This window comes from Aegilops tauschii, chromosome 2 (genome assembly GCF_002575655.3).
Source record: "Aegilops tauschii subsp. strangulata cultivar AL8/78 chromosome 2, Aet v6.0, whole genome shotgun sequence".
NCBI lineage: Eukaryota > Viridiplantae > Streptophyta > Magnoliopsida > Poales > Poaceae > Aegilops > Aegilops tauschii.
Genome location: NC_053036.3, coordinates 549,023,302 through 549,095,230, shown reverse-complemented (window position 1 = coordinate 549,095,230; position 71,929 = coordinate 549,023,302). Strand labels below are relative to the sequence as shown.

Sequence of the window (71,929 nt, the reverse complement as noted above, 5' to 3'; positions counted from 1 at the left end):
CGCACTATGGTTCAACAACTCTTAGTAATCTTCTTTACGTACGAGTTTGTACCCGATCACAACATTCCTAGCCTATTTGGCTATATCATTGTCGTGATGATTTTAACTGTGCTACCTGGTCCTTATTCCGGGAGCACCACGTTCGACGATGAGCTAAGCTTACGTCGATCTTCCTCGTCATTTCATTTTGCCTTGAACAACAAGCTTGATTTCGAGTTGTGTCGCACCCTTGGTTCCAATAACCTTTCGCTCCACCATTCCTTTGACTTGATGTCATCGCCGATCGATTACATCTTAATGAAACCTCTCGATAAATGTGTCGTGATCATCGTCAACATTTTAACTTCTTCTGAGATGTACATTGAGTTCCTGATGAGAAATTCCATGCTTGCCCCCTCGATGGTTTGTGTTAACATCGACAACATTCTTGATTTCCCTCCCAACACAAAACTTGTTCTAGTTTTCCGTTGAACCTCGAGTTCCTTGCTATCTGACTTATGTTATGCTCTACCTTGGAGTATTACCATCGTTTATGTCAAGAAGGTCGTGTGAATTGCTCCGCCTCTTAAAAATTCTTGGTATTGTGATACTTCTCACCCTCACAATTCTTTCTTGGTCCCCTAACCGGGATACCAACACGTGAACCGTGCTGCTTGGATTCTGTACTTCTAGCAACCCTATTGCTTTGAAGTTAATGGTCGATAGTTTCATTCTAAGTCTATTGCTTATTGAATCATCATTCAAACATTGATCATGCTACCTAGTCCAGATTTCCGGGTGCCCCCTTCCATCATTGTTAAATTGTGTATGTTTTCCTCGAGCATACATCATTATATCATTTGATCTGACTAATGTTATCTCCCTCTTCACATAACTGTGGAAATCCGTTTTTTTGGAAATCTCAATGAATTGTCGCTGAGTCAATCAGCCACCTCCTCACCTCTCCTTTGTTTAATGATGAACTCTTATTTTGGAACTCGCTTCCATAGTTCATTTCCCGAGAACCTTAAAATGTTGTCTCGTCAATTGGTATCGCACCTTTTCTTCCCAGACATCCCGAGTCTGAGGTATGCTAACACCGATCAGATCTGAATCTCGGTCAGATATGATGGTTGGAACACTTTCCAAGAGTCACAACATTGGTCTTTATATGACCCGGTAAGGTGATGTCATGCCTAGCACACCTGGCCGGAGGACCTATTGTTATAGTTTCCATCTTAGCAAGGTTAACCATTCTTCCGTGAGGAAATTGTGAGACTTATTCTATAAGTTGTTCCTGATGAATCCTTTGTATATCCAAGTCCAACCTTGCTCGAAGACCATGTGAATGCTATCTCGAAGCATGTCTGTGGTACTCCGATCATCAATAATAACATTTGAAGCACAATGATAAATTTTCTTTATCAAATTTATCCAAACACCGTTGTTTGGGTAATGTCATGAAATTCCTCTCCCCTTACCTAAATGGTTTTCTACTTCATATCTTGCCATGGATATCATGCTCTGCTTGCCCTTGGAAAGGATATACCCTTGAAATATGTGTTTAAACACATTTTCCTTTCCATTGTTCTGTTTGATCTGATGATCACATTTTCCTTTCCATTTATCTGTTTAACCTTCCTTGTGATCCATATGATCTAAGCAGTAATATTCTTCTGCTTATGTAAACACCTTGGTGTACAACCGTGTCGCTAAGACCCTGTTGCATTTGTCGATAGCATTCCGGTAACCACCGATGGACGAGAACTTTGCCTATTGGCCCGCCTCGTTCAACGAGCAGGAAAATGTTCTCTTCGTCCCTCGCCCTTGGTACCGATGTTGTTGCCGACATAACTAACCGTCTATTCTCTGACATGCCTTGCTATCCTGATCGTGCATGATGAAAGCGCCCTCCCTACTTTGTAAACCATATGGTGGGCCCATAACCCACAGTTCCACAGGATCGAAACCTGACTCTCCTGTACACCCCCTGTTTCCAAGGTTGTTCCTCGCGCTTGACTTCGTATTTAATTCACGGACCACCTTCCTAGTGATCTAATCTGATAACAGACACAATACTTAATCTTGTTGCTCTGAAACCCTTTCACGCTCTGTTTCAAGCATCGAACGATTGTCTATCTGCTTGATACTTCTTATTGGGATTTCTTATTTTGCTCTCGATGTTTATCTTAATTTTAATTCGAGAAATACTTCCTACCATTTCCCCTGAGCTATCTACCAGATAATCAACCTTGATAGGTCTGTTCTTCTGAAGTTATCCTTTATTCTTTCGTAAGTACGATGGAGTTCCCGAAGAAAGGATGTCGACCTCATCATGATGACCTGAAGCAGAGAAATGAAGACATCAATGTAATGGATCGATCTCTTCGAGAAGAGCAACCAAGGCCGAGAAGATCCGTTAGAATTTCGTAACTAGACCTTCCCCCCTCTCTACCTCTTAAATCTCGGGACGAGATTTCTTGTAGTGGAGGAGAATTGTGACGCCCGGATAATTAGACTACAGTAATTCCCTGCTAATGATGCCACGTCACCTCGGTTACTGTTGATAAACCCGCGTTAGTTCGAAACCGGTTCGAATTCAAATTCAAAATCAAGCAAACAATAAAAGTTTTTAAATGTTAAAACTAAAATGTTCGGAGTGAACCAAATAATGCATAGGTAATCATGGTGGAGAAACCGCACTTTTATAAAATGTTTAAATGCTCTAAGATAAGTAAAACAGTAGCTGAAACAATTATTTAAACGTCTCTTAAATGATTAATTTATAAACTACTTTTTATAACTACAAAAATAATTGTGGCAGTGGTATAATTACTATTACTAATTTAGGTGCTAACTATATGTTTTACAAAACTAAAACAATTTGAAAGATTATATAAACAGAAAGGAAATTGAAAAATAAAAGAAAACAGAAATAAAACAAAGCCCCCTCCCTTGGGCCACTCGGCCCATCTATCTAGCAGGCCTGCACAGCCCAGCCCAACACCCCCTGTTTTCCCCTTCCTCCCGCTACAGAAGCAGACGATGCCGTGGCGGCCATCCACGGCGCCATGGCTGCGGTGGCGACCATCGGCGCCCCATCCCGCCTATTTAGCCGACCCCGGCGCCCCCTTCTCCCCCTTGGAACCCTAACCCCTATCCCCTCGCGCCCCCTCTCCCTCTGCCACTCTCGTGCCCGACGCCTCTCGCCGTCATCATCGCGGCCACCGTCGTCTCCGGCGTGCGGGAGCACGTCCAGGAGGTCCGCCGCGGTCGGCTTCGTCCGTCCCGGGGACTAGCTCAAGCCGGGACGCCCTCGAGCTGACGTTGTCTTCGTCCCTTTCGTCCGGCCGTCACCAACTCGCCGTCGTTGCGGTGGCTCCGGTCCACCCCGACCCTCCCTGAGCACGCCAAGGATGCACTGTGAGCTCCTCCCCCATTCCCCCTGCTTGCCCTCTCGATCCGATGCCGTAGCCGTCGTCCCCGAGTTCGTCCGAGATCCCGCGTACGCGTACGCGTACATGGGTGCATCCTGCCACTGCTCTCTGTCCTTGCTGCTGCCTTCGCTTTGCTGCCGCCGCCGCTAGCGCTAATGCTTTGCGTTGCCGCTGCTAGCAGCCGCTCCTGCTACCTGATGCTACTGCTGCTGCTACTTGCCCTGCCTATTGCTGTTGCCGCTGCCGCAAGCAGCTGCTCTACTGGCTGCCGCTGTCGCCGACGCTTCCTGCGCGCGCCCGCCGGAGCACCCCGACCGCGCCTGCGCGTACGCGCGCCCGTCCACCTCGCGCACAGCCTTGACTCCCCTGCTGCAGCGCCCTCGCCCGCTTGCTCCTGGTCTACTGTACCGCTGCTTGCTACTGTAGATGGTTCTAGCTTTTCTAAATCTACAATGAGTAACCCCCTAGACAGCCCTTAAACTGTGGTTAAACAGTTGTTAACATGACTGAAAATAATATGTGTAGAAAGTATACATGACAAGCTTCAATATACCCCACTGGACCAAGTCCATTTGATGCGCGGATTAAATCCTACAAAAATCACAAATTACTACGTTCTGTTAACTGAAAAGCAGAAACAGAAATGTTGCAGTAGCACTTTTCCAACAAAGTTTTGATCAAGCAAATGGATGCTAACATAGCTGCACTTGATACTGTCATTTAGATCACAGCAAAGTGCTCAGATTTGATATAAGGCACTAATTCACAGGATGGACAGAACAATAGCTGTAGCCTTTTGAAAACAGCTAAGTGATGTTAAAAACTGACGAATTCTCGGACTTGGCAAAATTTCAGGATTTTTCCGGGTATTGTTAAATCGTTGAAAAATCTTAGAAAATAATCCGTAACTCGGATGAAAAAGTTTTATACATGAAAGTTGCTCAGAACGACGAGACGAACTCAAATACGCTCTCCGTTCATCTGTCACGTGCCCCTAGCATAGCGAACATGCAACCTTTCCTCTCCGTTTCATCTGTCCGATAATGACAAACTTCAGGAAAACTTTCCCGGATGTTATCCCCCTTCGCCGGTACCGCGTAGTGCTACGTTGGAACACGCCTAGTGCTGCTTATTGTCATGTCATGCATCTGTGTGCCTTATAATTACTGTTTCTTCCCCCTCTTCTTCTCCGGTAGACCCCGAGACCGCTGCTGATGTCCCTGTGATCGACTACGTCGACGACGACGCTTCTTCCCTTTCAGCGGAGCTTCCAGGCAAGCCCCCCTGATCACCAGATATCGCCTATTCTTCTCTATACTGCTTGCATTAGAAGAGTGTAGCATGTTACTGCTTTTGGTTAATCCTATTCTGCTGCATAGCCTATCATTGTTGCTACAGTTGTTACCCTTACCTGCTATCCTATTGCTTAATATAGGATGCTAGTGTTCCATCAGTGGCCCTACACTCTTGTCCGTCTGCCATGCTATACTACTGGGCCGTGATCACTTCGGGAGGTGATCACGGGTATATACTATATACTTTATATACATGAGACATGTGGTGACTAAAGTCGGGTCAGCTCGTTGAGTACCCGCAAGTGATTCTGATGAGGGGGCTGAAAGGACAGGTGGCTCCATCCCGGTAGAGGTGGGCCGGGGTTCCTGACGGTCCCCGACTGTTACTTTGTGGCGGAGCGACAGGGCAGGATGAGACCACCTAGGAGAGAGGTGGGCCTGGCCCTGGTCGGCGTTCACGGATACTTAACACGCTTAACGAGATCTTGGTATTTGATCTGAGTTTGGCCATTTGGTCTATACGCATTAACCAACTACGCAGGAATAGTTATGGGCACTCGGCGTCGTGGTATCAGCCGAAGCTCTTTTTGGCCTCAGCGACTGAGTGGCGCGCGCCGCATTGGACCGTAAGCTCGCGCTTGTATTAAGGGGGCTAGGTCTGCTTCCGGCCGCGTACGCAACGTGGAGGTGTGCAATGGCCGAGGGGCCCAGACCCCTGCGCGCATAGGATTTAGACCGGCGTGCTGACCTCTCTGTTGAGCCTAGGTGGGGCTGCGACGTGTTGATCTTCCGAGGCCGGGCATGACCCAGGAAAGTGTGTCCTGCGAAATGGGATCGAGCATGTTGGGAAATATGGTGCACCCCTGCAGGGAAGTTTATCTTTTCGAATAGCCGTGTCCCTCGGTAAAAGGACGACCCGGAGTTGTACCTTGACCTTATGATAACTAGAACCGGATTCTTAATAAAACACACCCTTCCAAGTGCCAGATACAACCCGGTGATCGCTCTCTAACAGGGCGACGAGGAGGGGATCGCCGGGTAGGATTATGCTATACGATGCTAATTTGTGAACTTACCATCTACACTCTTCTACATGCTGCAAGATGGAGGTGGCCAGAAGCGTAGTCTTCGACAGGATTAGCGTCCCCCTCTTATTCTGGCATTCTGCAGTTCAGTCCATCGATATGGCCCTTTACACATATACCCATGCATATGTAGTGTAGCTCCTTGCTTGCGAGTACTTTGGATGAGTACTCACGGTTGCTTTTCTCCCTCTTTTCCCCTTTCTATACCTGGTTGTCGCCACCAGATGCTGGAGTCCAGGAGCTAGAGATCCCGAGGATGATTCTACGTGGAGTTCGGCTTCGAGTAGTAGTTAGGAGGTCCCAGGCAGGAGGCCTTGCCTTTTCGATCGTTGCTACTTTTGTGCTAGCCTTCTTAAGGCAATCTTGTTTAACTTATGTCTGTACTCAGATATTATTGCTTCCGCTGACTCTTGTGTTTTCGAGCTTATGTATTCGAGCTTATGTATTCGAGCCTTCGAGGCCACTGGCTTGTAATATAAAGCTTGTTTTATTTTAATTTGTGTCTAGAGTTGTGTTGTGATATCTTCCCGTGAGTCCTCGATCTTGATCGTACACATTTGCGTGTATGATTAGTGTACGATTGAATCGGGGGTGTCACATTTGGTGTGTCTTCTCCACCTGTCACCCCTCCTGGAGCCGTCCACTTCTCAGCATGGCGACGTGTTGTGTCCTTTTGGTTACCTGGAAGACCCGGAACCATATGGTTTTTGATAACATCCGGACCTCGAATGTTGACTTACGACATTTGATCCAGGAGCATCTCCGATTATGGGTGGTCCAGACCCCCTTCCACGTAGATTGTACCCCGTTGCTACACTGGTGTGAGGCTATCTGTAGTTGATACCCGCCCCACTCTCTTTCTCTGCTCTGCGGAGCTATGTAATAATCGAACCGATGCCATATTATTAATAGAAAAATGAGTTCGGGTGGGCGATCGCCCCCCTCCCCTCCCCCGTTAACTGCTAAAATGCGTTGATGTTGCAACGGATGAACAACAAAGACTTTGATCGATCACCTACTTGCTGACATTGGAGGAATTAAAGGATTCTTAAAGCAAAACTCTGAAGTTGCTTTACATTGGCTAGGGAGAACAGTAATAAAGTGTCCCATAGTTTACACAATTAGGGGAGCACTCTGAACTTGTACGCGCCCTTGCAGAGTGATCATGTAACTTCTGTTGTATTGAACTTAGTGTGTGAACCTAAGTTAGTACGATCACTTGATTGAGGGAGTGATGCTGAAACATACATGGATGCCCATGTGCCCATTGTGGAAGTACTGAACTTGAAGAAAGTATCCATTCCATCGTTGTTGAAACACACAATGTTCTTATTTAAGCGTGAGATCAGAGATGGAATCATAGTTCACAAACAAACCATACTGGCCAGCTGAGCCAACCAAGGAGTAGAGCCCAGTCATTCTTAGGTTCATACATCCATAAAATTTTGTGTTCAATTGGAATTGCTCTGTCAGTGTCATTGACGCCCATAGATATGCTAGGACATTGCATGGAGTAACAACATCATCGTGGTCAACTGGAGATGGACTCGTTCAGGAATACCGAAAGCACTAAAGCACTGGAGAAGGTAGCATAAGGCCGCATAAGGGCAGGCGGAAGGGGCTTGGTGCTGCACACTTTCAGGTGTTGCCCGATGGAGGGGAGGTGGATAGTAATGAAGAAAATTCTAAGGAAACTGGTGCTACTGCTGTGAACCAAAACCAGAGTTAGGGGGTGAAGAAGAATAGTGAAAGCACTGGAGAAGTCAGCAAAAGACCAAAGTACATCGGCATGCGGAAGAGGCTTGGAGCTGGAGGTGAGGCAGATAGCAATGATGGCTATGAGCTGAAATTGACAAGCATGGGAAACTTCAATGTACTGGCGGACGAAAATTGTGAATAATCAAACTCTAATGATGGATATCAGACGCAAAGTTGTGGGTTTGATCTACTTCCTGAAGAAGACTGAAGAGAACTCAAGAAGCAAACGAGGGTAGTCATGGTGCAGTGATCCGGATGAAGGCAATCCTTGACTGAATTTTCTTAGGGACTTTTTTTTCCGATAAAGGGCGCTTTTATTATCTCAAAATGTAGCATCAAGCGGATACAAAACATTATGAGTAACACCTGGCCTCTGCATAACTAGGATGCACGCAGCCGAACAACAAAAGTCTGACAAATGGAAAAGTAACAAAAACGGCAAGTCGGCAACAATAGAGTCCTCCTATAGACCGACATTGCCTATGTCAAAAATGAAGGTAGAGTTTTTAGGGACTAATGTTGCAAATTTTGTAGTCCAATTTTTAGTAACTAACTAAAATTGACATGTAGTAATCTCTGTACCACTCGAATTCCCTACTCGTATTGCCTGCATTTTATGGACGTGTGAACTACACCTATGGTGATCTGCAATTGATGTTTATGTCTCATGCAGTCTTGTGGAGTGTTCTTCACCTTCACCTCTACTGCTTATTGTCTTTTGTTATTGGGGTGCATGACCTGCCATTTTTTGTTTGTTTATGTTTCCTTTGATGATTTTCATGAGAAAGAGAAGGGTCATGGTTCTAACGTCCATGGTACAACGGGATGTTCTGATGTCCATGACAGAACGGGATCATTTCATTTCGATCATCATCCTGCGTCTTTATTGCGAGTGCTAAGTGCTAACTCTACTACACCGCATTGGACGTAGTCTTTAAGGGACGCGTTGGACACAATCTTAATCCTGTTAGATTTGGTTTTCCCTCGTATTAACGATTCTCTCGAGGTTGTTAGTTTCTATCCTTTTTTCTGGCTCCCTATGCAGCGTTTGAGATTTGTTTCCTCTAATTTCACCTTTTAGTACTCCTTGATGCAATTACTATTTGAATACGTTAGTATAATCTGATCTGTGAAAATGAGCTTCTATGCAAACCGTTTGGTTTCTTGGAACAAACACAAATCAGGATAGAGTAGGGCCGAGCAGATCAGACTGCGGGGAGAAAGGTCGTTCAGAGTTCCTGGTGGGAAAATAATCGTGTGCGAGGGAAGTCGAAAACTAGTCACTCCTCTGCTACTTGGTTTACGCGATAGCACTATCAGATTCAGCTACCAATAACATTTCAGTATAGTGGGATAAGGTGGTTTACAGTACGGGTGAACTGAACAAAACCAAAGTAACAGACAGCTTCAGTCACAGGGTAATCCGAATTTCCCATTACTTGACCAAAAAACGAAGGACCAAACGCCTTATTTCTCATCATATATTAGTTGGCCACATCTTTCCTGACGTAGCTTCCGTATGGACGTCGACGTACTCAGTATGGCGGGTCGGCGAAGTTGCCGCCAGGGGAGTAGCTGCAAACAGCCACGGTGTCGTTGCTGCCGCGGCAGGTGCGGCAGGCGCAGCCGAGCTCTCGCGTGGTGTTCCGCACCACCAACTTGTAGGACCCGCATTCCTTGCCGGGCGCGCACGCGTTGGCGCCGTGGTCGTACCACCGCCGCTCGTACACCCACGAGCCGGTGGCGGCGGCGCCGTCTTGTTTCCCGCTGCCCCAGTACCTGTTCCGCGCGTAGATCGGCGGGATGTACTTTGGCGGCTCCAGCTTGCAGCGGACGACGAGCTGGGCCGCGTACCGCTTGGCGTCCTGCCCCAGCGTCCAGTTCCACTCCAGGGGTGCCACGCCGACCTCGCGGCGCGCGTCGTTGTGCCCCTGCAGGAACTGGAACGCCACGGGCACTCTAGGGGCCGCGACGGCGACGCCATTGTTGTTGGTAATGCTGGCTGATGCCGGTGACGGCGAGACCAGTGCAAGCAACAAGATGGCGAGGCAGATGGAAGGAGACATGGTCACCTGCTGCATCGGTGAATGTGTGCTCAGTTGATTTGGTGAAGTTTTAGAGGAATTGACGTGCTTATATAGGACAACAAGAGGGGTTAACTTCCACAAGCGTATGCGTCAGTTTCGAATTCGGAGAATTAACATGAAGCGCTCATCTGCGAGTAATTAATGGCATTCACTGCTAGTACCGATAATTAACAGGTTAGCCGTTTTGCATGTACATACGACTTCCTTCTTCCCTACTAAAAAAATGTAAGGACACTTCTTATCAGACCTTCTTCCTTTCGTACACAAAAAAAATGATAGGACAAATGAAATAAATTTGTTAGCGTGTTCAATATTTCTTAAATATTCCATTTCTCGCAATATGCTTTTGCCGAGTAGGGAATTTTGGAAACCGCGCTTCATGGAGGCCTTAATTTTGAAAAATTCAAAATTTTCTGTTTCAAAAAAATCTAAAAAAATACACATGTATACAAGGATGTAATGTGTACGTGTGCAAAATTTCAAACTAAGGTCTCCATGGAGCTCGGCCTCCATTTGGCATTTTCGGCTTTCGCCTCATTTATAGATGCGTTTATACAATAAGTTCAAATGCCGTAAAATAAAATAGCCTGTTGGGACATTAACACAAACACGCCTAAAAAATCATGAAAGAAAAACGGAAAAAAGACCGCCAAGTGGCCAAAGTCTCATGGGGCCTGCTACGGGGCAAGTTGGCGAGCCAGAGCAGTTATCTCATCCATCATAACGCTCAGGCAATCGCAATCTCGCTGTCCATACAACGGGTGCTACTGCTGCACAAATGGAAATAATTTGAAGATAATGTCAGAGGCCCGCCTACCAGAGACCCACTCAATCACCATATTATTGTGCGTCATCCACAAAGTCTAAGCTAACGCCGCAAACACCAATTAGAAGAGGTCTCTCCTCCTTCTGGTCTGGATGGCATGACTTTTAAAGGAACGCGACCAGTTCGAGGGCCTCTAGTTAGGCCCCAGAGCCTCACAGACAAAACTCCACAGAACTCTTGAGGCCGTGCAAGAGAAGAGGATGTGAGTCCCCACCCCCGGGGAGTAAATTGCTCAAAAAATCACCATATTTGTGGCTAGGGTGCTCCAAAACCACCTCTTTTGCCAAAAAACACAAAAGATCACCACTTCTATGCCAAGTGAATAATGTAATGCACTCGAAACTGAGCCGCATTAATAGAAAAACTGACGGGTGGGACCCACATGTCTAGGTTGATGTGGCGAAGAGTAGTCCTAGTCAATGTTTGACATGCTGACATGGATGGGGGTCCCACTTGTCTGTATCACACCTTCTTCTTCCTCCTCAATTTCCTCTCGTCTTCCCCCTCCCTTTCTCACCACCTCTACCGGCGACTGGAGGCCGAGCTTGCAGCGCCACCGCCTCGCGCTCTTCGGCAAGCCCACCACGCCCCGCACCCGCAACGCCGCTGCCACACGCGCCCTGCCATCCCGCGACCGCGCCTGCTTGCACCGCCATCCCGTGTCTGCGCATGGTAGTGCCGCCATCCACGACCTAGGCCGCTGGCGAGAGCCCCATGTCGCTGCCTCTGCCCAGGCCCACCTGCAGCGCCTCCTGTTGTCGGCCATCGCGAGGGGCGCCACACCGGTGTGGTCGCCGTTGCAAGCACGTGCGTGGCTAGGGCACTCCACCATGGCACGCGCGGGCCGGCGCGAGGCGACGGGTAGGCGAGGGGAGCCACCCGGTGTGTCCGCCACCGCGAGCACGAGCCCAACTATGGGCTCCACCACGGCGCGCGCGGGAAGGGGGCGGCGGGCGTAGATGGCCTCAGATTGACCGGCGCTAGGCGGCGAGGAGATGTGTTGGGAAGGGGCGGCCGGAGGCAGAAAATCGATGGCCTGAGATTCAGCCGACGCCAGGCGGCGGGGAGGCGTGCAGGGAGGGGGCGGCGGACGCAGATGGCTGCGACGGACCAGATTCGGCTAGCGATAGGCGGCGAGAAGGTGTGCTCGGAGGGACGGTGCCAGGCGGTAGGCAGGGGCGGCACTGTTGGGTGACCAATGGGGAGGGAGAGAGATGTGTGGGGAGGAAGGAGAGGCGAGACGAGATAAGAGGTGTGGCTGACGGGTGGGACCCCCGTTCACCTCGGCAGGTCAAACATGACTAGGACTAGTTTTCGCCACAACCCAATAGATGGTCCCACCCGTCAGTTCTACAGTTAGACACCCTCAGTTTTGAATTAGTGTGATCTGTTACTCATTTGCCGCATAATCGGTGGTGATTTGCTATTTTTTGGCAAAAGCGATGGTTTTGGAGTACCCTAGCCGCATATGCCATGGTTTTCAACAATTTACTCACCTCCAAGACACCACACAGAGGGCACAACCCATTTGCAGGGTCATTCTCTTGATCACCTCCCTCCCAGATGGGAGGAGATGCCTTAACAATTGCCAAACAAAAATCTTTATCTTCAAGGGCAATGGTGCTTTCTAGAGCAGAGAAGCCCACACACTAAAGCAAACATCAACATAGGACATGTTATGCCCGGCTGATAGAGAGGACGCCTGAAGGGGACAGCGGTTAGGATAAGGTGTCCGGATAATCCACGAGCACCAGTGGGAGGGCAGCCCGCAAGTTAGCCCACTCTATGATCTCCATTGGCCCAAATTATCATGGAACAAAGACGTTCCAATGGCTACTGTGGGGAGTCGTGGAGACCAACACCATTTGAACTGAGTAGATGCCAAATAAGTTTGGAAACCCCATACATAATGGGGCTCTATTCACCCACGGTCAAGCCGGAATAGTGTTCCCTCACTATTGCCAATGGAGAAGGACATCCCCTGGCCGATCTCTTGCTTGATCTGCTGGACCGACTGCCAAAACTAGGATCCATCAGTACGGGAACAAGCAAGCAGTGACTGGCCCTGAAAGTACTTTGCTCAAATAAGCTGCAACCATAAGCCCCCTCCCCTCGAATGATCCGCTAGACCCATCGTAGCATAAGGGCCACATTCATGCACTGTGACACTAGGATGCCTATCCTCCCAAATCCTTTGGCATGCAGATGTCAGTCCATTTCACCATACGGTATTTTTGTGGGCCATCCATCGCCTGCCAGAAGAATCGGAAGAGGTCTTTAGCAAACAAGCTATGTACCAAGTATCAACCAAATCATTATAGCGGTTAGTTAGTATGTGCAAGGTAAAGCTCCTTAGTTTCCTTATCTAGGTTTGCATCTCGTTAATTTGGTATTGCTTCTTGTGTGGCTCTGTCAGCACATCATCTAGCTTCTCTCTCACCGATCGATACTAGTAGTATATCATCTGGTTTACGTAGATCTTTACATCTCTCTCGAAATAGGCTTTCGCCCTGTTTTATAAATAAAACAACGGTCCAAACAACCAACATCTCAAGAATGACGGCCGGGGTGATAGCACATGCAAGCCAAAGAAAACACGAGAGAAATAGAAAAAAGCCACCTAGTGGCAGCCGCTAAGGGGCACTACGAGGATGAAAGCCGACACGCTGAAGCCAAGAGCGCATCCATCATGCAGCCGAGCCGGTCGCGATCACGCTGCCTCAAGAGTGGGTGCCAGTGCTGTAGAAAAGCAAGGAATTTGAAGGAGTCAGACGCCTTCCTCGGAAAGACCTTCTCAATCACCATCTTATTACGAGTGTCCAAAGTGTCCAGGTCATCGCAGCGAATATAAGCCAAAATAGGCGGCAATGCCTCGACTGTTGCAGATCCCTGTACTGGAGGAACTCGGCCATATCTATGTAAATCTTTACATGATCGATCCATATCTATGTGTTGCAAGAGAATCATCTGTATGAGTAATATTCAGAGCGACGGGGTTTGTATACTGAATTGGAAACATAGAGGGGTTTGTGTTATACCTTCTTTCACGTGCATCGGCAAGCAAAGATGTATTATTTGCGATCGAGGTTTTTTGAACAACGGTTGAAAGTGAGGTTTTTTGAGAAATGGAGTACTTGCAGCTACAAAAGGAGAACAGGGGCTCGGATTTGGGGCGGGATAACCGCCGGCGGTGTACAATTTGCAGGCGGATTCAATGGACAAGCTACTGCTGGGCGATGATTCACCGGAATGCATAGGCCACGACGGGGAGCTCATGGCCAAGCTGACGAGAGTGGCGGGGAGCTCATCCATCGAGTGCCGTTAGCCCGCGTGGGCTCGCACACAGGGCTCCTAGCTACCACTGTCCCCAAGCTCATGTGGCTTTGTTTTCGGCCACATCAAGGGGCGCTGGTGACATGTTGAAGCTTTGAGACACCAGAAGTGATGAATCCGGCAGGTTGCAGCACTGGCGACAAAAGGGAAGGGAAGGAGGCGAGGCTATGGGAGGGGGGTTGTGCGGACTGATTCTGGTGTCGGGGGCTCTATGTGATGATGTGGGCGGCGGCTCAAGACCAAGAGGGGCAGTGTGGTCTGCTAAATTTCACCGAGAGTTGCCCCTCTTGGAGCAAAAATGTGCTAGAGGGTGGCTTCTGGGGATAACAAACTATAATTTTGAGGGATATGCTAGCTAAGGATTAATCTCCCAAACCAGAAAGTATATATTTTTTGGGATTAGGAAAATGATAAGATCAAGGTGGTTGTGCTCTTACGAAAATGGTGGAATGAGAAGAATAGAGTCAAGGAGAAGGTAAAAAATGGAGATAATGATGTGATGTGTCTTATTGCTAAAATCAAACTGCTAAATAGTTCAGGTTGTACAAAGCATATCACTACAAAAAAATACACTTCCGTGATGATACGTGTTTGTCACAGTAGGTCGCGTTTTTTGTCATGCATGTACATCCATGACAAATTTATGACAGAATCAAGATAGTCATACCTGTGCTGTCGTAGAAGTGTTCCATGACATTACCAAAATTATCATCACGGAAGTGTCCACTTCCATGACGATAAATCGGGCGTCACAGAAGTGCTTTCGTCAAGGGTGACCGACACGTGGCATCCACCGTAACGGAACGCCGTTAAGCTATCGGGTCGGGTTTTGGATCCGATAACCCGTTAACAGCCCCGACCAATGGGGATTTTCCACGTGTAAAATCATCATTGGCTGGAGGAAACACGGGTCGGCTCACCGTTGGGACAGATGTCATCCGCTCATTGGACCGAAGGCGCCTATGATACGGCGACACGTGGCACGGCCCAACAGAGGCCCATTCCTATGAAAAGGCCGGCCCGTTTGACTTGGTCAAAAGGTGGCGGGCCGGCCCACGTGAAGCCTGTTAACGGCCTATTCGTATATAGCCCATTTACAGCCCGCTAACACAGGGCCCGTTATGCCCTATCCGAATTAGGCCCAGTAGCGTCATCTGGGCCGTCTAATATGATTCAGCCCGTTTTAACTTCCGGCCCATGTGTGGCCCATGACTTCTTTCGGCCCATATGAGGACCTTTGTAACTCTTGGCCCATTAACGGCCCGTGGTGAAACTGGTCCGTAATGAACAGTGTATCACTTTATACCCATTAACGGCCCGTTATTCCATTGGGCCGTTTCCAGCCCAAGCTATCTTTCGGCCTTCTCAGGGCCGATTGATTCTTGGGCTCATTTGCAGCATTCGGTTACATACGGCCCGTTACTGTCATTTTCTGCTTGTGGGCCAAATTCAGCCCGTCGTTACAGTCGGCCCGTTTGTGGACCGTTAATAAGTTGGGCCGTTTTCATGCCAAAAAAACCCGTTGGGCTGTTTTCATAGAGTTATCAAATACGGCCTATTAACGGCCCGTTATGGTCCACGAATAGTATGGCCCATGATTGGCGAAATGATGATACGCCCCGTAGAAGGCCCATGGATCCTACGGCCCGTATGAGGCCCATGGATACACTACAGGAATCAGCTACTTTGTCGTCTGCCACGGCAGACGGCAAAGGCAAGGATGGCGGACGGCAAAGGCCTTTGCCGTCTGCCGCGGACGGCAAAAGGCTCCGGCAAAGTAGGCTACGGTAAAGAGCTTCTTTGCCATCTGCTTTCTGAAGCGGACGGCAAAGGGGCCTTTGCCATCAGCGGCGGATGGCAAAGAAAGCCGACGGCAATAAATGTGTTGTTAGTCCGTTAGGCGGCTAACGGCAGCCTTTGCCGTCCGCCGCTGACGGCAAAGAGCATCCGGCCTTTGCCGTCCGCCGAATGACGTCAGCTGGACGTCAATGCGGGACAAGTCTTTGCCGTCTGCCACTGTAGGCAAAGCCTTTGCCGTCCGCCGCTGTAGGCAAACTGACCAAATGGGTCAGCTCCCAGGGAGCACAGGTGGCCGCCGCTTGGCTTCTTTGCCGTCCGCCGTGGATGGCAAAGGCGCCTTTGCCATCAGCGGCTGACGGCAAAGGTGCCTCTTTTTTCTGTTTTTTTAAATCCAGCAATTTTCACAGCAAATATATGACATATATATATATATATTGCACATGGCTATTTAACAGCAAACATATGACATATCCAACACATAAGTTTCATCGTGCATACATATATAGTTCCATCCATTCATACATAGCAAGTTGCACATACACATTGTTCCATCCATACATATTACAATGCAAAGTTTCATCAAGATAGCAAGTTCCATCATAGCAAGCTAGAAGAATACTAGAGGAGAATGAAAGAAAAACAAGCACTCCATCATAGCAAGCTAGCTTCCGTGAAGTGAATGAAATCTGCAAAAAGGCAAATAAGAAAGTTAGAAAAAGGTGACTAGAAGAAGTATATGCCATTTATGAGCTAACTTAGGTGAAATGGATCATTTATGAGCTAACTTAGTTGAAATGGATCGTTTATGAGCTAACCTAGGTGAAATAGATCGTTTATGAGCTAACTTAGGTATAATGCATCATTTTAGAGCTAACCTAGGTAAGATGGGTCATTTTGGAGCTAACCTAGGTGAAATGGATCGTTTTTGAGCTAAGTTAGGTGAAATGGATCATTTATGAGCTAACCTAGGTGAAATAGATCGTTTATGAGCTAACTTTGGTAAAATGCATCATTTTAGAGCTAACCTAGGTGTGATTGGTCAATTTGGAGCTAAACTAGGTAAAATGGATCGTTTGTGAGCTAACCTAGGTGCAATGGATCGTTTATGAGCTAATCTAGGTAAAATGGGTCATTTTAGAGCTAACTTGGGTAAAATGCATCATTTTGGAGCTAACCTAGGTAAGATGGGTCATTTTGGAGCTAACCTAGGTAAAATGGGTCATTTTAGAGCTAACATAGGTAAAATAGATCATTTTGGAGTTAGTCTAGGTAAAATGGGTCATTTTAGAGCTAACTTGGGTAAAATGGATCATTTATGAGCTAACTAAGGTATAATGGGTCATTTTAGAGCTAAATTAGGTAAAATGGATTGTTTATGACCTAACTAAGCTAATGATGCCATTTTTGACATAAGTAAGCTAAGTACATGTCATTATTGAGCAAACCTAGTTAACTAAGCATACTAGAGCTAACTTAGGTCATTTTGGAGGAAACAAAGCTAAGTATAGATCGTTTTAGAGCTAACTTAGGTAAAATGGATGGTTTTGGAGGTCAGTAAGCTTATTAAGTCATTTTGGAGGAAAAGAAGCTAACTCTAGGTCATTGTGGTAAGCATATTGGAGGAAATAAGGCTAAGTCTAGGTCTTTATGCATTTGTTAAGCAAAACACTAGAAGAAACTTACCAGCGCCCACCATCTTTCAACACCTGCCATGACAAAGAGTAAATGAAATTAGTACAACATAAAAAAATACCGACATGAATAATAATATGTATATCACTTCGGCTGTTTGAGCCGTAATATAGACATCAGGAACATCTAAATGGGTGCTTTGTTTGATTTCAACTAGCCCTATATGTTCATGAGTCCTTCTAGTCTCCTTCGGCTGAAACCAATAACATTTGAGAGTACGACATTCGGTGGGTTGTCACCATAGAATATAAGTTCATAAATTGCTTCAACTCTCCAATAATACTCGGTACCTCCTTCGCCGATAGCAGATACACAACAAGTTGTAGACTTTCGGTCGGCCATAGATAGCTCTTTGCCATAGGTACGAAAGCGATACCCGTTGATGTCGTATTTGTCAAACGAACGGACCTTATAGTCAAAACCATTAACGATTTGTCTCAATTCGGCGTCCATAGACTCTGAATTAGCCTACAAGTTTAATACGAAAGGATTGTTGCATTAGGAAGAAATTAGCGAATGTAATGAAATGGTCTAATAGAAATTACCGTTTGTTTGAACCAAGAGATGAAACCGGGATAGCCGCCTCCTTGCTTTGCGAGAAGCTCATACTCTTCGACGGAATCCTTTTGGATTACCGCTCCATACGAGGTGTCGGGGTGTGGTGTCGGGGTCGTGGGTCGGGGTGTGGTGTCGGGGTCGGGGTGTCGGGGTTAGGGGGTCAGGGGGCCGGGGTCAGGGGTGTGGTGTCGGGGTGTGGTGTCGGTGTTGGGGTGTCGAGGTCAGGGGGTCGGGGTGTTTCCTTCTATCCTTCTTCTTCTTCTTTCTTTCTCTTCTTCTTCTTCTTTCCTTTCTTCTTCTTCTTCTTTCATCTTTTTTCTACTTCCTTTTCTTTTCGTTTCTTCTTTTCTTCTTCTTCTACTTCTTCTACTTCTTTTCTTCTTCTTCTTCTTCTTCTTTTTTCATGTTTTTTCTACTTCTTTTCTTTTCTTCCTTTCTTCTTCTTCTACTTCTTTTCTTCTTCTTCTTTTTTCATCTTTTTTCTACTTCTTTTCTTTTCTTCTTTTCTTTGTTCTACTTCTTCTACTTCTTTTCTTCTTCTTCTTCTTCTTCTTCTTCTTGTTCTTCTTGTTCTTCTTCTTCTTCTTCTTTTCTTCTACATATTCTTTTTTCTTCTACTTGTTTTCTTCTTTTCTTCTAACACTAACACTATATAACACATATCTAGCACTAAATCTATCACTAACAATTAAACAACAAAAGAAAATGAAAAGACAAAAAAAAGAAAAAAATAACTCACCGTAGCAATGGGACGGTCAGGGCAGTGGGCGGGTGGGCCGGCGACGTGGTGGCGCGCCGGTGCAATGGGACGGTCGGGGCAGTGGGGCGAGTGGGCCGGTGACGTGGTGGCGTGCCGGGGCGCCGGGATGGTGGAGCGACGGGGCGTCGGCGGGTGGGGTGGGGGCGGCGGGGTGGTGGGGCGACGGGGCAAGCAGGGGCGGGGGCGGCGGGATGGTGGGGCGACGAGGCGTCGGCGGGTGGGGTGGGGACGGCGGGGTGGTGGGGCGACGGGGCAAGCGGGGGCGGGGGCGGTGGCGGGGATGGCGGTGGGTGGGTCTGGTGGCGTGGCGTCGGGGAGGAGAGAGGGAGAGAAACAGAGAGAAGTAACGGGCGGGGGGGGGGGGGCTCGATCGGCCGTTAGTTAGGTTAGGTTTGTTAGCCTTTGCCGTCCGCTTTTTTTTATCTTTGCCGTCTGCTAGTAGACGGCAAAGAGGGGGGCCGTTAAGTTTTTTCTAATCGGCTCGTTAGTGGGGGCCACCTCTCTCTTTGCCGTCAGCCAACTGACGGCAAAGATTCTTTGCCGTCAGCCAGCGGACGACAAAGAAGTGACAGATGGCAAATACCTTCTTTGCCGTCTGCCAGTTGTTTGCAGTCTGCTTTTTGGTAGCTGAGGGCAAAGACCTTCTTTGCCGTCTGCTAGCGGACGGCAATGAACTGGCAGACGGCAAAATCCCTGATTCCAGTAGTGATAGTACGGCCCGTAGAAGGCCCATGGATCGTACGGCCCGTAGAAGGCCCATGGACCCTACGGCCCGTAGAAGGCCCATGGACCCTAAGGCCCGTATAGAAGGCCGATGGATCCTACGGGCGGACGAAGGCCCATGGATCATACGGCCTGCAGGAGGCCCATGGTTACAACAGTCGATGTGTTGCCACGATTATTTTGGCCTAGTTACCAAAAATAGGCTATTGTGGCCACTAGAAAAAACAGAAAAAGAACTGCAGTGACTACAAGCAAACAACTAAACAAGACAATAAGGAAATAAATAAGCAAGCAATTAACGCTAGCCTATTACCGCTATTACACATATTACATCCAGTGGGCATCAAAGTTCGCCACCAGTGCAAATATAGGGAACAAAGCAGCACATTACATACACTGGCCGTCAAAATTGGCCACCAGTGCAAATAAACGCGGCAGCAAAACAAGAGCATAACTGAAACAACTTCAGAAGAGCTCAAGAAACGTTATCCTGGGTATCCACCATGCTGGCAATAAGCTTAGCAAGCTGATTAGCTTTGTCCCGTTTGGCGCTAAAATCCTCCAACGCTTGCCGTTGCACTAGAAAGTATGCATCTGAATGCTCCAGGGACTTCCGCAGTCCTTCCGCTTCTTGTCACAACACAGCTGATCGATGTCTTTCAGCTTGTAGTTGAGACTCAAGAAACTGAACTGATTCAGACAGTGAGTTTGAATAGCTTGTGCAAGCGGTAGTGGCCAGTAACTCGAACACTAAACCAATACAAGACTTTGGGGTTGTCTCGCTGTCTTCAAGATAGTCTTCCTTAGCTGTTTTATCAGCTTTGTTGGAGACCAACAAGGATGTGTCACTATCCTGAACCTTATCTGCATTACTTCCTTTACCATTGCTTAATAAGGCACTCTTCCCCAATATTCTGTTAGCATTCTAAAAGAGGAAACAAGCAGACACATAACAAGTTTAGCATGTACTAGTATATGAAACTCATTTCGGTGAACCAGTTCATTAGTAAGGTGGACATGATTAAACTACCAAGTCTTCTATTGCCAAGTACTAGTACATAATAAAAGCATCAAACAAACATATAACTATGTCCTATGGTCACTGCATTGTCTTGCCAAATCAAAATAGAGACACGGTTCAAATCATATCAGTTCAAGACAAAGCAGCAGTGAAAGAATACAAAGCGTGGGAAACTACACGACACAAACAGATTTCAGATGGGTACCATGGGTCTACATGTACAACAACACTATTGGCTCTGTTGTGATGCTAGTAATGTGCATGATATGAAAGTCAACTGTATACACAATTGAAATTGAAATCAACAGAGCTATTGATAAGAGCAAACCTGTTAAAGAAACATGCGTGAACATACCTGCTGTGCCATTGGAGTTTCGATTGGATCCTTCAATTTAAAAATTAGTTTGTATGAGTAAATATAGTGATACAAGAGCAAAGCAATCATAGTTAAAAAAGGTGCGCCTAAGCGAGCGCTTAAGCGCGCCTAGGCTCTAGGCATTGGCAAAACGCATTGCGCATAACTACGCATAATCTGTGCATAACTGCGCATAAGCATGCGCTTTGGTCAGTAAAGCGCAAGGCGGTGGCAAAACGCACAATTAACGCCTAGCGCTTTTTTGAACTATGATAGCAATGGAATCTTAAATTAGAACAGTTGTTCTTCAGGTTTAGGCACTTGTTCTACATGAACAGAGTACAGTAAGACGCAAGAATATAATACTAAAAAGTAGAAAATGAGCTCATAGACCTTACCACATTCTTGGTTCGGGACCAGTACAGAACAAGGCGTTCCCAGTCATCGTCCAGTAAATGTGTCTCAGAAGAACGTAAGGGAATTTGATGAGTTTCTTTGCCGGTGAAGTACGTTTTCTTCAGGTAATTCCGATACTGCCACCAAGCATTCTTGAAGATAGCAGAGGTATTAGCACAGGTTACCTCATCATGAGTTTCCAAATCGGTCCTTCTCTATAGAGAAAAATGGGAAAATTTGCTGTATTATAACCATCATGGAGGTAGGATGTATGGGACGAAGCAAAGTAATTGCCATGAATAACATTACTTACACATAACTCCTAGACAAACACCTGCAACTGGCATTTTCCTTCATCTTCAGTATAATATTTCCAAGATGGGAAGATACGCACATACGATTTAACAACATCAAATGCGATAGATGCTAAACTACGACTAGCTGGTTGTGCTTCCTCCACAGGAATAGGCGTACTAACTGGTGGAGTTGGGGTTCGCCGTGATAGTACTGGCCCTTTGGGCACTGGAGCTGCCTTACTAACTGCTCTTGTTTGGGAGCTCTGTGGTGGAGATGGTGCTGTGTCAACAGGAACTGGGTTACTATCGGCTGGGGTTAGATTGGGTGAAGCTGGTTCTCTGTCCATCGTAGTAGGGGTACAATCTGCGAGAGTTTGGGTTATGTGTGGTAGGGATGGTTCTTGTGCATGTACAACCGGGGTGCTATCTCCACCAAGAGGTAGCACTATTTTATTTGAAGACCGTGTTTTTAGTCTGCTAGATACTGGCATCACCCGCTCCAATTCAAATGGCTGATAAACAGGAAACATCGTTGAATGTACAGACACTGTATGAGAGACAGATGCAATAGATAGTGTGGGAAAAAGAGGGTATGAAATAGTTGACATGTATATTGTTTAACTAAAACGGATAGCATGACATAATTTCACATATATGATGTCTATCTAAACTAGATAGCATAGCATAACATAATTCAAAGATATGATGAATAACTAAACATGATCGCATGACATAATTCACCTACATGTTATCTAAGTAATTAGGATCGCATCATTTAATTCACATATGTGATTTATATGCTAAACAGAGGGCATTCGATATAATGTCTGAACTAAGAACATGGTGTTGAATATTGTGTATATGATGTATAAACTATGCAATGCAAGGCACCGTATGCATGATATGAGCAGTATAACCGTGCCAAGTTAGAGCATACACCTCAGTGGGGGAATATGACTGGTCATCTGTCTCTGAATCCATCTCTGAGGAGCTATCGGGACCCAACAAGAGATCTGCTTCGACAGGTAGCACTGCCTGCTCTGAAGGCCTTGTTTTCACTCCAGATTTTTCCATCTCCCACCCGAATGGCTGATTCACAGGAAGAGTAGTTTAATGTACAAACATTGTCGACAAATGGAAATGTAATGAAGAAAAGGATGGTCAAGATATCATTCAAATATATGATGCCTGGTTAAACAGGATGGCATTGCACATTTCACATATATTATGGCTGGCTAAAAGACATGAGACTGCATAATTCCCATATATGATATAGAAACTAAACAGGTGGCATTACAGAACATGTCTAAACTAAGCAGATGACATATATGATGTCAAAAGTAGGCACTGCAAGGCAACATATGCATGATATGACTAACATCATCATGCCAAGGTAGAGCAAACACCTTGGGGGGTAAATAGGATTGGTCAGCGGCGTCTGAATCCGCCTCAGAACAGATATCTTCCTCTGGATTACAATCTAGAGAGGGGTGGGGAGGGTTTGCCATTGAACCCACCATGGAGCGATGTCTGCATGACATTGTATTGCCGCGCAAAACTCTTCTCTTTTTCTCTACATGTTCAGCATGACTGTGTACAATATCTGACATGCATACGAAAAAAATATGGTGAGATTATGTAAGGAGAGCATGCAGAAATTTAGAGTGATGGTAACAACTAGTGGATCGACGTTTTTCCGTTGAACCAAAATAGCCCTAATGGATCGACGTGAATGTATAGTAATAAGTGATGCAACAAGTGTACAACCTCTTTGCCGTAGCCGTGTCGACCTCAGCATCATTGGGTTGGTCGCTGAAGCAGTTGAGGCAGAGGTGGCTGTCGGAGGTGTGGAGGGAGATATGAGGAATCTGTAGATGGCGTCCAGGGCACTGCTCTATTGTGATGGATCGTTCTGTCGTTGGAGCAGCTCCGGTGAGCCGTAAGACGTCAAGGCTGAAGCAGCACAAGACAGACATCGTCAATCTCAAGTGGGATTCTAATAGCATCTCCAATAGATGATGTAAAATGGATGTAAAATTAAAATCACCAAAAACCACCTGACTACAACAGATGAGGTAAAAACTGTTGACTCTGAACTTAACTGTCGAAACTGAAATTTACTGTGGAATCTGAATGCTACTGTCGAAACTGAACGCAATGGTAGCAGAGAGGCACTTGACATGTAGTTTAGGGAGGGCCTGCAGTTCATCTTCAACCTGCACCCCCCTGGGCCGCCAGCCACCACCGGCCGAACCGCCGGCCCCAGCACCGCCTCGCCGCCCCGAAACAACTCGCCACCGCCGCCCCGGCCAGCCCTCTAGGCCCCCCGCCCCCACCCTGAACCCTAAGATAGATAGTGGGGTACCTCTCCGGCGAGCCCCCGTCCCCGCTGCGGGTTGTTTTTCCTTAACTTCGGCGAGCCCCCCCAACCCCTGAAAATCGACTGACCCAAAAGTCGATTCAGTCGACTAAAGTGTGGCTTAATCGGAGCAGAGCAGCAGCACGAGCGAGGGGGAGAGCAGCAGCGGCAGCTGGGCGAGCGAGCGATCGAGCGAGAGCCGGAGCAGTAGCAGCAGATCCGGCTGGTATGGACGCCGCCGCCGAAGGGGCCTCGCACTGGGGGAGAGACGCCATGGAGATGTCGCCCGCAGCGCCGGCTTCAAGGTAGCCGCTCCATGGGGGTGCGGAATGGAGCATCGTCGGCGCCGGGAGGTCGAGTTAAGGAGAAGGTGCGATGCGATGAGTGTACAACCTCTTTGGTGGCGCCGAGTAGGCCTCGGCTTCATCCGAGGAGTCGGTGAGGATGCTACGCTTCTGGTGGAGCAGGTTAAGGCGGCGCTGTGGGGATGGAGCAGCCGCGATAGACGAGGCGATCATCGGAGCAGCTCCTTGGAGGTGGAGGACGGGGCGGCTGAACCGGCGGGACGGCGAGATGGACGACGGATCCTCATCCGGGGAGGTGGACGAGGGACGTCGAGCTGTTGCGGTGGACGACGTCGTCGGGGAAGAGGCTCCGGCTGGGCAGCGGTGACGTGGCGGACGGAGGAGGGTGGGCTTTCGCGGCTGGAGCGGAGAGGTTATGGCGGCCTGGGATTTCGAATGGCGAAAAGGGGGCTATGGGAGGGGGTGAAGCATGACTTAGGGATGCGCTTGTCCAAAATGTAGCGTGTGTTACAAAAGTACCCCCACCGATATGAACTAGCGGCCCTTTCGGCTCAGGGTTAGAAGGGGGACTTCGCGTGTCGGGATTTGGCAGCTAGAGGGAGTTTTCGCGCGCGTTGTAATTTCGGGATAGCAAGGCGCTGGTTGTGAAGGCGCCAGTTTTGGGAGCACGATATCTGAATTTTCGGGATATAACAAGACGCGGGTTGAATTTTAGGGACAAGCCTAACGTGTAGTAATATTGTACTTGTACGTACCAAATCAATTCGCACTTCCCTCAACCAAAACGAAAATGAAAAAAATAAAACTATTCACACCACACAAAGAGAGAGTCTTGCCCCGTTTACTATACAAATGCTATTCAAAGCTACTCCCTCCTTCCATCTATATAGGGCCTAATGCGTTTTTCGATGCTAACTTTGACCAAATATTAGAGCAATGATATATGACATGCAACTTACACAAAGCACACCGTTAAATTCGTCTGTGAAAGGTTCTTTCAATGATATAATTTTCACATTGTGCATGTCATGTACTATTAATTTTGTCAATAGTCAAAGGCGGTCTTAAAAATCTCATTACGCCCTATATAGATGGAAGGGGGGAGTATGAATCCATGTTATGTCCGATTAAATTTTTTTGCTTGCTGTATAATGAATGTAACCTACTCATACCAACATTTTAGTGCATTCCAAATGTCTATACTACCGCTGCAATTCGAACTAAATTTGAATTCATTTCTCTATTTCAATAAGAATCTACAATCATGATTGTTGCCAACTTCAACCATCATAGTTTCCTTGCTATCCGCCAGATATAAATCGGACGACCTATAATGTAGGATGGCAGGCACACCATCATCAACAACTCCGTTTTTTATAAGAGTAGAGATAAAATATATTAAATGTAGTATAACATGTTCATAACCACACCATGTGTATCACCGTTATATATATTCACACATGCGTCGGTTTGAAACACTATGATAAATTCTTCAAATATCTGAATTCGCTTTTTATAATGAAGTATATATGATCTCTATTCGTCTTTTACACCCACACAGCCCTCTTATCTTTGTAGCTAGCGCTAACTTTCTCTTGTGCATGCACACGCCCGCATCCCTCTCACCCTCCCTCAACATTCTCTAGCTCCATCGCGCAAATTCGTCTTTTCACTTTAGGTCGTTCACCCACGGTGTGTGTAGCCCCCCAGCTCCTTCTTTACGGCACACATCGATCGATATGCCTCTCTAGCCAGGTGTGCCTAGCACAAACACAAGCTTCCCCTCTTCTCTTGTCACCGTCCATGCCTCACTCCCACCACTCTTTTCATCGTTCTCGTACTCGCACACTCCTCCCCCCTCGATATAGTATGCCTCTCGTACCACCTCCTACATGCATCCCTCTCTCTCTCTATCCTTCTCCTTGTTTAATTTGCTTCTAACACACACATGCATGTATACCGATCGATCTCCCAACATATACCTAGATCGACTTTAACTACCCCCCCATCGATCGACGTACCTCACAAGTTATGTCTCTCCTTTCTCTAACAAAGGGCGATTGATCTTCTTATGTAGTTACGTCTGCTTACCACAACCACATCATCCCCCCTCATCATTCGTGCATGCCTCCTGACCCGTCTCTCACAAGCACGTGCACAGACAACAAGCAGCCATCTCCTCTCTTATTGATATTGCGGGCGTGCCCTCCGTTTGTCTAGCAAGCCTATACCACCATTTGTTAGAAGCAACTCCACTACCACCCCCTCCAACACTCTAGCTCTGTCTCTCTCCCAACCTTATTCCTCTCCTGCACATATGCATGGATGCCGATCGATCTCCCTTAATACATGAGGCAGATCGATCTCCTTAATACATGAGGTAGGCCTCTCTCCTCCTCCACACATATACCAGCCATTGCACCTCTATAGTTACTTGGGCCTCCCTCTTCCCCCACCACACACCGATAGTCGAGCGCTGCAGGTAGGTATCCATGCCACAGAGACAAACTGCACATGTCCCATCTCACATTCCAGTAGGCCAGCCACTCTATATCTTTGACGTGGGCACACACAAATTCGATGGCACTCTTTATCGATCGCGCGCGCACACACACACACATCATCCCTCTCTTCGATTCTATGGACACCTCAAGCCGATGATACCTCCACTCTCTTCTCGTGGATCGTCCCCTCTATATATATGTTATATCCAGGACTCTATTTCACACACATTGCATATGTTACATTTTTTGATTGACCCCCCCCCCCAAAAACTCTCAAGAACCCACACACTATATCTCTCTAGGTTTGTATCTCTCTCACACAACCCCACGTAGGTGGTGTACGTATACAAGAAGAGAATAGGTGCACCGTGCACATACTCACGCTTCGTGCCCAGCCACACCCGCGCGGGTACACGGTGGAGCTCATTTCTTTACGAAATGGCAGCTCACATGCTAATTTGAACGCCTTTAGCGGTTGTTTACCTAGGGAGGTCGTGTACCACGCGTGCACGAAACAAAGTTCGACTTGACGCGTTGCCGCGTTATTTTTAAATAAAGTTATAGCGCTCAATGGCACGTACACAAAATATAAAACGATTTTTATGGAGAAAAGGGTAGTCCGCTCACTATATACAATGGAGCCTGCCTGCCTGGTTTATCGCTCTTCAGAGTATCTCACACAAGGCTGCGGTGGCCTCTCTCTCTCTCACCGTTGGTCACTGATCCGGCCGCATCCCGTCGGCCGGGGGAAAGGGAGTGCGGTGGCCTCTCTCTCTCTCACCGTTGGTCACTGATCCGGCCGCATCCCGTCCGCCGGGGGAAAGGGAGTGCGGTGGCCTCTCTCTCTCTCTCTCACCGTAGGCGCAAGATGTACCTTGTGGAGGGCAGCGGTCCCCTGGACATAGCATAGTCCTTTCAGGCAGGTATCTTCGTAGTTGCTCTGGAATGATTGCTTGCAGGATTTCATATTTTCCAGTGATTAGCTTAGTTGGAAGAGATAGATAGGTGGTCACTGATCCGGCCGCATCCCGTCCGCCGGGGGAAAGGGAGGAAGTGCATCGTTTCTCCATTTGACGGCGCCGAGGCAGCACGTCCCGATCTGCGGTACACGCCGTTCTCTCTGACCAAGCTCCGGCGCGGCAGGGCCTACGCACCTGCTCGCAGATTCCGCCCGCCGCCGCTCACCTAGTTACATCCCGATGACCTCCAGGTATCCCCTCCGGCCTTGCTCCACTGCCCGTCTTCCCACGTCGCTGCATGTGGATCTTCCATAGTTCTTTGCCCAAAACGTAGCTCGTCCGGCGTACTTTCCATATTGCATTCTCGCCCTCACACCGTTTTAGACAAACACAACTATGTTGTTATCTTCCCTTAGGACAAGGAATATGCTTGTTTTTTGTCGTCGCATGTGTCATCAACTGTTATAGGCCAGTAATTGTTTCCTTTCTACTCGTTGCTATTGCGACCTTTTGGTGAACTGCACAAATCACTTTTTTCTTAAGAGTGTTTTGTGCAGTTGTACTAAAATGTCACACGGGCAACGTCTCTACATTTCAGTGCGACTGCACAAAGGGAGATTGGTTTTGCTCTATCCTCCTCATCCAACTCCGAGCCTAATCTTCTCCAACTAGTTAGTCTTAAAAGAGACTGCAAAGGTGACCGGCTTCTATTTGTGTGTTTATTGTTTCATCAGCAGTCCTCTGTTATCGTAATCACACTTAATATCTTTGGAACAGGGACACTCAGCTCTATTTTAGTGGAACTGCACAAAATGATCGGAATGTTGCATGCTCCAGACAGCTACTTTTTTTTCCCAACATGCCTTGTTGATTTAGACAGAGCTGGGGGGACGTTGCTGCCAATGAAAGCATGGATCAGTTTTAATTTAACACCTTCTCACAACTCTGTCTTCAGTTGTGATGTAATTATTAGCTCTGATCTGCTAATAATTGACATGCATTAGCAAGGAAGTTAGTTTTTTATTGTTTCCGAAAGAGCATCATTGGCAAGACACGCGAAACAAAAGCTGAAAGCTCACACCATTGTTCAATTTCATATCGCTGGAAAATTATTTGTATAGTACATCGATTATGTAAACAAATGATGGAAGCTTGATAGCATTTCCAGAAGCCTCTTCATCATCCGGGTCCATGTGCCATGCACAAAATTATACTCCTTCATTCCTAAATATTTGTCTTTTTACAAATTTCAAACGGGCATATTTTAGAGTGTAGATTCACTCATTTTGCTTCGTATGTGTACTCCCTCCGTTCCTAAATATTCTATTCGTCTTTCTAGATATTTCAACAAGTGACTACATACGGAGCAAAATGAGTGAATCTACACTGTAAAATATGTCTATATACATCCGTATGTGCCAGTCCATTTGAAATCTCGAAAAAGACAAATATTTGAGTAGTCACTCTTTGAAATCTCTAGAAATACAAATACTCCGGAGTATATTTAAGAACCGAGGGGGTAGTGCACAACCGCATGGGAGACCCAGCCCGGTCGTTGCGCCGCATTAATAGTGAGTAATGAGCAGTCAAATCATAAGCCCCACCTTTCCCACTGAAGTTGCTCTGAAGAAGCAACCATCAATACGCTCTTCTTTGAATCCACTCATACTACCCCATCCGTCACTGTTTATACATCGCGCTTCAGAAAAAAGAAAAAAAATCTATGGGACCAAGGCGACTAGCGATCGGCCTGAAAAATAGCATTGGTAGTTATAGCACGGCGTCTATTACTAGAGGGAATAGTGCGTACACACATGCATGAAGTGCTTCCACCCCGGGTACACACATGCATGCACTTACTCCACTCCGTAGTAGTACAGTACATGGAGAGAAAATTGTGGACTTGATTGCGGTTACCACGCCCTAATTAATTGAGCATTAAACCAAACGCGTCTAAAGTCTCTCTGGTGGTGGAAATGCATTGAGAGAAATGCATCATAATGAAGCGCGCCCTGTAAACTGTGACGGAGGGAGGGGTAGTATGAAGGTGCAAAACCAAGTACGCGTATGGCCAGTCGGTCAACGCACCTCCTCTTGGCATATCACTGACATGTGGGACATGAGTGTGAGCAAACCGATCTCAATTGACGGCAAAGAGCCAACCCGCCTTTCCTTGAGAGAGAGGAGGAGCGAGAACACACAGGCGGGCTCGCACGGAGGCCAAGATATATTCGAGCATGGTTGGTTGATCGATATTATTCATTACATGTTGGGCTGCCGTTTTCCGCCCTTCTCCGGAATAAACGTGTACTTTATCAGAGATAAAAAAATAAGAGTACAGACGCTCCACCATGCGGTTCTAGTAGTAGTACTACTCGTACTACTGCGCTTGGCTCTTCGCCTCTTCGTGAAGTCGAACAATGATGGTACTCCGCATGTTGGGTACTACAGTGTATGCCTCTGACAATCTGACACCGAATGGACTGATGCATGTCCACCGAGGGTAGGTTGCATTAGTCAAAAGGCGTAAGCGAGCTTCACCTTGTCCTGCAAGCTTCTCCTCGTTCTGCGAGTTGACGGGACACACCAAAAAGTAGTGCTAGTCCATACTCCCTCCTTTCCGGTTAATATGGCTTAATCTTTTTTGCGGGTAAATGAGAGAGCTTTATTCATATATAAGCATTCTTAGGACGATCAGCCAAGACACTGGTCACTAGGAAGCGAGGTTCCCCGCAAAAAAAGAAGTAGGAAGCGAGGTGTTTCATCAAGCCAGCTCTCGGCCACATTCAAAGTGCAGCAAGCACAGTTCGCACGAAGATGCGCCGCACGGTTCGCATGAAGATGCGCCGCAAGGTTTGCTGACCTGTTTACTTTGCGCTTGGCTGTTCGCCTATTCGGGAAGTCGAACAATAATAACACTAGTAGTATAGTGTATGCTTCTGGCAATCTGACACCGAATTAACTGTTGCACGTCCACCGCCTGAGCGAGGGAGAGCTTGCATTAGTCAAAAGTTTCTCCTTGTCCTGTGAGCCACCGCGCGCAAGCTTCTCCCATCCTGCAACCTTCTCCTCATTCGGCAAGTTGACGGGACACAACAAAGTAATGCTAGTCCATACTGCCTCCTCTCCGGTTAATATTGTCTTAATTTCAAACGAGATAAATACACTGTCTGTCACTGTATATTCGTAAAAATACGGTCAGTGGACTTCATAATACGCTCATTGCGCTCAATATATATATATTTTCCGGTGTTTATACGGTCACTAGCTCACCCTGACTGAGTATATGTGTGCATGCACGTGTAGGTTGAGCACTTGAGCGTGACCGTGTGTGTTCTGTCGTGTGCTCGGACATGCATGCATTAGGGCGTCACGCGCGTTTTTGCGTCCATGTGTACGTGTGACTATTGCATACACGTAGGGGGAGTACGTGTAGGGGCCACTAAGGAGCAGTCAAATCACACAGTAAGTTAGTCGGAAGAAGCAACCATCATTTCACTCTTGAATGACACGTACGCAATATAAAATAGTTGATATGGAGAGAAAAAGAAAACCACTATATATACACTAGCAGGAGCCTAAGCTACAAGCCTGCTTGCTTAGGTTGCTCTATTCACAAGCATAGAACGACGGGCCTGATCCCGCAGCTGGGGGAAGGGAACACAATGTTCTGCGTAGACGCGGTCGACATCGGCGAGGGAGAAAACCCACAGTCGGTGCGTCCCAATCGGGGGTCACCGCGGTATGGGCCGATGCCGCATCCCAACCGCCCTTCTAGCTACAGCCCGACGTCCCAGGTAGTCCATCTTCCTTTTGGAGCCGGCTTGCTCCACTGCCGTAGCTCCATCTCCATGTCGATCTTTCTCTACTTCTACCGGCTTCTACTTGTGATGAGTTTATGTCTCATGAACTAGTGCCAGTACTATTATTCTAATCACACTTCTTCAATATCTTTGCCATCAGGGATGCTCAGGTCGATTTTAGTGGAACTGCACAAAAGCATCGTATGATCCGAGGGTGCCAGCCGTCTTTTCTTCGACAGGTTCTACCTGGCCAGGAAATTAAATCATGTTTAGGGTTTAGGGTTTAAGTCGTAGTGACCCCATCAGTAGTTTTTCTTTCGTACACGCTCTCACAACTTTTTTCTTTAGTTGTGAAGTAAATATTGGCTATGATCTGTGAATCATTGAGATGCATCAGCATGCATGTTAGTTTTCCTTTGTATTTGATGGAATGTTGTAACGGGGCAACCTTGGAATAGGAATGAAAATGGAGTGGAATGTTTCCGTTTTTCCGGAGAAAAAATGGAAACAGAGAGAAACCAATGTTTCGTTTCGTTGGATCGCGCCATCGAGCAAAACCAACGTTTAAATCACGTCTGTCGTGTTCGTGTCTCACCCTCCTCCATGGCTCGACCCCACACGGCCGCTCGGCATGCCACTCACCGCAAACCGAGTATACGATAACTTTCCCGCCTGCTTGTCGATGGATCGCGCCATGGAGTGCTAACACTACTGGACGAGATTGACGAGTTGGGGGAGGACAGCTAGCTGTAGCACGGACTCCCAAGAACTTTTTACATGCATGTTGTAGCCGGCTATTGCGACCTTTGAACGCGGAGCAGCCGTGTGCACCCGGAAGCGGCGCGGGCGACGCTCTCTCGGCCGGCGCGCCGCTTCAATGCCGGCGCCAGTGAGAGGTCGCGTCCGCTCTGGCCGGGCATGAATGCGGCACTGACCGTTTCGGGCGGGAAGCACGCGCGGGTGATGAAGAGGGTTCGGGTTGGTCAGGACCGGCCGTGGCAGCGGTCCGGACGTGCGCAAACAAGAGATGTTGTACTTTAATATTGCTGCGTATATAATTAAGAACGTAAATAATGTGCCAGTTGGAAAAATATGATTGGAGATGGAGATGGAAATGGAATTTTACGTAAACACGGATATGCATGTCTATGTCTATGTGTGTGTGCGCGACGACTCTCGCGACCTGGAAGCGGGGGCGTGTTTTTGATCGAGTTTTCTTTCTTGGTACGTTAGAAAAATTGTCCGCCAGTTTTCGTTTCTTTTTTTTGGGAACGCGCGTATTTTATTTAAAACCATTGCTATGGAGAGATTTTTTTTACTCCATTATAGCCTCTTGTTTGATAGAGTTTCTCGCGCCTCGCTCTCTCACCCTCTCCATATCAAAACAAGATGACAGTGTCCACTCTATCTCTCTCCTCACCGGTGGTCACAGATCCGGCCGAATCCCATCCGCTGCGGGAGGTGAGGAGGTGCAGCGTTGACGTTGTCGCCATCGGCGACGGAGGAAGCCGATGCGCACCGTCCTCTCGGAGCCGGCGCTGGCGCGGACGAAGATCCTCCGTGCCCTTGTTCGCTGCCGTCGTGTGGGCAGATCCCGCCCGCCCGCCTAAACGACATCTCGCCTACCTGAGGTATAACTTCTTGTACTGGTCCAGCTCCCCAGGTCGCTGCGTGCGGGTTTTCTTCTATGCGACTACTCCCCAGCTCCCCATGCATAGTAGCTAGGGTTCGTCGGCTGGTCCAACATCACCTACTAGTACTATTATAGAGGAAATGCCACTCGAAAAGTTGTCCTGATTTATGCCTCGGTGGAGGTATACATGTTGTTTCGACAAAAAGTACATGGTGGTTGTGCGGTCATTGTCCATATGGTGGTAGTACTATCACTTGTTAAATGAAGAAATGCTTTTTTCTCGGGTATCCTGGTTTAGTTCCCATCAAGATAATTATGATGCTTCTGTTTGTTGGTGTACTTTTCATTAATTCTTATTGACAATTGAGATGTCGTTGCTAACCCTTTTTTATATTTTTGGAAACAGCGATGCGTGTCTCCATACCCGGGCATGTCTTCCTCAATTTTAGTGGAACTGCACAAAATTGGATGGCCATTGTTGTTCTGCCTCACTGTCCTCTGCCACGTGGTTCTTCCTTACTCGAGCTTGATTACTGAGAAGAAACAGACCACAATGAGGATTTGTCGAACTTCATAGGTGCCTCACCCAAACATGATGCCAAATGGATGATGCATCACCACGATGACCTATCGATGCTCATGGTTGCGCCTCATGGTTACGTCGGCTGGTGAAGCTGATTGATTTTCAATGAAAAACAACATGTCTTCCATCAGTGCTCTTTTCTTGTTACGCACAAAGATGATATCCTTCGTCAGTTCACCTTGGTTGCGTTGGAGACGCAGTCGTCTTTCACGTTGGTGCAATTTTATCACACAATTGGCTATGAACCAAATGTTTCCTCGAAGAAGGATCGACGTTGGTACTAAGAGCATAAGTTTTGTATTGATTTCTAAGCCTTCTCACAACTTTGTCTCCAGCTCCCCTGTAATTTTATTTGCCCAGCTATTAACTTTGATTTAAAAAATGGTGTGGACTAAAAACCCGGATGGACGTAGTAGCCCTCGATTTTTATTTACTCCGCAGATTAGATTTGACTGAAGTCAAACTTTGTAATACTCTCAAACCTTTCTGATAATTGAAATTAAAATTCTTTATTTGTACACACTCTCACACGTTTCTGATAATTTGGCGCATGTGTGGTTGTTCACTTAAGGGAGGGTAGTGTACCACACGTGAAGGACAGGAAGTGCGACCAGGACGCGTGGGCGTGGATCGTTAGTTCATCGGAAGTAGTACTAGTTTTCTTCACTGTACATTAAATAAAGAGTTTCGTTTCGTACTTACACAATTTAAAACGATTGTTATGGAGAGAATAAGAAAACCACTCCACTATATATTAGTTGTATACACGAGAGTACTATATGGACGCAGCTTCATTGACTTAGTGCACCTGCCTTTGGATTTATGACAGGTGGGCCCAAAATGTGGCTGGCTCACCTGTCATATAGCCAAAAGCAGGTGCAGTGAAGGCACCGGAGCTCAGTCCGTACTACAGTAGTATATATATAAACGGGAGCCTCAGCGCTTGTTCGCTAGGGTTTGCACTCTCAACACGCTCGCCGCACTACATATATGTTACACGCTGGAGGCTCAGCGTTCATTTGCTAGGGTTTGCTATATTCACAGTCGCTCACCCTCTCTTCACCAGAACTAAACAAGACTGCGTTGGCCTCTTGTCTCTCTCTCCCCCCTCACAGCTGGTGAAGGAGGCGTCCGTATCCCGTCGCACCAGGAAGGGGAGGAGGTGCAACATTCACTCTATCGCCTTCGGCGAGGGAGGCAATCCACTGCCGGCTGCGCTATTCTCTTTCACCCAGTGCCTGTGCGGGAGGGCCACCGACCCCTTCTTCCTCGCTGCCGTACATAGTGTGGGCAGATCCGGCCTCCCGCCGCACGCCTTGCCACATCCCGACGACCCTAAGGTATAAGTTTCTTTGAAACCGTCGTTGCTCTAGCTGCATGTGGATCTTTTTCGATCTATAGTCGAATCTAGGTCTTGGTTCAAAGAGGAAAGAAGGGTGCGGTGGGCTGGAGCAAGAATCTAGGACGTGGTTCAATGAGGAAAGGAGGGGCGGAAAGTAGTATAGACTGGCTATCCAGCCGCTTTGTAGGTCGAAAAAGGAAAAAGGGGGTAACCCAGTACACACATCTGTAAGGAACCGATCTCTTTATTGAAAATGGAAAGAAACTGGGGGGTCGGGTAGTTTGTGCAGGACTAGATTTGCTGCCCTCACATAGGAAGAAGGTTCAAAGAGAACAAATATGGGACCAGCGCATATATGCTGCTTGGCTACATACTCTGCATCACCCATTTATACGTGTGGACGCACATGGTGCTGGCATGTCCCATACAGCTATTTTGCTATTGTTAATCTAAGAATGCCACCGGAAAATTGAAGCAATGCCACCGTTTTAGAAATGCTACTGTCCTACTTTGTTTTCCATCCAAGATAAGTTAGATGCTTCTTTCTGTCACCGTTTGTTTCATCCTCCTTTATCGGCAAGTAATTGTTTCCTTTTTTGCCTCTGTTAAAACAGGGCTATCGATTCAACTTGTTGTTATTGCGACATTTTGCTTCGCTACTCGAAACACTTATGTTTTAAGAGTGTTTTGTGCAGTTCAACTTAAATGTCACACCGGTGACTTTGCTTAATTTTCGTGGAACTGCACAAAAGGAGATCGATATTCATATTTTACCTTTGTCGGTCTCATGAAAGGTCAGTACAGGCCTTCATCCACATGATTGTGCAGTGTGCTTTGAGATGTTGTGCTACTTGTATTGGTACTGTTTTAAATAAATGTTGAATTGAAGCTATTGTATTGCTGTCTTTTCCCATTAAGTAGTGAACAAAAAATGGGACCAACCCAGACATGATGCTTGTTGCTTTGTTACAACAAACTCTGCATCACCCCCTTTATAAGTAGATGGAAGCACATACTATTGTTGCACCCACTCTCCCCTGGAACTATTTATGCTTTTCGTTAATCTAATGCCGCTGGTAAAATTAAGCAATGCCACTCTCAGAAATAATTAACTACTGAATCTTAGTTCAAAACTGCAACACTTGTTAGGAATGGTACTATCCTGCTTTGTAGTTCTTTCTACATGTTTAACCAAGGTATTGTTAAGATAATGTCTCTGTTAAAATGAATCAGTTGCATTGTTTTAGGAATGGTACTTTTCTGCTTTGTCGTCCTTTATACATGTTGAAACAAGGCATTGTTAAGATAATGTCTCAGTCAATATGAATGAATCACACTGATGGAGAATTGCTACTCTCCTGCTTTGTTTCCCATTAAGATAAAGTAGATCAGTAGATGCTTTTCTTCTGGGAGTACAAGTCATCAACCGTTATTTCTCAGTAATTGTTTCCCTTATACCTATTGTTGCTTACAGGGATATCAAAATTAAAGCTCGGTTTTATTCCGACTTCGATTTTAGTTGAACTGCACAAAAGGAGCCAATGTGTCCAAGGCAAACTGCTGCATTACTGGGTCCAGTTGGTCGTTCCACTCTGCAGAAAGAAGCAGTCACTGTTTGCGCTACATTACAGAAGGAATGACCGAGAAACTTTACCGAGTATTATTAGACACCGGTGACATGACTAGTCTGCAGAGACCATTGGCAATTTAACAACACGTGGAGTGCCCTGGGCAAAAAGTGCCCAAAAAAGTACAAGAAGCTACAACAGGACTCCACGATCATAGGCATTACATATTTTGAATGGGAAAAGCTTGTCAAAGTTTAATCATTGATGTTAGCAAGAAGACGTTAGTTTAATATATTGGAATTGGAAAACCTTGTCAAAATTTGCTCATTGATGTTAGCCAGAAGACATGCATTTGATATTTTTGAGTGGGACGCCCTTGCTGTGAGCAGCGTCGAGTGTTTTCCTATTCCTGTGTTCAGTTTAGAAGTAAATAGTTACTCTGCTGAGATATTCTTGTGCTAAGAGTTTGTTCTGAATATTGTCTATGTAATGCCAGGCCTTGTGTTTGATTGCAAAGTTGAGCTTGGAATGTTGTGGCATGCAGCTTCACGAGCTGTTCACCGTGCCTCCTGAGAATAATGCTTCGTATTGTTTTGCATGTCGATCTAATGCCAGTGATTTGCTTGTTAAGAAGATCATCCTCTTCTGTTGTTTCCGTGCTTAAGAAGTTCATCGTCTGATGTTTCATTCATAGCCTATACGACAAGTCGGGTAGGTTAGACGTGAAACCATATGATCTTCCGACCAACTCATGATATTAGGCCGTGATTGGATCGTCGTTTTCCAACCAAAACCGCTTGTAAAACTGACGCTTGTAAATTAAAGCAGATGGTCTCGGGCGAAGGCGCTTGGTTGGTCGATTTCGACTAGTAAAATATCGGAAGTACTTCACACACGATAAAAATGTTGAACGACACTCGGACGATTGCTAATCCAGCCATTAGCTGCTGTTTCAGCCTTGCCCATGGATGGCATGATACGCATGTCATGCATGTATCGTCTGGTAATGTCCTCCATATACCAGTGCTCGTAAAATATACACTGGTCTCTCAAATTACACGTGTAACCCGCCGGTTTTACTTACAGACCTCGGGCCCTCGGTTTCATTACGCCTGTATTTTACGCGTTGTTTCCGATGACGAGTAAATTACACTTGTATGTTAATACAGGTTTGAAATAAACCAGAGCTCCCAAGCGTGGCGTTACCGTTTCATGCCATCTCAATTTCTCGAAGGTGCTCATAGGTGTCCGATGATCCTAGCTTCCTGAATGAGCAGCAAGCGCTGTATCAGACCATCCGTAGGGCCCGCGAGGCCCTCTCCGTTGTCCTTCGAGTTGTTGCGCTCGCCGTGGCGCCGAGCATTGTTAACATCGTCAACGAACATGAGGATTCAGGAGATGACTTTATTTTGACTGGATGACACTAGGGACCCACTAGGGCCATAGCCGTACGTACACAAGTGCCTCCTTATTATGTACAACTATTTTTTTTGCTTTCTCCTGGTTTCCTGACATCACGGTCCCACACCATTGTCAACCTATGTAGTCAATATAAACGAGAGAATTGCACAAGGTGCGGCCGAAAGCTGGGACCAAGCAGCTCGAGCAGTATTTGTGTTTTTAAGGCGTGAGCACTGCAGAGTTTTTCTTGGCGATGATTTCGTTGTTGTTCAGCTGATAGCATGGTATTAACTGGGCGGGCTGTGGCCCGTCTAGCCCAGGCCAGATATCCTGCCCAGATACTAATTTTTTAAGATGAAAATGGCTAGCCCAGCTATACGTCTTTTTGAGGAATACCCAGGCAAGGTCAACTTGTTATTCTCCGCCCCGCTGGGCTGCAAATCTTTCCTAGGAGGGATGCATTAGGCTTAACAGGAAAATGGGCTTAAAAAAATAATAAATGGGATGTAATTATAAAAACTGGGCAGTAACTATAAAAAAATGCACCAAACACAAAATTAGTTTATAAAATATTATTTATGGATTTTGAAAATCTTAAATTTTCATTGTTGCGCGCGCAATGTTTCGTTGGATTTTTACATAATACAAATTTATATTTAATCTGACTAGAAGTTTTGGGATAAAAATATTTCGGATCCCATCAAAATGTGGGAAATTTTATTGAATTCTGTCTTCAACGGTTGGTTGAAATTATTAATCGTTGTCCTAGCTAGAAAATGGGCTGTACTTTTAACAAACTGTAAATGGGCTGTTGTAAATTACATTAGAATTCAAAAATGGGCTGTACGTTCTTACAAAACGCAAATGGGCTCTAAGTTCTCTGCCACACACTTGTGGGCCTACTAAGTGACGCGTCCCCTAAAAAAATAAGTTGACGCGTATGCAAGGCTTTGTCAACTTATTATAGTCAACACACGGTTCTAGCAGCAGTGGCCGTTGGATGTCTATCCAACGGATGTCGTGCTTCCTCTTCAATCTCGGATATTCTTAGCTTTGGCCGCCCAAAAAATGATTCCTCCCCCGACATCTGGGGCGCACCGTTTCGAAGGCTGACTTGTGGGCCTACTAAGTTGGAGCGTACCAAGGGCTTTGTCAACTTAGTCAATATAAACGATTCTAGCTTCAGTGACCGTACGATGTCCATCCAACGGCCGTAGTGCTTCTTCAACCTCTGGTCTTCTTGGTCCAGCCGCCCAAAGCAGCGCCGGTCGTGCCGCCTGCTCTTGCCTCCCGTGGCCGGCTGTGCTGCCGCGGAGGCCTCACCGCCCCCATACTACTCGCACCGCTGGCCAGGCCATCCCTCCACTCACCCACACCCCCTGTTATTCTGCGGCGACGGCAGCCTCACACCGCAGCCGAACCGGTGAACCCTCGCACTCCTCTTCGCGCGGGCTTCCACTGCTGCGTCTTCCCCGGCTCCATGTCGTCCCCTTCCTAGGCCTCGCCGTCGTCCACCGCCCTGGTGCTCTCGGCGCGGCGTGGTCAATGTGGTCAACGATCGACTTCCATCGGAAGAGTACTGTGCGTGGAGAGGCTGACAGCTGGGTCCACAGCGGCCGCAAGGAAGTGCCTCCTTATTACGCGCAAAATAATTATTCCTCCACCTGACAGCAGGGACCCACCGGACGGGCCACCAGTATTTTGCGAAAAAAATCGTTTCCCCCTGACTGCTGGGACCCACTGGACGGGCCACCGTATTTCACGAAAAAAACGTTCCCCCCGCTGTCAGCTCGGACCCACCGGAAGTGCCTCCTTATTACGCACAAAAAAATGAATACTCCCCCGGCTAGCTGGGACCCACCTTGGTGGGAGGCTAACTTGTGGGCCTACTAAGTTGACGGGGACGAAGGGCTTTGTCAACTTAGTAAATATGAACGATTCTAGTTCCAGTGACCGTACGATGTCCATCCAACGGACGTAGTGCTTCTTCAACCTCTGGTCTTCTTGCTCCAGCCGCCCAAAGCAGCGCCAGTCGTGCCGCATGCTCCTGCCTCCCGTGGCCAGCTGTGCTGCCGAAGAGGCCTCACCACCCCCTACTATTCCCACCGCTGGCCAGGCCCTGCGGCAACGGCAGCCTCACACCACAGCCGAACCAGTGAACCCTCGTACTCCTCTCCGCGCGGGTTTCCACTGCCGCGTCTTCCCCGGCTCCGCGTCATCCCCTTCCTAGGCCTCGCCGTCGTCCACCGCCGTGGTGCTCTCCGCGCGGCGTGGTCAACGTGGTCAAGGAACGACTTCCATCAGAAGAGTACTGTACGTGGAGAGGCTGACAGCTGGGTCCACGGCCACAACCCAGTTTTTTTGTGATTTGCCAAGTCGCTTTGTCAAGCCTGTTGGGGTGCAAATCTTTCAAGACGAGGAGAGCTTTCATTCGACTGGCCGAGAAAATGGCCCATCAGTAATGAGAAATGGGCTGTACATTTTGAAAACACATCAAACCGGCAATTAGTTTCAAATATCTTTTTTTTTCATTTCAAGATTTTAAATTACATTAATTTTTATGCGTGGAGAATTTGTTGGATTTTATATTGATATACATTTATTTTTAAAATCAGTTTGAATGTGAGTCGAAATTTCGGGATTAAAAACAGTTCGGACCGCACCGAAATATGCAAAATTTCGTATAATTTTTTAACCGTGGCCACAATATGGGCTGTAATGCTAACAAAAAGAATATGGGCTCCAAAAAAACCTTAAGAATTAGCAAATGAGCTGTAAATTATTAGAAATAATGGCAGATGGGCTGTATGCTGTTTTCCACAGATTTGAGGCTTTCCTAAAAAAAAGGTTGACGCACAAGCACTGACTGTTGGATGTCCATCCAACGGATGTCGTGCTTCTTCAATCTCTGCTCTTCTTGCTCCAGCCGCTCAAACAAGCGCCGGCGGGACTGCCTGCTCCCTCCTCCCGCGGCCGGCTGTGCTGCCGCGCAGGCCTCACCGCCCCACCGTACTCCCATCGCTGGCCTAGCCATCCCTCTACTCACCCACACCTGCTGTTATTCTCCGGCGACGGCAGACGAACCAGTAAACCCTCGTACAGTCGTACTCCCCTCCGCGTGGGAAACAACTGCCGAGTCTTCCCTGCCTCCGTGTCGTCCCCTTCCTAGGCCTCGCCGTCGTCCACCGCCGTGGTGCTCTCGGCGTGGCGTGGTCAATGTGGTCAACGACCGACTTCCATCGGAAGAGTACTGTGCGTGGAGACGCTGAGAGCTGGGTCCACGGCCGCAGCAAAGAGGTGCCTCCTTATTACGTGCAAAATAATTATTCCTCCACCTGACAGCGGGGACCCACCGGACATGCCACCGTATTTCACGAAAAAAACGTTTCCCCCCTGACTGCTGGGACCCACCAGCTACACCTTCGCACGCAAGGAAGTGCGTCCGGGCAAAAAAAAAACAAAACGATTCGCCCCCTGACTGCTGGGACCCACCAGCTACATCTTCGCACGTAAGGAAGTGCCTAACAGTCGGGACCCATCTGGTTGAAGGGTACGTAGGGTTGTCATTCTGGTCGCGAACGTGTACGTACATATACACTGGTGGATGTAGAGGCGTGCACGTAGCATGTACACGTACGTACAGCGGCCAGGGTGCAAGAAAGAAAATACGGCCACGTATGTGTACATACGGGCGGGGTCTCGAACGCCTACTCGCGCATACGTACGGCGAGGGCTCGTTGACATGGCTGGGTCGGAATGGAGAAACAGCGTCGTCGTCGTGTTCATGGGGAGGCAACGAAATGCGTCGTGTTCATGGGGAGGCAACGGAATGCATCGTGTTCATCGGGAGGCAACGGCACGCGTGGGAGCCAACCGGCTGGGTCGGAACGGAATGCGTGGTCGTGTTCATCGGGAGGGCTTGGACGGAACAGGCGATGAAAACGAGGCCTGGCGTACCGCACAACGGAGGAAACGGACCTCCTACATTCGGAACGGTGTCCTGTTGATCGGGAGGGGTGTGGCATACCGCAAAACGGAGGAAACGGACCTCCTACGGTCGAAACGGGGGTCCTGTTGATCGGGAGGGGTGTGGCGTACCGCAAAACGGACGAAACGGACCTCCTACGGTCGAAACGGGGGCCCTGTTGATCGGGAGGGGTGTGGCGTACCGCAAAACGGACGAAACGGACCTCCTACGGTCGAAACGGGGGTCCTATTCATCGGGAGGGGTGTGGCGTACCGCAAAACGGGACTCCACGGGATACTGTTCATCTCCACCGTCGACCTCCTCCAGCCTCCACGGGCTACCGTCGACCTCCTCCAGCCTCCACGGGCTCCTGTTCATCCAGCCTCCATCGCGCGCTACTCCACCGGCTACTGTTCACCCACCCCTCCACGGGCACCCCTCCACCGTCTACTGTTCATTCAGCCCTCCACACCATGGGGTCCTATTCAACCACCCCTCCACGGGCACCCCTCCACCGTCTACTGTTCATCCAGCCCTCCGCACCACGGGGTCCTATTCAACCACCCCTCCACGGGCACCCCTCCACCATCTACTGTTCATCCAGCCCTCCACCACACCACGGGGTCCTGTTCATCCAGAGGCAACGCCACCGCTCACTGTTCATCCAAACCCCCCCGCAGCGCTCACTGTTCATCCCAGAGGCAGCATCGATCGGCTTCAGTTAGCAGCAGTAGCGAAGGAATCGCTCGATCGGGTTCAGTTAACAGCCATCGATCGATCGCTCAGATTCAGTAATGCATAGCCTGCAGTGCAATCGCTCGGTTCCAGTTAGAGCCCAACGCCTCGCTCGGGTTCAGTTAGAGCCAACGACTCGCACACACGCGCGTACGTGTATGAGAGAAACGCGCATCGCTCGGCCCCCGACCTCCCACCGTAACCGGGAACTCCCCGAAATTTTCCTCGCCCTCGCTTCTACCGCGGTTTTTTCCGTCATGGACGGCCCAAACAATGTCATGCAGCTGCGTCTCCGGCCCGCCCAGGACGAAAAGCCCATTTTCTGTCATGATTTTTTGTCATAGAAGTAGGAGCCCACCACATCTATGATGATACCGGGTTTTGTCAAAATTATCGTCATAGAAGTGTCATATGTATGACAGAATTTTTTTTCGTTCGGCCCAAAATGTCACAGATGTGTCTTTTTTTGTAGTGTATGTACCCCTCCCAGTGAGAATGAATTGAAAACCAACATCATGGCGCTTTTAATTTTGAATCAAGCGCTGGAGGGTGCGTGGGGTGCTATTATCAGGAATCACAAAAAGTGAGGTAGAAGCTTGTGGTGTAGGAACATTGGCGAAAGTCCTTGATCCTTTCCACGCTGAGGTCATGGCTTTCTTGCGGGGTAACCAACTAGAAGCAGCAAGACGCTTAAAATATGTGTGCAACTTTGCTTGCTTCGATAAGCTCTTAATCACGTTCAGTTCTCTAAGGTTGATGATGTGCGGATCCTAGCTTGGGGTGGGTATCTTCAGTTCAAGGCGAGTGCGGTATACCACATTATCAAACTCTCTGGCCATGAGCTCCCCTGCATGACCTCAATTGGGATGGCTTCATGCCCATGAAGGTCAAGGTGTTCGCCTGGATTCTAAGACATGGTAACACTCATGTGCAGGACTTCCTACATCAGATCGACTTCCTCAAACATGATGACTGCCCCTTTTGCCCCACTCGGTCTGAGACGATCGTGCAGCTATTCTTTGAGTGCCCCCATTTACATCCGATGTGGGCGCGCGTCCTCAGCCGCTACAGTATGCTTGTCGATTGTTGTGTTGAAAATGTTTGGTGTGTCTTCTCCACCTGTCACCCCTCCTGGAGCCGTCTACTTCTCAGCACGACGATGTGTTGTGTCCTTTGGGTTACCTGGAAGACCCGGAACCAAATGGTGTTTGATCACATCCGGACCTCGAATCTTGACTTGCGGCATTCGATCCAGGAGCATCTCCGATGATGGGTGGTCCAAGCCCCCTTCCATGTAGATTGTACCCCGTTCTACACTGGTGTGAGGCTGTCTATAGTTGATAGCCGTCCTCTCTCTCTCTCTCTCTCTCTCTCTCTCTCTCCTCTACGGAGCTATGTAATAATCGCAATGTCGTACTATTAATAGAAAAATGAGTTTGGGTGGGCGATCGCCCCCTTCCCCTCCCCCGTTAAGTGCTAAAAAAAGAGAATACGTTGATGTTGCAACGGATGAACAACAAAGACTTTGATCGATCACCTACTTGCTGACGTTGGAAGAATTAAAGGATGCTTAAAGCAAAACTCTTAAGTTGCTTTACTTTGGCAAGGGAGAACAGTAATAAAGTGTCCCATAGTTTACCCAATTAGGGGAGCACTCTGAACTTGTACGCGCCCTTGCAGAGTGATAATGTAACTTCTGTTGTACTGAACTTAGTGTGTGAACCTAAGTCTGTACGATCACTTGATTGAGGGAGTGATGCTGAAAAATACACGAATGCCCATGTGCCCATTATGGAAGTAATGAACTTGAATAAAGTATACATTCCATGGTTGTTGAAGCACACAATGTTCTTATTTAAGCGTGAGATCAGAAATGGAACCATAGTTCACAAACAAACCATACTGGCCAGCTGAGCCAACAAAGGAGTAGAGCCCAGTCATTCTTAGGTTCATACATCCACAAAATTTTGTGCTCAATTGGAATTGCTCTGTCAGCGTCATTGACACCCATAGACATGCTAGGACTGGGAACCATCAGGATATGCAATTGCAATGCTCTGGTGTCCTACACGGAGTAACAACATCATCGTGGTCAACTGGAGATGGACTCGTTCAGGAATACTGAAAGCACCAAAGCACTGGAGAAGGTAGCATAAGGCCAAAGTATAAGGGCAGGCGGAAGGGGCTTGATGCTGCACACTTTCAGGTGTTCCAAAACCAGAGTTAGGGGGTGAAGAAGAATAGTGAAAGCACTAGAGAAGGTAGCAGAAGGCCAAAGTACATCGGCATGTGGAAGATGCTTGGGGCTACACAACCTTTTGAGGGGCTAGCAGATGGGGGTGAGGCGAATATCAATGATGGCTATGAGCTGAAATTGACGAGCATGGGAAACTGCAATGTGCTGGCGGAGGAAAATTCTGAAGAATCAAACTCTAATGATGGGTATCATACGCAAAGTTGTGGGTCTGATCTACTTCCCGAAGAAGACTGAAGAGAACTCAAGAAGCAAAGGGGGGTAGTCATGGTGAAGTGATCCGGATGCAGGCAATCCTTGACTGAATTTTCTTAGGGATTTTTTTTTGATAAAGGGTGCTTTAATTATCTTAAAATGTAGCATCAAGCAGATACAAAACATTATGAGTAACACCCGACCTTTGTATAACTAGGATGCATGCAACCGAACAACAAAAGTCCGATAAATGGAAAAGTAACAAAAGCGATAAGTCGGCAACAGTAGAGTCCTATAGACCGACATGCCTATGTCGAAAATGGAGGTAGAGTTTTTAGGACTAATGTTGCAAATTTTGTAGTCCAATTTTTAGTAACCAACTGAAATTGACATGTAGTAATCTCTGTACCACTCGAATTCCCTACTCGTATTGCCTGCATTTTATGGACGTGTGAACTACACCTATGGTGATTTGCAATTTGTGTTTGTTCCAAGAAAACAAAAAAATGGCTGTTTGAATACATTAGTTTGTTTCTATAATCTGATCTGTGAAAATGAGCTTCTATGCAAACCGTTTGGTTTCTTGGAACAAACAAAAATGAGGATAGAGTAGGGTCGAGCAGATCAGACTGCGGGGAGAAAGGTTGTTCAGAGTTCTTGGTGGGAAAATAATCGTGTGCGAGGGAAGTCGAAAACTAGTCACTCCTCTGCTACTTGGTTTACGCGATAGCACTATCAGATTCAGCTACCAATAACATTGCAGTATATATAGCGGGATAAAGTGGTTTACGGTACGGGCGAACTGAACAAAACCAAAGTAACAGACAGCTTCAGTAGTGTAGTCCGAGTTTCCCATTACTTAACCAAAAATCGCCGGACCAAACGCCTTATTTCGCATCATATATTAGTTGGCCACATCTTTCCTGATGTAGCTCCCGTATAGACGTACTCAGTATGGCGGGTCGTCGTAGTTGCCGCCAGGGGAGTAGCTGCAAACAGCCACGGTGTCGTTACTGCCGCGGCAGGTGCGGCAGGCGCAGCCGAGCTCTCGCGTGGTGTTCCGCACCACCAACTTGTAGGACCCGCATTCCTTGCCGGGCGCGCACGCGTTGGCGCCGTGATCGTACCACCGCCGCTCGTACACCCACGAGCCGGTGGCGGCTTCGCCGTCTTGTTTCCCGCTGCCCCAGTACCTGTTCCGCGCGTAGATCGGCGGGACGTACTTTGGCGGCTCCAGCTTGCAGCGGGCGGCGAGCTGGGCCGCGTACCGCTTGGCGTCCTGCCCCAGCGTCCAGTTCCACTCCAGGGGTGCCACGCCGACCTCGCGGCGCGCGTCGTTGTGCCCCTGCAGGAACTGGAACGCCACGGGCACTCTAGGGGCCGCGACGGCGACGCCATTGTTGTCGTTAATGCTGGCTGATGCCAGTGACTGTGAGACTAGTGCAAGCAACAAGATGGCGGCGCAGACGAAAGTAGACATGCTCATCTGTTGCATATGTGACTCTGAGCTCAGTTGATTTGGTGAAGTTTTAGAGGAATTGACGTGCTTATATAGGACAACACGAGGGGTTAACTTGCACAAGCGTATGCGTCAGTTTTGGAATTCGGAGAATTAACATGAAGCGCTCGTCTCCGAATAATTAAAGGCATTCACTGCTACCGAGAATTAACAGGTTAGCCGTTTTGCATGTACTACTACGTACGACTTCCTTCTCCCTGATATATACTTGCACAACAGACCTTCCTTTCGTACACACAAAAATGTGAGGACAAATGAAATATTTTTTTTGAAGGTTCAAATGAAATAAATTTGTTCGCCTGTTGAACATTTGTTACACATTCCGTTTCCCGTAAGAGGCTTTCGCCGAGTAGGCCATTTTGAAGACCGAGCTCCATGAAGGCCTTAATTTCGAAAATTTTAAATTTCAAACATTCCAGTTTTAAAAACATCTGAAAAATACACATGTATACAGGGATGTAATGTGTACGTGTGCAAAATTTCATGATTATATACATTGAATTGCAAGCTGCAAAAAAGTAAAAAAAACATGGACTTTGAGGATAAAGAGTACACATATGTTAAAAGAGCCACCGATTTGTCTTTTTTGTTTTGTAGATCTCATTTTAATCTATTTCGATCTGAAATTTTACACATGTACATTATGTCTCTAGGTATATGTGTATTTTTTCAGATTTTTTTGTAACTAGAAAGTTTGAATTTTGGAGTTTTCAAATAAGGCCTCCATGGAGCTCGGCTTTCGACCCGCTTTATAAAGTCAACAACGCGTCCATACAATAAGTTCAAGTGTCGTAAAATAAACTAGTCTGTTGGGGCATCAACACAAACACGTCTAAAAAAGCATGAAAGAAATAGGAAAAAAGACCACTAAGTGGCCGAAGTCTCAGAGGGCTTGCTGCGAGGCAAGTTGGCGAGTGAGATCAGTCATAGCATCCATCATAAGACCCAGGCGATCGCGATCTCCCTGTCTAGATATTAGGTGCTAGTGCTACAAATTGCTAATAATTTGAAAATAGAGGCAGAGGCCCGCCTAAGAAAGACCCGCTCAATCACCACATTACATCTTATTGCACGTCGTCCACAAACTATAAGCTAAGTCGCAAACACCAGCTAGAAGATGTCACAGCCCTAGAATTATTTTAGTGCCAACACTTATTTTATTATGAAGCATCCATGCATCATGTTTATTTCAAATAAATTTGAATTGGGGAAAAACTAAAGCCTCAAACTTTAAATAAAAAGGGCAAAAGAACCATGAAAATCTCACTAAATGTTTCAAAAAATGCCTTCTTTAATATTTGGAAATTTTATAAAATGATTTATGCCCAACTAAAAATTGTGAACATTTATAAGGAACATTTTGTGCACTGAATTTAAATCATATTGTACTTGGATTTGAAGTTATATTCATATATGAGAGAATATAAATTCAAAAGGCTCTGAAACAAATTGCGTGCATTTGGCTAGGTCCATTATTGGAGATAAAACTGTAATTTTGAAGGATTGGACATTTGAGGGATATGCTAGCTAAGGGTTAATCCCCAAACAAGAAAGTATATACATTTTTGGATTTGAAAAAAGATAAGATCAAGGTGTTGTGCTCCTACGACGATGGTGGAATGAGAGGAATAGAATCAAGGAGGAAGGTAACATGGTGATAATGTTGCTATGTGTCTTATTGCTGAAAATCAAACTGGTTAGTAGTTCAGATTGTACAAAGCATATGTACCCCTCCGAATGAGAATGAACTGAAAACCAACATCAATGGCACTTTTAATACTTAATCAAGCACTGTGGGGTGGGTGGGTTGCTATTATCAGGAATCGCAAAAAGTGAGGTAGAAGCTTGTGGTGCAGAAAAATTGAAGAAAGTCCTTAATCATTTCCACGCTGAGGTCATGGTTGTCTTGTGGGGTTCCATCTAGAAGCAACAACATGCTTAAAATATGTGTGCTTTGAAACTGAGGATACATTGTTGTTTTTTTTCTTTTAGAACGAAGGATCACGGAGAGCCAGGCTTTGAACTAAAAAAGCCATCAACCGGCCAAGTGTTACAACAAACAACCCAAATTACAACGGCCAGAACGATACAACGAGGAGCACTTGAAAGCAAACACTAACTACAACCTCCACAAGCAGCTAAAGAATGGAAAATAAGATTACAACTTGCAAAAGGCCGAGTACTCCAAACTAGGATCATACGTAGCAGAACGGAGCATCAGAGCAGGACATAGCCGGCCTTCGAAGATGGACCAAGCTCCAGGAACACCTAGGGTAGAAGGGAAACAACATCTTCCTTCTCTATCACCGAAGAGGGACCCTACCCCCTCGCCATGGCTCGTAGGCGCCACACCGTCAGGATTTCGAGAAGGTAGCCCTAGAGCTAGAAGAATGCCGCCCTCACATCGTAAGGTGGACATAGGGTGACCACTTCGATTTGGGATATTTCTAGTCGGTCGCTGTCGGTGTCAAAACTGGCGGATCTCGGGTAGGGGGTCCCGAACTGTGCGTCTAGGGTCGATGGTAACAGGAGACGGGGGACACGATGTGTACCCAGGTTCGGGCCCTCTTGATGGAGGTAATACCCTACTTCCTGCTTGATTGATCTTGATGAATATGAGGATTACAAGAGTTGATCTACCACGAGATCGTAATGGCTAAACCCTAGATGTCTAGCCTGTATGATTGTGATTGCCTCTACCGACTAAACCCTCCGGTTTATATAGACACCGAAGGGGCCTAGGGTTGTACAGAGTCGGTTTACAAGGGAAGGAATCTACATATCCGAATGCCAAGCGTGCCATCCACGCCAAGGAGAGTCCCATCCGGACACGCGAAGAAGTCTTCTATCTTGTATCCTCATAGCTCATTAGTCCGGCCGATGTTACATAGTCCGGACGCCCGAGGACCGCTTAATCTAGGACTCCCTCAGTAGCCCCTGAACCAGGTTTCAATGATGACGTGTCCGGCGCGCAGATTGTGTTTGGCATTGCAAGGCGGGTTCCTCCTTCGAATACTCCAAAACAGCCTTCGAATACAGAAAACGTGTCCGGTTCTTCAAAAGAAGTACCACACACACACACCCGCAGAGAGTATAATATTTCACGAGTCCAATCTACTGACAACTTTTGTAGCATGACATCACGTCGCTGCCCCGTCATTATTTCGAACCGTTTTTTAGCCTCCCGCTCCATGTTTCAAGATGCGGTTTTATTGGCACGTCTTATCGAAGTAGATATCGTGTCCCCTTATTGCGGGATTCTCATCAATACGGGCATGGGTAATCCAACCGCGCCGTCGGCACGGCCTTTGGGGAATAGGCGAGTTTTAAGGCGAGTGGGGAGGCGCTTGATATTCGCTGCCTTTATAAGGAGATAAGGATTCACCCTTTCACCCACGCCTTCTTTTCTCAGCCCACTCATTCTTGAGCTCCAGCGCCCAAGCTGTCATCCTCTCCGCCTCAGAAAAGCACTCCGACCATGTCCGCATCCGGAGCGCAGGGCAAGTGGATGGTTTCCTCTGTCAAGGAGAAGGACATCACGAAGCTCCGAGAGGTTGGGTACTTAGCCCAGGAAATCGCCCATCGGCTTCGAGCCCAGGGGCAGATCATCCCCACCCCGGAGCCCCATGAGAGGGTGGTATTCATCCCTCACTGGTCCGTGGATTGGGATTCCCTCTCCACCCATTCGTCCGCGGACTCATGTTCTACTACGGGCTGGATTTCCACGATCTGGCCCCCAACTCCTTCCTCAACATCTCTGCATTCATTGTCGTGTGCGAGGCCTTCCTCCGCATCCCACCCCACTTCAGATTGTGGTTAAAGATCTTCAATGTGAAGCCGAAGGTGGTGGGTGGTCAACATGCAGAGTGCGGATGCGCCATGGTGAGCAAGATGCCCAACGTCTCATGGCCCAAAGGTACCTTCATGGAGACCGTCAAAGGGTGGCAACAACAGTGGTTCTACGTCACAGAGCCTCGCGACACCACCTGGGCCGCGACTCCCGAATTCCAGTCCGGAGCGCCGATGCGGCTCACCTCCTGGCTAGAGAAGGGCCTGAACTGGTCTTCATCGGACGAGCTGACAGCGCTTCAGACGCGCATCCAGAGCATGGTAGACAAGAACATCAAGCTTGTCAATGTGATCCAGGTGATGCTTTTTCGCCGGATCCTTCCGTGCCAAAGCCGAACTTACAATTTGTGGGAGTTCGATTCGGCCGAGCACCAGACCCTGCAACAGTTCTTCGGCACTACACACGAAGACATCTGGAAGGTGCTTTTCAAGGCCAATGAGATGTGGCCGAAGACGACCAAGGATCGTGGGTACAACCTGACCCATCCCGCCACCCGGTAAGTTTTTTGTTTTTTCAAGGTGTATCCTTTACTTGTATACTCTAGGAAGATGTCTAAGCTTCCCTATTTGTTCTTTCAGGGCTGGACAAAGAGGGCAGAGCGGATTCAGTGTCCGGCTCCGCTGCCCGAAAACCCAGCAATCCCACTTCTCACGAAGATGGTGGTTCCGGCACCCTACCAAGCGCCGGAGAAGAAGGCCAAGGAGACCAGAAGTGGCCTCCGTCATATGGGCACTTCGGACATGACGTCCGAAGACGCCGAGACCCACTCCTCCCCCACCGAGGACGAGGAGGAGGAGGAGGAAAGCAAATCTCCCCCGGAGGGGGGAGGAAGAAAAGGGCGGCCTCCACGCATCTGGAGGCAGAGGCGTCCAAGAAGGGGAAGGTCCCCCTCGCGGATAACTCCGCGTGGGACCTCGATAGCAGCTCCGAGTGGCGCCCCATGGATAAGCCCCTGGACAAATCGTAAGTACTCGAAGACGCACACATATATCCAGCTCCTTTACTTCATGGTTTTAACATGTTGAATCATGCGCTGCAGTCCGTCTCTTTCCGACCTCCAGCGATCCTCATCTTCAGGGAATTCGCTGGATCCGAAGGTGATGGACAGCGGGTCCCTTCCGGCGGCCTTCTCTCCCCAGGCCATGGACGATGCCGAGGTGTTGTCCCGAAGGACCTCCCCAGGCCAGAGAGAAACACAGGAGGCCGTCAGAGTGCCGCCAGAGGGTGATACCTCGGCCGCCAGACACATGGGGGAGCAAATCCCCCTGGAGACTGGCGATGGGAGCCATATTCAATTCGGCCCCCAGCCGAATACAATTCCGGAGACCTATACGGCTCCGGAATCAGGCAAGCAGCCTCCTTTGAAAGAAGGAGGTGCACCGATTTTACCGGTGACCTCTGCCCATCCAGAGGCACCGGATACTCTACTGGAAGCGCTGCAAGGCGCTTCCATTGTTGAGAAACATCGTATCCTTATGGGTACGGTGGTTGAGATGGTTCAGTCCGTTAAGAGCGGACTGACCGGAGCCTGCACCAGCCTTCTAATAGGCTTTGAGGTATGCAACGTAATTATGCAAAAAGAATGTCATAGTATAGACAGTAGCCCCTGAGACTCAATCCGGTGGTCGGAAAGAAAAGCCGGACAGAGGATCAAATAATTTTCGCAGGAGACTAACCATACATGTCTATGTGAATAAGCAGGCGTCGTTGCTGGCTGCGACCTCCCATTCTGCCGAAGTCTCTGGACTGAAGCAGAGTTTGGAGCGGACCGAGGAAGAGCTCGGCCGTGTGAGAAAACAGCTTGAGGACAAGCAAGGTATGCAATGACCTTTGGTTTATCCAGAAAGGATGAATGATTTGTGTTGACCATAGTGTCATGATATTTCGTAGGAGCGGCGACCGAGGTGGAGACCCTCAAGAAGGCGTTGGCGGAGGCCCAGAAAAGAGCGGCAAAGGAGCAAGCCGCCCGGGAAAAACACGAGGCAAGGGTCGGGGAGGTCCAGCAGGAGCTCCAGGACGCTGTAAAGAATTGCGAGTCCTTGGAGCGCAAGTTTGCGGACCAAGAGTCCGAACTTGCGAAGGCCCGCCAAAGCGCACAAGAGGCCCGGGTCGAAGCCCAGGGCGCCCTTTAGGAAATCCAGGAGGCAAGAAAATCGCGGCGGGTAAGGCCTTTATTATGCAGAGCAAGTATGTGAAGAAGAGGTACCTCTTACTGACCCCGATTTGGAGTTCTCCAGGGGCTTTTGCGGATCTGCCGTACGGTGTTGCTGACGCTGCGGAATTCTTCCGAGCCGAAGAAGGGAGCTCAACGGAGAAGCTGTTCTGGTCGCAATACCTTGCGCTAGAGCATCCGGTGTCTTTTAGCGATCAGCTGAAACAACTGACCGAACTGCATGGGGTGGCCGAACTGGCCATGAAGGATTTGATAATCCGTTTGTGGCCTGCCGAAGCCATACCCAGCAGCTACTTCGGGCTCGTGAAGCGGCTGGTCAATGCCTGCCCTCAGCTTGATGCCGTCAAGCGATCGATCTGCATCGAAGGTGCGTGGATGGCCTTCGCCCGTGTCAAGATGTAGTGGGCGAAGATGGACGCCGTCAAGCTCGCGACCGAGGGACCGCCCACGGGCAAGGAGCACCGCACGCCCGAGCGGTATTTTGATGATGTCCTGAAGGGACCCCGTGTTGTAGAGGGCCAGTGTTCAAAAGACATTATCTTTGAATGAGGTCATTCATGTTATCCCTTCATGTATTATAAAACAAAGCCGTTATGTAATATAATATTTGTTGTTTTAAAATGTTACCTCCTGTGCGGCCGTTTTGTTAAATCTGAGAGTTGGCCAGTCGTCGGCTTCAGCCCCCACGTAGGTAGTACGGGGGTGTTCGGGATAGAATCTAAACACTCTTGATCCGAGAGTTTGGTCCTTGAAGGAGGTGTTTAGCGCAACGAACCAGGCAATCAGACTATGTGGCTTTATCACCCTCACTTAGCCATAAGAGTTTGACAATACAAATGCAGGTGCAGCCCGTAGTTAGTATTTAATCCGGACTAGGGTGTTGTAGACACCTGATCGGGTAAAGGCCGATTTGTCGCATAATGCGGAAAAAATCGAAAAAGATTTTTAACCTCCGAATAGTTGGCCAGCTCTTGCCGCATCATGACTGTCAGTTTTCGGCTTTCTCTACTGAGGTGTTTGCTCGGATAAACCAGAAACACAATCGCAGTAGTTCTCCCTTTACTACCTTAGCCGATAGGACGGAACGTAAGGTAGTAAGCACAGGAGCCGGGAAAGCCAACTATTGACCAAAGACATGATTCGGAGCCGATGCATATAATGCTAATTTCGGGGTGCCGAACTATACTGTAAAAAGTGTTCGGACTTTGTTGCCGTAGTATGGAGCACAATGAAGCCCCTGGCGAATTAAAGCGTACCAAAGTATATGGTGCAATCGACAAGAATAGGGAAATAAAATGAAGTAGTAAGCTAGTGCCACATAAGTTGGGCCGCAAACTGTTTCCATTATAATTTGATTGATACGTCAAAGCGTATTTGTACAAATAGTGCGATAAGTAGCAGGGCTATTTAACATGCCGAGACCAAGGGGGAGCTGCGTGCGGGTCCTGAAAATAGGTAGAATGATCATCAAGAAGAACATCTAGAGGTTCCCCCACACGTCTGTGCTGCTTGCCGCCTTGGTATATCTATCCTTCGAAAGGACCGATGATCAGGCCGTCTGGAGGGGCCTGAAGAGAAGAAACCTAAAAAGGGAAAAAAGAAAAGGGAAGGCATGTGTGCCCAGGGTAGGTTAAGCCGTATTATGGACCACCATCTAGTTATGCCTCCGTCTCTGCCCATGGTATTTTGAGTGCATAGTTATGTACGCGCGGTACGTACGCCGCCATTTGATCGGGACTGAGACTGAGGCCGAATTGCTAGTCCAACTCCTGACGAGCTGGACTGTCATGCTGCGGAGTAGTCCGGACTCGTTTGAGAGTGTCCGGGAGCTTGGCCGCTGAAGTAAAGTTCTGCTTAATAAGGCCGCTCTGTACTTCCGCTGCCAGGGTCGCGGTGTGCTTCTCCGTACGGAGGGAGCGCTCCGTGTTTCCATTGACTGTTATGACACCGCATGGTCCGGGCATCTTGAGTTTGAGATAAGCATAGTGTGGCACCGCATTGAATCGAGCAAATGCAGTTTGTCTGAGCAGTGCGTGATAGCCACTGCGGAAGGGGACGATGTCTAAGATCAAGTCTTTGCTTCAGAAGTTGTCCGGGGATCCGAAGACAACTTACAATGTGATTGAACCAGTGCAGCGGGCCTCTACACCTGGTATTACTCCTTTAAAGGTAGTTTTCGTGAGCTTGCTCCTTGATGGATCGATGCCAATTTTGCAGACTGTATCCTGATAGAGCAGGTTGAGGCTGCTGCCACCGTCCATGAGGACTCGCGTGAGGTGGAATCCATCAAAGATTGGGTGAAGGACCAGTGCGGCTAAACCGCCACGACAGATACTGGTCGGATGGTCCCTGCGATCAAAGGTGATCGGGCAGCACGACCATGGGTTGAATTGTGGGGGAACTGGCTCTATCGCATAGATGTCCCTGAGCGCACGTTTGCGCTCCCTCTTGGGGATATGGGTAACGTATATCATGTTCACCGTTTTAACTTGGGGGGGGGGACTTCTTCTGTCCCCTTGTGTTCGGTAGACGGGGCTCCTTGTCATCGTCCTCACTCCGTGACCCCTTCTCCTTGTTCTCGGCATTTAACTTGCCGGCCTGTTTAAAGACCCAACAACTTCTGTAGGTATGATTGGCTGGTTTATCGGGAGTGCCGTGGATCTGACATGGACGATCGAGTATGCGGTCCAAGTTGGATGAGCCTGGATTGTTCCTTTTAAATGGCTTGTTCCGCTGGCCGGATTTGGAGCCACTGTATCCGGTGTTGACCGCCGTGTCATCGGTATTGTCACCGTTGTTTTGATGCTTGTGCCTGTTGCGTCGGGGCTTGCCGTTACTATTTCTGGCTTCAGATGTGCCAGGTTCACTTGAATTATTATTGCTACGGGCTAGCCAGCTATCTTCGCCCGTGCAAAAGTGGGTCATGAGTGCCGTGAGGGCCGCCATGGACTTTGGCTTTTCCTGGCCGAGGTGTCGGGCGAGCTATTCGTCGCGGATGCTATGCTTAAAGGCCGCTAGGGCTTCGGCATCTGGACAGTCGACGATCTGGTTCTTTTTAGTTAGGAACCTAGTCCAGAATTTCCTGTCCGACTCTCCAGGCTGTTGAACTATGTGACTTAAGTCATCGGCATCCGTAGGTCGGATGTATGTACCTTGGAAGTTGTCACGGAAGGCGTCTTCCAAGTCCTCCCAGCTGCCAATGGAGTTTTCAGGTAGGCTGTTCAACCAGTGCCGAGCTGGTCCCTTGAGTTTTAGCGGGAGGTATTTGATGGCATGAAGATCATCACCGCGGGCCATATGGATATGGAGAAGAAAATCCTCAATCCATACCGCGGATCTGTTGTTCCATCATACGATTCTATATTCACTGGTTTAAACCCATCCGGGAACTCGTGCTCCATTACTTCATCAATGAAGTAGAGGGGGTGTGCGGCGCCTCTATATTGGGCCAAGCCGCGACGTAGCTCGGATGGAGTCTGTCTGTGGTTTTCGGCCCAGACGTGATTATGCTTGTCACGTCCGGCTAGATAGCCCTCGTCGCGCGTCGGGGCACGCCCCCGCGATCCGTAGATCGATCTGGTCTGACCTGCTCTACTATCCAGGTCCTGCCACAGGTCATATGTATATCCCCGAGCTGTTATATCTCTACCTTTACGACGAGGTGGTATGGGCTGGTGTTCGGATTGAGTTGTCGTTTTGTCCCGGCCACGAGGTGGTCGGTCAGCCGCATTACGTGCTGAAGGTGCGGGCTCGAGGGCCTCGTCGTCAAATTTAGGTCAAAGTTTACACTTTGGGTAACTTTTGGTTGGGCGCTCGAGGCCGTATTCCTCGGCTGCCAGGACGTTAGTCCACCTGTCGTTGAGTAAATCTTGATCAGCTTGAAGCTGCTGCTGCTTCTTTTTCAGGCTCCTTGCAGTGGCTATTAGCCGACGCTTAAAGCGCTCCTGCTCGAGAGGTTCCTCCGGCACAATAAAGTCTTCGTTGCCGAGGCTCACCTCATCCTCGTAGAGTGGAAGATAATTGTTGTCCTCCGAGTCTTCGTTTACGGCCTGTTCATCAGGGCTAACTTGCCCATCTCCTCGATCGTCCTGTTTGGAGGTTGGCTCGACGGGTTCTTCTTCGTCTTCGGCATCATCTGGAGTGTTGTCTCTCGTGCTGGTATTGCTGTCTTTTCCACGGCGTGATTTAGAGCGGCGCCATTGACGTCGGCGGGAAGGAAACTCCTTGGCCGAGCTCACACGATGCTGACTCCGAGGGTTCAGAGCCAGTGTTCAGAGAAGAGTCCGGCTAATTGATGGTTGCCAGAGACACTACTTCCTCCGGCTCTCCCGTACTGGGTTTAGTGGCTGCAGATAATCCGGCGGGCTCAGGAATCCCGTCTTCGGACATGGAGACCCGCTCCGGGTCTAAAGCCAGAGCGTAGGTTGGAGTCGCGAACCCTTGGAAGATCAAGTCTCCTCGGTTATCAGCGACATAGTCCAGATTTCGAAAACTAATCTGGTGGCCCTGGGCGTAGCTGTCGATCTGCTCTAGATGGCCAAGCGAGTTGGCCCGCAATGCGAAGCCACCGAACACGAAGAGCTGGCCGGGGAGAAAAACCTCCCACAGGACAGCATCATTGTAGATGACTGATGAAGCCATCGAACCTTCTGACGACGACTGTCGGTGTCAAAACCGGCGGATATCGGGTAGGGGGTCCCGAACTATGCGTCTAGGATCGATGGTAACAGGAGACGGGGGACACGATGTTTACCCAGGTTCGGGCCCTCTCTATGGAGGTAATACCCTACTTCCTACTTGATTGATATTGATGAATATGAGTATTACAAGAGATGATCTACCACGAGATCGTAATGGCTGAACCCTAGAAGTCTAGCTTGTATGACTATGGTAATGTGTATATCTATGCCATCCGGACTACGCCCTCTGGTTTACATAGAGTCAGTTAAATAAGAAGGAATCTTCATAGTTGATCACCAAGCTTGCCTTCCACGCCAAGGAGAGTCCAATCCGGACACGGGTACAATCTTCGGCCTTCATGTCTTCATAGCCCACCAGTCTGGCCCATGGATAACAGGCCGGACGCCCGAGGACCCCTTAGTCCAGGACTCCCTCAGTTGCCCCTGAACCTGGCTTCAATGACGAGGAGTCTGGCGCGCAAATTGTTTTCGGCATTGCAAGGCGGGTTCCCTTTTCTCCGAACTCCAAGATAGTCTTCGGACACAGTGATAGTATCCGGACCTGTCACACACACCATACGTAACCATAGAGAAAATATAGTTTTACACGAATCCAATCCTCTGACAAAATTTTGTAGCATGACAGTACGTCTGACCGGTCATAATTCCAAACCGTTTTTGTGTTCGACGCCCCACGTCCCGAGGCACGGTTGCCATTGGCACTTCTTGTCAAAGCAGTGGCCGTGTCCCCTTATCGCGGGATTCTCATCAATGCGGGCATGGGTAACTCAACCGTGCTGTTTATACGGCCCTTGGGAATAGGCGAGTTCTAAGGCGAGTGGGGAGGCATTCAATATTCACTGCCTTTATAAGAGGATAAGGATTCCCTCTTTTTCCCTCACGCCTTCTCTCCATCCTTGCCCTTCCAACCTCGAGGTCCAGCGCCCCAGTTCTCATCTCCTTTCCACTCGAGCTAGCGCTCAACCATGTCTGGATCTGGACGTCAAGGCAAGTGGATGGTCTCCTCCGTTAGGGAGGAGGACATTACTGAGCTTCGGGCGGCCGGATACCTGGCGAAGGATATCGCCCACCGCCTGCCGGCTAAGGGACAAGTCGTCCCCACGCCGAAGCCCAACGAGAGTGTGGTATTCATCCCTCATTTCTTCCGCGGGCTAGGGTTCCCACTCCACCCTTTCGTCCACGGGCTGATGTATTATTACGGGGTAGATTTCCACGATCTATCCCCGAACTCCTTCCTCAACATCTCGGCATTTATCGTTGTGTGTGAGGTTTTCCTCCGTATCCAACCCCACTTCGGGCCGTGGCTCAAAGTCTTCAACGTGAAGCCGAAGGTGGTGGATGGCCAGCACGCAGAGTGCGGAGGAGCCATGGTGAGTAAGCTGTCGAACGCTTCCTGGCCGAAAGGCACGTTTGTGGATACAGTGAAGGAGTGGCAAAAACAGTGGTTCCATATCACAAAACCCCGCGGCACCATCTGGGCCGCAGCCATCGAATTCCGCTCCGGCTCTCCCATGCGACTTACCTCTTTGGTCGAGAAGAGTCCGAACTGGTGTTCGTCCGATGAGCTGATAGCGTTGTAGACGCGCGTCCAGAGCATGATAGCCAAGGACGTCAAGCTTGTCGATGTAATCCAGGTGATGCTAGTTCGCCGGATTCTCCCATGCGAGCGCAGAAGTCGCCCTCTGTGGGATTTTAATCCGAAGAAGCATCAAACCTTGGTGAGGCTCTTCGAAACCACCCACGAAGATGCCTGGAAGTTTCTCTTTAAGGGCAACGAGAAACCACCGGTCACGGATTCAGACCGTGGTCACGATTATAAACACCTCGCCAGCGAGGTAGGCTATTTCGGACGTGTCCCCAACTTAATTGTTTCGAGGATGATGTCTGAGTTTATCATTGCTTTTTCAGGATTGGATGGAGAGGGCAAAGCGGATTCAGTGTCCGGCTCCGCTGCCCGAAGAACCGGTCATCCCGCGTCTGGCGAAGATGCTGGTGCCGGCGCCATATAAGGCGCCGGAGAAGAAGGCCAAGAAGAAGGCCAAGGGGGCCAAAAGTGGCCCCCGTCGCAAGGGCACTTCGGACGTGACGTCCGAAGAAGAGGAAGCCCATTCCTCCGTCCCTGAGGACGACGACGCGGAAGAAGAGGAGGAGGTGGAGAAGAATCCTCCCCCTAAGGAGAAGAAGAGGGGGGCCTCCATGAATCTGGAGGCGGGAACACCTAAGAAGGGGAAGGGTGCCCCTGCGGTCAACACCGCATGGGAAGTTGACAGTAGTCTGGAGCGACGCATCCGCACTAAGCCTCGGGCCGCATCGTAAGTACTATGACTTTCGTACATAAGTATACCCGGCCCCTCCTTTTTATTGTTTTGACGTGGTTAATTGTGCCATTGCAGTCCGGCCCGTGGGCAGCATCTAGTGATCCTCATCTGGAGGTTCGTTGGATCCGGCGGAAATGGCCAGTATGTTGTCGCCGCCTGCTTATTTCCCTGAGGCTAAGGACGACACCGAAGTATTGTCCCGGAGGACTGCTCCGAGCTGGGGAGGGTTCCAGGACGCTATCCAGGAGGCACCACAAGGGGAGACCTCCGCTCCCGGACACATGGGGGAGCAAATCCCCATGGAGACTGGCGAAGAGGGTCGTATTGAGTTCGGCCCTCAGCCGAATACGATCCCCGGGACCAATACGGCCCCGGGATCTGGCGTGCGCAATCCTTCGAAGGAGGGGGGTGCGCCAGTTCCACCGATGGCCCCTGTCCAACCAGGGGCGCCGGATAACCTGATGGAGGCACTACGAGGTGCCTCCATTGTGGATGAGCACTGTATCCATATGGGTATGGTGATCGAGAAGCTTCAGTCCGCCAAGAGCGGACTAAACGAGGCATGCAACAACCTGTTGACAGGTTTCGAGGTAAGTCACGTAGAAAGAGAACACCCCGTGGCGACAGTAGCCCCTGAGACACTGTCCGGTGTTCGGAAAGAAAGACCGGACAGAGGATCAACCCTTTGAAGGATACTAATTTGATATTTCTAAATAAGCAGGCGTCGCTGTTGGCCGCGACTTCGCATGCCGCCGAAGTCTCTAAACTGAAGCAAAGGTTGGAGTGGGCCGAGAACGAGCTCGGCGAGGTGAAGGTTCAGCTTCAGGAGAAGCAAGATGAGTGACGACTTGCTATGTATTCATAAAGAATATACAGTAAGTATTGACCGGAGTGTCATAATATGTGTAGGGGCGGTGACCGAGGTCGAGGCCCTAAAGAATGCCCTGGCCGAGGCCGAGGGGAAGGCTGTCTAGCAGCAAGCCGCCCGTAAGAAGCTCAAGGCCCGGGTCGGCGAGGTCCAGGAGGAGCTCCAAGACGCGGTGAAGAAATGCGAAGCCTTGGAGCGCGAGGTGTCGATTTGAGAGACCGAACTTACCAAGGCTCGCCAGAGCGCAGAGACTGCACGGAAGGAGGCCCGGGATACTCTTTAGGAGATGCAGGAGGCCAAGAAGGTTGAAGTGGGTAAGGCTTTTAACATGCAAAGCAAGTATGCGGAGAGGAAGTACCTTTTACTAACCCGGATTCGGAGTTGCCCACGGGCTTTTGCGGATCTGCCACGCAGCGTGTCTGATGCTGCGGAGTTCTTTCGAGCCGGCGAAGGGAATTCCACGGAGAAGCTGTTCTGGGCGCAGTATGCTGTGCCAGAACACCCGGTGCCCTTTGCCGATCAACTGAAACAGTTGGTCGAGCTGCACAGGATGGCCGAACTGGCCATGAAGGATTTAATAATCCGGCTGTGGCCAGCCGAAGCTATGCCTAGCAGTTATTTTGGCCTCGTGAAGCGGGTGATGGAGGCTTGTCCGCGGCTGGACGTCGTCAAGCGATCAGTCTGCATCGAAGGTGCCTGCATGGCCTTCGCTCGTTGCAAGATGTGGTGGGAGAAGATGGACACTGTCGAGGTGGCCAACGGGCCGCCGGAGGGCAAGGAGCACCGCACACCCGAGCGATATTTTGTGGATGTCCTGGAGGGATCTCGACTTGTAGCAACGCAGTGCGGGCAGGACATTATTTTTGAATGAATGCATTCGTTTTTTGTCTTTGCCTTGTATGATGAGAACAAATCCGGTTTGTAATATAATGTTTGTTATGTTTCGATTGTTTCCTCCTGTCCGGCCGTGTTGTGTTAAATCTGAGGGTTGGCCAGTCGTCGGCTTCTGCCCTCACGTAGGTAGTACGGAGGTGTTCGGGATGTAATCTAAACAATCTAGACCCAATTATATGGTCCTTGAAGGAGTTGTTTAGCGCAACGAACCAGGCAATCAGACTATGCGGCTTGAACGCCCTCACTTAGCCATAGGAGTTTTATAATAAAACATAGGTGCAACCCTGGTATACAAACCAGAGTGATGTCAGCGTCTGACCGAGAAGTACCGATCCTTCGCGGAATGCGGAAAAAGTCTCCAACGATTTGAGACCTCTGAACAGCTGACCGGCTCTCGCCGCATCATGACAGTCAGTTTTTGGCTTTCTCTACTGAGGTGCTCATCTGGTCAAGGCCAGGGCACAATCGCAGTAGTTCTCCCTTTACTACCCAAGCCGATGTAGCAGAACGTAGGGTAGCAAGCACAGGAGCCGGGCAACCCAACTATTGACCATAGACATGATTCGGAGCCAATGCATATAATGCTAAATTCGGGGTGCCGAACTTATCTTTAAGGAGTGTTCGGACTTTGTTGCCGTATTATGGGGCGACGAGAAGCCCCTGGCGGATATGAGACGTACCGAAGTGTACGGGTGCGAAAATATAAGTAATTAATGGTGAAGGAAAACAGAAAGAGAACAAAGGTAGTATTTGGAGCCCCTTGACTTGGGCCGTGAACTGTTTCCATTAGAGTTGGGTTAATGCGTCAAAGCGCATTTATACAAGTAATGCGATAAGCAACCGGCTATTTAGCATGCCGGAACGAGAGGAGAGCTGCATTTGGGTACTGAAAAACCGGTAGAATAGTCGTTGGATTGTTCTCTAGGGCTTCCCCTGTATTCCTGTGCTCCGCGCCAATCTGGTGTACTTGTCCTTTGACAGGACCGGTAATCAGGCCATTGGAGGAGGCCTGTATAAAAGATACCCGAAAAAGGGAAAAAAGGGAAAAAAAAGGGAAAAGGAAATAGTAAATATACCAGTGAGTCCGGGATCGGTGTAGCCGAACTACAAGCTATCTGTGCCTCCGTCGATGCCCATGGGATTTTGAGTGCGTAATTATGTACGCGTGGTGCGGATGCCGCTACCTCATCGGGACTGGGACGGAGGCCGAATTGCTAATCGAGCTCTTGACGAGCCGAACCGTCCTGTTGCAGTGTGGTCCGCACCCTCTTAGTGATGTCCAGGGGCTTGGCAGCCGGATTACGGTTCTGCTTGAGAAGGCCGCTCTGTACGTCTGCTGCTAGGGCGGCTGTGTGCTCCTCTGTTCGGAGGGAGCATTCAGTGTTGCCATTGACTGTTATGATGTTGCGTGGACCGGGCATCTTGAGCTTGAGGTAAGCATAGTGTGGCACTGCGTTGAATCTAGCAAACACGGTTCGTCCGAGCAGTGCGTGGTAGCCGCTACAGAAGGGGACGATATCGAAGATTAACTCTTCGCTTTAGAAGTTGTCCGGAGAACCGAAGACCACCTCCAGTGTGATTGAGCCCGTACAACGGGCCTCTACACCTGGTATGACTCCTTTAAAGGTAGTCCTTGTGGGTTTGATTCGTGAGGGATTAATGCCCATCTTCCACACTGTATCCTGATAGAGCAGGTTGAGGCTTATTCCACCGTCCATTAGGACTCGTGTTAGGTGAAATCCGTCGATGATTGGGTCGAGGACCAGTGCGGCTGAATCGCCGTGGCGGATACTAGTTGGGTGATCTCGACGATCGAAGGTGATTGGGAATGACGACCACAGATCGAATTTTGGGGCGACTGGCTCTACCGCGTAGACGTCCCTGAGTGCTCGCTTGCGCTCCCTTTTGGGGATGTGTGTAGCGTATATCATGTTCACCATTTTGACTTGAGGAGGAAATTTCTTCTGCCCCCCAGTGTTCAGCTGCCGGGGCTCTTCGTCCTCGTCCTCGCTTTGTGATCCCTTTTCTTTGTTCTCGGTATTTAACTTGCCAGCCTGTTTTATAAACCCAACAGTCTCTGTTGGTATGATTGGCTTGTTTGTCTGGGGTGCCATGTATCTGGCACGGAAGATCGAGTATGCGGTCCAGGCTGGATGGTCCCTCATTGTTCCTTTTGTAGGGCTTCTTCCGCTGGCCGGACTTGGAGCCGCTGAATCCGGCGTTAACCGCAGTGTCATCGGTATTGTCGCCATTGCTTCGGCGTTTGTGTCTATTGCGCCAGAGCTTGCCGGTGTTGTTCTTGGACTCAGAGGGGCCTGCCTCGCTGGTTGTGTTTTTGCTACGAGCCAGCCAGCTATCCTCACCCGCGCAAAAGCGGGTCATGAGTGCTGTGAGGGCTGCCATGGATTTCGGCTTTTCTTGGCCGAGGTGGCGGGTGAGCCATTCGTCACGGATGCTGTGTTTGAAGGCTGCTAGGGCTTCGGCATCCGGACAGTCAACAATCTGGTTCATTTTGGTTAGGAACCTAGTCCAGAATTTTCTGGCTGATTCTCCGGGCTGTTGGACTATATGACTTAAGTCATCGGCATCTGGTGGCCGGACATAAGTACCTTGGAAGTTGTCGAGAAAGGCTTCTTCCAAGTCCTCCCAGCTGCCGATAGAATTTTTGGGCAGGCTATTTTAGCCAGTGTCTAGCTGGCCCTTTTAATTTTAGTGGGAGGTATTTGATGGCGTGGAGATCGTCTCCTCGGGCCATATGATGTGGAGAATAAAATCTTCGATCCACACTGCGGGATCGGTTGTTCCGTCGTATGATTCAATGTTTACGGGCTTGAACCCCTCGGGGAATTCGTGATCCAGTACTTCATCTGTGAAACAGAGAGGGTGTGCGGCGCCTCTATATCGGGCTGCGTCACGGCGCACCTCCGATGAAGTCCGTCTGTGGTTATCGGCCCGGGCGTGACTAGGTTTGTCACGTCCGAATAGGTAGCCGTCATCCCGAGTCGGGAAGCGTCCTCGCGATCCGTAGATTGATCTGGTGTGTCCTGCTGTACTGTCCAAATCCTGCCGAAGGCTGTATGTATGGTCCCGAGCTGTTTTGTCTCTGTTTTTACGAGGCGGTGGGGCGGGCTGTTGTTCGGCCTGAGTTGCCGTTTTATCCCGACCGCGTGGTGGTCGGTCCGCCGCACTATCCCGACCACGTGGTGGTCGTTCCGCATTGCGCGAGGGAGGTATGGGCTCCGGTGCCTCCTCATCGAACTGAGGTAGCAGTTTGTGCTTCGGGTAACTCTTGGCTGGGCGCTTGAGGCCATATTCTTCGGCTACCAGGACGTCGGCCCATCTGTCAATGAGTAGGTCTTGATCTGCTTGAAGTTGCTGCTGCTTTTTCTTCAGGCTTTTTGCCGTAGCTATTAGCTGGCGCTTGAAGCGCTCCTGCTCGAGGGGTGCCTTAGGCACGATGAAATCCTCGCTGCCGAGGCTTTCCTCATCCTCGGAGACTGGACGATAACTATCGTCATACGGGTCATCGGGCATGGCCTGTTTATCAGGGTTAATTTGCCCGTTGTCTTGTTCCTCATGTTCGGATGCAGCTCCAACAGGGTCTTCATTGTTTTCGGCATCGCCCAGAGTACTATTTTCTCCGTGTCCAGTGTTGCCGTCTTTTGAGCGACCAGGCTTAGAACGGCGTTTAGGGCGCCGACGCTTGGACTGTGTCTCAGATTTTTTATTTGCAACTGGATCTTCTTTGTCATCGTCGCTAGTTTTTTTAGGTGTGTCAACCATGTACACATCGTACGAAGAGGTGTCCGTCCAACGTCCAGTGAATGGCGGGTCTTGGCCTTGCTCCTTGTTGGCATCGTCGTCCATACCATCGATGTCTTCGGAGCCATAATAAAGCACGTTGGTTAAGTCATCGACAGTGGCTATGAAGTGGGTGGCGGGTGGGAAGCAAAATTCCCCATCATCAGCCTCTAGATCGAACCGAACATAGTTCGGCTGTGAGTCCTTTTGCAAGGACAAACTCTTTAAAGAGTTTAGCACATCGCCCAAAGGTGAGTGCTGGAAAACGTCTGCCCCGCTGAATTCGAAGATCGATAACCGATCTAGCTCGGTGTCCGCAGGCGTACATTGTCCGGAACTTATAGCCGGAGACGAGTCCGGAGTTCTGTTGACGCAAATATTGCAGGGTGTCGAGTCCGTGTGCGGCTCCAACGCCATGGACTCTGTGGCCTCGGATGGCACAACCTGCTCCGGATCTAAGGCCGTTGCAGCAAAAGGAACCATCACCTCGATGTGATCCGATGACGGATTTAAGTCATGTTCATCGGGGTGAGGTGGAGCGATCGCCGTGGTCTCAAATCCCTTGAAGATCAAGTCTCCGCGGATATCCGCGACGTAGTTCAAGCTTCCAAATCTGACCTGGTGGCCAGGGGCGTAGCCATCGATCTGCTCCAGATGGCCAAGCGAGTTGGCCCGCAGTACGAAGCCGCCGAATACGAAAATCTGCCCGGGGAGGAAGGTTTCTCCTTGGACAACGTCACTATAGACAATCGAAGGGGCCATCGGACCTTTCGTCGAGGGCACAGTGGAACTCTCAATGAAAGCACCAATGTCGGTGTCAAAACCGGCGGATCTCGGGTAGGGGTCCCGAACTGTGTGTCTAGGATCGATGGTAACAGGAGACGGGGGACACGATGTTTACCCAGGTTCGGGCCCTCTCTATGGAGGTAATACCCTACTTCCTGCTTGATTGATCTTGATGAATATGAGTATTACAAGAGTTGATCTACCACGAGATCATAATGGCTGAACCCTAGAAGTCTAGCCTGTATGACTATGGTAATGTGTATATCTTTGCCATCCGGACTACTCCCTCTGGTTTATATAGACACCGGAGGGATCTAGGTTACATAGAGTCGGTTACATAAGAAGGAATCTTCATAGTTGGTCACCAAGCTTGCCGTCCACGCCAAGGAGAGTCCAATCCGGACACGGGTACATTCTTCGGCCTTCATGTCTTCACAGCCCATTAGTCCGGCCCATGGATAACAGGCTGGACGCTCGAGGACCCCTTAGTCCAGGACTTCCTCAACGACGCAGCGGAACTCTCAATGAAAGCACCAACGTCGGTGTCAAAACCGGCGGATCTCGGGTAGGGGGTCCCGAACTGTGCGTCTAGGGTCGATGGTAACAGGAGACGGGGGATATGATGTTTACCCAGGTTCGGGCCCTCTCGATGGAGGTAATACCCTACTTCCTGCTTGATTGATCTTGATGAATATGAGGATTACAAGAGTTGATCTACCACAAGATCGTAATGGCTAAACCCTAGATGTCTAGCCTGTATGATTGTGATTGCCTCTACGGACTAAACCCTCCGGTTTATATAGACACCGGAGGGGCCTAGGGTTGTACATAGTCGGTTTACAAGGGAAGGAATCTACATATCCGAACGCCAAGCTTGCCATCCACGCCAAGGAGAGTCCCATCCGGACACAGGAAGAAGTCTTCGGTCTTGTATCTTCATAGCCCATTTGTCCGGCCCATGTTACATAGTCCGGACGCCCGAGGACCCCTTAATCCAGGACTCCCTCAGTCGCTCCACCACGGTCCACACCCAACTAGTTGGAAAGGCAAGCTTCATGGAATTGGAGCCAAAGAGGAGCCAGCTGGGTACCAAGCGCAAACTCAAAACACAAGCCAACCTCAATCCCTCTCCTGCAGAGCCTCCCGACCGAGCCCAGCACCCCTGACGACGCCTCCAGCAAGGTCACGACGTGTAAGCCGCCGCCGCAAAATCCACTGTGGATTAAGGGTTTTCACCCGGGCAGGGGGGTCGGGGTGGAGAGCAGGGGACCTCAGCTGCGCCTCCATGGAGGAAAGCAGCGCCCTTGGGCATTGCCGCCACAGGGCCAGCCGGACCGGTCAAGGTTTCCCCCGATCCCCTAGCTGGCCACAAACACCCACCAACGCCGGAGCCAGTAAACAAATCACTAGCACCCGTCGACGGCGAGAGAGAGCCAGCGGGGAAGAGGGATTTCGAACCTCCAGATCTGAAAAAGAAGAGACTTCGCGCCGTGGCCGGACTCCACCAATCATCCGCCGTCCGCTTGGTCGAGCACGCTGGCCAGCACCCCCTAGGAATGCCACCTGCTGCCCAACGCCGCCGCCTCATTGGCCGGGGCCGCCACCGCAGAAACCACTGGACTCCGAGAGGGGATGGAGCGCCGAGAACCCCACCGCCACCTTCATCGGCGGCCGTCTACGGTAGCAGCGAGGGGAGGAAGGAGGTGGAGGGTTGGCGGCGGCCACGGAACCCTAGTTGTCCCCGAGTCGCCCGAGGGGGCAACAAGAGGGCCGGGCAGGATACGTTGTTGTTGCAAGGGATCAACAACGAAGAGTTTGATTGATCACCTGCTTGCTGGCACTGGCATAATTAAAGGATGCTTAAAGCAAAACTCTAAAGTTGCTTTGTTTTGGCTAGGAAGAACTTTAATAAAGTGTCTCATAGTATAGCCCATTAGGGGAGCACTTTGAACTCGTACGCACCCTTGCAAACTGATCATGTAACTTTTGTTGTACTGGACTTACTGTTGAACCTAAGTCAGTACGATCACTTCATTGAGTAAGTGATGCTGAACAATACATGAGTGCCCATGTGCCCATTATGGAAGAACTAAACTTCAAGAAAGCATCCATTCCATGGTTGTTGCAACACACGATGTTCTTATTTAAGCGTAATATGAGAGATGGAACAATACTTCACAAGGAAATCATATTGACCACCTGAGCCAACCAAGGAGTAGAGCCCAATCATTCTTAGGTTCATACATGCATGAAATTTTGTGCTCAACTGGAATTGGTCTGTGAGTTTCATTGATACCCACGGACATGCTAGGACTGGGAACCATCAGTACATGTAATTGCAACTTTGCAAGGCCCTCATGTCCTGCACGGAGTAACAACATCATCATTGTCAACTGGAGATGCACTCGTTCAGGAATACCAAAAGCAATGGAGAAGGTAGTAGAAGGCCAAAGCATAAGGGCAGGCGGAAGGGCCTTGGTGCTTCACACTTGTAGGTGTTGACTCATGGAGGTGAGGTGGACAACAATGAACAACATTATGAGGAAACTGGTGCTGCTGCTGCGAACCAAAACGAGGGTCGGGGGGTGAAGAAGTATAGTGAAAGCACTGGGGAAGGTAGCAGAAGACCAAAGTACATCGGCAGACGGTGAGTCTTGCAGCTGCACAACCCTTTGAGGATTGGCGGATGGATGTGAGATAGAAAACAATGAGGGCTATGAGATGAAATTGGCGAGCTTGGAAAACTTCAATGTATTGGCAGAATAAGATTCAGAAGAATCAAACACTGCTGATGGATATTAGCTGCAAAGCTGTGAGTTTGATCTACTGCCTGAACAATACTGAAGGAACTCAAGAAGCGAAGGATGGCAGTCATGGTGCAGTGATCCAGATGAAGGCAATCCTTAATTGAGTTTTCTTAGGGACTAATGTAGCAGATTTTGTAGTCCAATTTTCAGTAACTAACTGAAATTGACATGTAGTACTCTCTCTACTGCTCGAATTCCCTACTCATATTGCCTGCATTTTACGGACATGTGAACTACACCTGCGGTGATCTGCAATTGATGTTTATGTCTCATGCAGCCTTGTGGAGTATTCTTCACCTTCACCTATGCTGATCATTGTCTTTTGTTATTGGTGCATGAACTGCCACTTTTTCTTTGTTTATGTTTCCTCTCATGATTTCCATGATCTGCAATTATTATTTTTCGAATACATTTTTCTTCTTTCTATAATCGAATCAGTGAAAACGATCTTCTATGCAAACCGTTTGGTTTTTTTTTTTTTTTTGAAGAAACTGAAATCAGGATATCATGGATGGAGAGTAGGGTCGAGCAGATCAAGATTGCGGGGAGAAAGGCGTTTAGAGTGGTGGGAAAATAATCGTGTGTGAGGGAAGTCGAAAACTAGTCACACACCACTGCTATTTGGTTCAGGCGATATCACCATCAGATTCAGCTACGAATAACAATGCAGTAGCGGGATTACAGATAAATAAAGTGGTTTACGGGCGAACTGAACAAAACAAAAGTAACGGACAGCTTCAGTATTGCCCATTACTTGACCAAAAAAACCGCCGGACCAAACGCCTTATTTCGCATCATATATTATTTGAACAGAACACATCTTTCCTGATTTAGCTTCCGTATATACTTAGTATGGCCGGTCGTTGTAGTCGCAGTCAGGGAAGTAGCTGCAGACAGCCACGGTGTCCGGGCTGCTCCGGCAGGTGCGGCGGGCGCAGCCGAGCTCTTGCGCGCTGCTGCACACCACCAGCTTGTAGGCCCCGCATTCGTGACCGGGCGCGCATGCGTTAGCGCGGTAGTCGTACCACCGCCGCCCGTTCACCCACGAGGCGGTGACGGCGGCGCCATCTTGGTAACCGCTGCCGTTGTAGGTGTTCTGCAGGTAGATCAGCTCGATGTCTAGTGGCTCCAGCTTGCAGTCGATGCTGAGCCGGTCCGCGTACCGCTGGGCGTCCTGCTCCAGCGTCGAGTTCCACGTCAGGGGTGCCACGCCGACATGGCGGCGCGCGTCGTTGTGCGCCTGCAGGAACTGCGTCGCCGTGGGCACGCTAGGGGCCGCTACGGCGACGCCATTGTTGTTAGTGCTGGGGATGCTGGCTGATGCCGGCGATGGTGAGACCAGTGCAAGCAGCAGGATGGCGGCGGCGCAGACGAAAGTAGACATGCTCATCTGTTGCATATGTGACTCTGAGCTCAGTTGATTTGGTGAAGTTTTAGAGGAATTGACGTGCTTATATAGGACAACACGAGGGGTTAATTGACTTGCAGAAGCGTATGCATCAGTTTGGAGAATTAACATGAAGCGCTCATCTGCGAGTAATTAATGGAATTCACTGCTAGAAACGATAATTAACAGGTTAGCCGTTTTGCATGTACATACAATTTCTTTAACACAATACAGACGCAAGCGTTCATATACACGCGCGACTTCCTTCTCCCTACTAAAAAAATGTGAGGACACTTCTTATCAGACCTTCTTCCTTTCGTACACAAAAAATGATAGGACAAATGAAATAAATTTGTTAGCATGTTCAATATTTCTTAAATATTTCATTTCTCGTAATATGCTTTTGCCGAGTAGGGCATTTTGGAAACGTCACTTCATGGAGGCCTTAATTTTGAAAAATTCAAAATTTTCAGTTTCAGAAAAATCTGAAAGAAATACACATGTATACAAGGATCTAATATGTACGTGTGCAAAATTTCAAATTAAGATCTCCATGGAGCTCGGCCTCCATTTGGCATTTTCGGCTTTCGCCTCGCTTTAAAGATAAAGTCAACAATACATTCATACAATAAGTTCAAATGCCGTAAAATAAAATAGCCTGCTGGGGCATCAACACAAACGCGCCTATAAAAATCATGAAAGTAAAACGAAAGAAAGACCGGCAAGTGGCCAAAGTCTCATGGGGCCTGCTGCGAGGCAAGTCGGCGAGCCAGAGCAGTTATCTCATCCATCATAACGCTCAGCCAATCACGATCTAGCTGTCTATACAGGTGCTAATGCTGCACAAATGGAAATAATTTGAAGATAATGTCAGAGGCCCGCCTAACAAAGACCCACTCAATCACTATATTATTGTGTGTCATTCATAAAGTCTAAGCTAACGCCGCAAACATCAAGAGCCTCACGGAAAAAATCTCCATAGAACTCTTGAGGCCGTGCAAGAGAAGAGGATGTGAGTCCCCACCTCTGGGGAGTAAATTGCTCAAAAACCACCATATTTATGGCTAGGGTACTCCAAAACCACCTCTTTCACCAAAAAACAAAAAAGGTCACCACTTCTGCGCCAAGTGAATAATAGAATGCACTAATTCAAATCTGAGCCGCATTAATAGCAAAACTGACGGGTGGGACCCACATGTCTAGGTTGATGTGGCGAAGATTAGTCCTAACCAATGTTTGACCTGCTGACATGGACGGGGGTCCCACTTGTCTGTCTCACACCTTCTTCTTCCTCCTCAATTTCCTCTCCTCTTTCTCCCTCCCTTTCTCACCATCTCTACCGGCAGCTGGAGGCCGAGCTTGCAGCGCCGCCGCCTCGCACTCTTCGGCACGCCCACCACGCCCCACACCCGCAACGCCGCTGCCGCGCGCGCCCTGCCATCCCGCGACCGCGCCTGCTTGCACCGCCATCCCATGTCTGCGCATGGTAGTGCCGCCATCCACGACCTAGGCCGCTGGCGAGAGCCCCATCTCGCTGCCTCTGCCCAGGCCCACCTGCAGTGCCTTCTGTTGTCGGCCATGGCGAGGGGCGCCACACCGGTGTGGTCGCCGTTGCAAGCACTTGCGCGGCTAGGGCGCTCCACCATGTCACGCGCGGGCCGGCGCGAGGCTGTGGGTAGGCGAGGGCCGCCACCCGGTGTGGCCGCCGCTGTGAGCACGAGCGCGGCTAGGGCGCTCCACCACGACGCGCGCGGGAAGGGGGCAGCGGGCGTAGATGGCCTCAGATTCGACCGGCGCCAGGCGACGGGGAGATGTGC

General features: G+C 48.8%; 3 protein-coding genes across 3 annotated transcripts; all 3 read right to left on the bottom strand.

Moving 5' to 3' along the window:
• Nucleotides 1-9,089: 9,089 nt before the first annotated feature.
• On the bottom strand, nucleotides 9,090-10,250 carry LOC109749810 (pathogenesis-related protein PRMS-like). Its single transcript, XM_073509609.1, has one exon. The coding sequence runs from the start codon at nucleotides 9,633-9,635 to the stop codon at nucleotides 9,090-9,092; it is 546 nt and encodes a 181-aa protein (XP_073365710.1). The 5' UTR covers nucleotides 9,636-10,250.
• A 35,593-nt stretch (nucleotides 10,251-45,843) lies between these two features.
• On the bottom strand, nucleotides 45,844-47,542 carry LOC109749821 (pathogenesis-related protein PRMS-like). The gene has a single exon (XM_073509608.1). The coding sequence runs from the start codon at nucleotides 46,502-46,504 to the stop codon at nucleotides 45,959-45,961; it is 546 nt and encodes a 181-aa protein (XP_073365709.1). The 5' UTR covers nucleotides 46,505-47,542; the 3' UTR covers nucleotides 45,844-45,958.
• A 21,680-nt stretch (nucleotides 47,543-69,222) lies between these two features.
• On the bottom strand, nucleotides 69,223-70,537 carry LOC109749809 (pathogenesis-related protein PRMS-like). Its single transcript, XM_020308750.3, has one exon. It carries the CDS (start codon nucleotides 70,242-70,244, stop codon nucleotides 69,573-69,575), a length of 672 nt encoding a protein of 223 aa, XP_020164339.2. The 5' UTR covers nucleotides 70,245-70,537; the 3' UTR covers nucleotides 69,223-69,572.
• Between the last annotated feature and the right edge of the window lie 1,392 nt (nucleotides 70,538-71,929).

Coding starts and splice junctions, on each gene's coding strand:
- LOC109749810 (XM_073509609.1), bottom strand. CDS start 9,635: ATGCAGCAGGTGACCATGTCTCCTTCCATCTGCCTCGCCATCTTGTTG.
- LOC109749809 (XM_020308750.3), bottom strand. CDS start 70,244: ATGTTAATTCTCCAAACTGATGCATACGCTTCTGCAAGTCAATTAACC.
- LOC109749821 (XM_073509608.1), bottom strand. CDS start 46,504: ATGCAACAGATGAGCATGTCTACTTTCGTCTGCGCCGCCATCTTGTTG.